The sequence below is a fragment of the Protopterus annectens genome, chromosome 10.part0 (genome assembly GCF_019279795.1).
Source record: "Protopterus annectens isolate FY-2018-M chromosome 10.part0, PAN1.0, whole genome shotgun sequence".
NCBI classification, from domain to species: Eukaryota; Metazoa; Chordata; order Ceratodontiformes; family Protopteridae; genus Protopterus; species Protopterus annectens.
Window position 1 is genome coordinate 465,860,868 of NC_056744.1, and position 72,089 is coordinate 465,932,956.

Here is a 72,089-nt window from a genome sequence, read left to right on the forward strand (position 1 = left end):
CTCTGGTTGGTTTAATGACTTGCTCACAATCCCACAGAAAGCAAATGGAAACTGAGGGATTCAAACCCAAACTAGATGACTGTTCATTATCAGCTCATAGCCTTTCCACTTTATTGATCTGTGTTCATGTGAACATACTTACATGTTTTTGTGCATAATATTCATACTATTTGTAGTACTGCTGTTTTTGCAATGCAGTGCAGATTCTAATGGAGATTTTATGCAGAACAATTAAGTATCTGGTTGTGGAAGCTTTCCAGGAGAATATTCTTACTGTCTGATACAGCCAGATCAAATGTCATCTGAGTGACTCAACAAATATTTGATACATACAGTTCAAAAGAGTTTGACAAAAAATTATTTGACACATTGTCATGTACTTGATTCTGTCACAAAAAAAATTTAAGTGCTACAAACTATGATGCAAAATGAATGCTTTAGGCCATAAAAGTCATCATACACATCAAACTGCCAGCCCAGTTATTGGGAATTTTGTAAATAATTATGTCGTTTGTGACTATTGATATGATTTATACAGAAGTGAGTGTAAAGTATCAACTAAAATGTAACCACAGCATGCCCTATTGGAATAGGATTGTCTTGTTCTTTGCTTATTTATTATTAAGTATATTTAAACCTTTTAATTGTGGCTGGTCTGTTTAGAGATATTTAAGCTCTTAGAGTACTCACATATCTATTTGTTGACGCTGTACAGGCCACATCTAAATAGTCTTGCTCTTGGTCAGACTACCATTTAGATTAATAGTAACATTACACATTAGGATTGGACACCCTTTGTTAAGAGCCTTAAAGTAGCTGATAAGTAGTGGCTGATGGCAGTGGAAACTACCTTATAGTCTGGGCAGAAGGGGCCATGGCTATTAAACCTGTGCCAGCCTTTCCCAGGAGCGTGTGTGTGTTTGTATATAAATCATATCTCAAAGAGTTTGTGTGTCAGCTACTTTGGCAGGGACACAAAGCACTGGTTGGATAGAGAGGGTACTGGAGATCTTGGTTTGGCCACTCAGCTGAGATATCAACCCTATAGCTGTGCCAGTGGAAAGTATTATTGGGGATATGGTGAAAGAGGGAGAAAACAGCCCCAGACTGACTGTGATCTCTGTGAGCTCTTAAGGGAAATTGCACTTTATTCTGTGTGTACTTGTCATTCTCCCAGGGTGTAAGTTCCCCACTGTTGCCAGTGATGAGGATTGAGGCTCCTTGATTACTGGGCCAGTGTTGGGGCATCACAATACATAATTTAAAAGATTGTAGAGTACTTACATGAACACAGTTAAAAGTTCTGCTGCAAAATATTTCTAATTGCAAAGTCATCAGAAAATATATTTTGTATGGCAAAATAATTGCAAAGTCTTATAAAAATGTATTTTTGCATTAAAACAGAAATTTAGCTGTGAACATAAAAACTCATTTTGTTGCAGATTGAGAGCAGTTTTCTAAACTTCAAAATTCTGGTGGAGAATTGTTTTCTTGAAGGTAAAGGTTATTGTTAATCATCATTAAAGTTCTATGGCCTTGACCTCATGAGCTTCTTCATGTGCATTTTTATGATTATATGATGATTAAACGGTCTGTTTTGCCAGCTTAAAAAGCACATTAGTTCAGAAAACAAGCACAAATAAAATGTGAAACCAAATTTGACTTAAACATATAATTCTAGAATTAGAACTGTCAGGTATCTTCCCTGGCTGTTGGTGTACAATTAGAGCATGGCTCTATCATTTGTTATTACATTTCTATAACTGAAACAAGAATTGATAGCCAACTGCTGTTCAGATTGTTCTCATTTCTTTTTCAGTGTCTGAATTTAACAATGCATTCCTAGTCTGTCCTGAAATTAAATAAGACCAACGGTTCACACAAAGTTTTGATGTAGCTCACACTCATCATCATCTTCTTTCGTCTGTTTCCATTAGAGGTTGCCACAGCGGATCATCTGTTTCCATTTCTTCCTATCCTCTGCATCTTGCTCTGTCACACCAACCACCTGCATGTCCTCTCTCACCACATCCATAAACCTTATCTTAGGCCTTCCTCTTTTCTTGTTACCTGGTAGCTTCATCCTTAGCATCTTTTCCCAGTATACTCAGCATCCCTCCTCAGCACATGTCCAAACCAATGTAATCTTGCCTCTCTGGCTTTGTCTCCAAGCCTTCCAACCTGGGCTGACCCTCTAATATACTTATTCCTAAGCCTGTCCACCCTTGTTGCACCCAGTGCAAATCTTAACATCTTTAACTCTTCCACATCCAGCTTTAACTCCTGCCTATTTATCAATGCCACTGTCTCCAACCCATATAACATAGCTGGTCTCACTACCCTCTTGTAGACCATCCCTTTCACTCTTACTGGTACTCGTCTGTCACAAATCACTCCTGACACTCTTGTCCACCCACTCCATCCTGCCTGTACTCTCTTCTTCACCTCTCTTCCTCACTCACCATTACTCTGAACTATTGATCCCAAGTATTTAAACTCATCAACCTTCGCCACCTCTACTCCTTGTATCCTCACCATTCCTCTACCCTCCCTCTCATTCAAACACATATATTCTGTCTTAGTCCTGCTGACCTTCATTCCTCTTCTCTCTAGAGCATATCTCCATCTCTCCAGGGTCTCCTCCACCTGTTCCCTACTCTCACTACAGATCACAATGTCATCTGCAAACATCATAGTCCACTGGGACTCCTGTCTGATCTCGTCTGTCAACCTGTCCATCACCATAGAAAATAAGAAAGGGCTCAGAGCTGATCCTTGATGTAATTCCACCTTCACCTTAAATGCATCTGTCACTCCCACCGCTGCCCTCACCGCTCTCACACTACCCTCGTATATATCCTGTACCACTCTTAAATACTTCGCTGACACTCCCAACTTCCTCATACAATACCACAATTCCTCTCTAGGCACCCTGTCATATGCTTTCTCTAAGTCTACAAAAACACAATGCAACTCCTTCTGACCTTCTCTGTACTTCTCCATCAATAATCTCAGCGCAAACGTTGCATCTGTAGTGCTCTTTCCCGGCATGAAACCATACTGCTGGTCACTAGTCATCATGTCCCTTCTTAACCTAGCTTCCACTACTATTTCCCATAACTTCATGCTGTGACTGATCAGTTTAATCCCTCTGTAGTTGCTACAGCTCTGCACATCACCCTTATTCTTAAAAATTGGTACCAAAAGACTTTTTCTCCATTCCTCAGGCATCCTCTCACTTTCCAAAATTTCATTAAACAATCTAGTTAAAAACTCCACTGCCATTTGACCTAAGCACCTCCATGCTGATGTAGCTCATACTGCTGCACCTTATAACATTAAAATGCCCTCCCTGTCTTTATTATAACAGATATTATTCATAAAGTCCTTCAAATACACTTTTCTTGCAACTTTTCATTTAACTACTCTGCCTGTCTTACTTTCACGGTTATTTAAGTGTCTTTCAGATCTGTCATTATATAATTTGTAAATGTTCTGAGCTGGTTTCCAGACTTGAATACATGTCAATAATGATCTGACAGGTTATCTGAAGATCTTTTAATTTGTTGTATCCCAGATTTACCAAACCTACATACATGACAGTTACACCACTGAATATTTCTTAATATCAGCTGGTCATTAAAGGCTAAAGAAGTCTTGTTATTCTTGAAATATTTTAGCAAAGTACAAGTGAGAAAAATATTAACTGCTAGTTATGAAACTTGGCTTGTTAGAGATTTAAATGACCTTTATAGAATGTGACATTTTCACATCTGCAGTATTAAAGATCCATGGCTCTCTGTGAGCAGATATATTATTACTGAGGTATGCAGATGATGTTATTGTTCCTTTGAAAAAGAATAACAATATTTTTGAGGACAAAGGTAACAATGATATAATATCCTAGATAGAATACCCTGCTATTATAGTACAGATATTTACCTTCACACATCAGGGTACAGGTCTTTTCTCCGTACAGGTGACATCTCTCTCCTCCAAAGTTAGTAGAAGCAATCCTTGTAAATCAGGTAGACCAGTGAACTGATATTGAATGTACTTAGGTACAGTATTTTTTATTCTTCTATTTCTACCTTCATGTAGGACAAAATGATATTTATGTGCAGAAGGTGTAGGCTGTTATAACTCCTACCACTATGCTGGTGATTCTTTGTTTGTGGCTACTTGTTTTGACTCTCTTTTGTAAATCCTATGGCACTCTATTTTCATTATTATCTGTATGCAGTTTGATAGTAGAACTTGTAGCTGATTGCTGAGTATTTTGTACTTGCTGAAAAGCCTACTTATTAAATTGTGTGTGTGTGTGTGTGTGTGTGTGTGTGTGTGTGTGTATGTGTGTGTGCATACATGTGTGTGTGTATGTGTGTGTGTGTGTGTGTGTGTGTGTGTGTGTGTGTGTGTGTGCATGCGTGCATACATGTGTGAGTGTGTGAGTGTGTGTGTGTGTGTGTGTGTGTGTGTGTGTGTGTGTGTGTGTGTGTGTGTGTGTGTGTGTGTGTGGCCATACAACTGAAGTTGCAGTTAAGGTACTCAGTCAATATTGTGAATGCATGGACAGACTGATTCACACACTATATGCGAACAGTTGACTAACTTCCATGGTGGTGCAGCGGTAGCATTGTTGCCTCACAGCAAGAGGTTCTCCCGTTTGATTCTCGGCTGGAGTGTGGGGAGTGCCTTCTGTGTGGATTCTGCATGTCCTCCTCACAGTTTGGTGGGTGTTCGAAAGACATACGTAAATGGGTATGCCTTAGTTGAAGGTTGAATGTCGAGCTGGCACCTCAGAATTCGTGAAAATTTACTGCCAATCATTAGCGGATGGGAGTTCCGCTGTGGCGACCCCTAACCGGGAAAAGCTGAAAGACAACAACAACATGCGAACACTTGACTGCTTCTGTCAATTTCCCAGCAATCTTACCCTCAGTTATACTTACAGTCTGTCCTAAGCAAACATCTCAGAATTATGCATTCATCTTAATGCTGGTTTCAGGCATAATTCTCAGCTATAACTTATAGACACTGTATCCCTTTCCAAAAACAAAAGAATACATTATATGCCTGTAACTCAAAGGACTTCACAAGTCAAAATATGTCTGTGATAGTGTATTTTATATCAAGTCAGGCTACTTACCTATCTAGCAATCATCTGCTCATTAGAGTTTCTTTGCTCTAAAAGCATATATTTCCCTATGTATTATCATAAACCCACAGCTATCAAAAAGTATTATTCATCCTTTAACTGTATTAGCTTTATCTTCCTAAAATAGAAAATATTCAGCCTAATTCCGGAACTGGATTGCCAGTTAATACCAGTACACTTCTAATCCAGTTAGTCTTCATGCTTTCTAGCTCAGCTATGCTCATCAGCTTCCACTAGCAGTCTCACAGGAACCCCATCTAGACTATGAATCCTTGGAACAATAATTGTGATATATTATACATCAGAGTCATGGCTCAGGGACAAATTCTACCCCTGCTAGTATAGGCAAACAAAATTTCACTGTTTTTATGATAAGAGAGCTGGAATAAAGTATACTACTTGATGCTTCCATAAACTATCCTTACTTCAAAAGGGTAATTCACCACACAGTAATGCAAAACCACATAGACCTTAACATCAGTTTGGTTTATATTTCTCCTCCTTCCTCTGCAAAACTGAAGAAATACTGCAGAACTTATTACACAACTCTGCCAATCAGAATCTTATTATGTTAAGTGACTTTATCTCAACTGACAAGGTAACCCAACAACAGCTTCAACAGAAAGCCTCCAAACCCAGCTTAACTCAGTTGCCACACCAACCAAACCTAACAACAAATAAAGTTACCATGTCTGACCTTTACGTCATCAGCATTGTATGGAGATGGCTCTGCCTAACTCCCTTGGTGACCACTGCCAATCATTTTATTCTGCACCTTCAAAATGCAACCTGTTTTGGGATGCATACAAAGTACTGCCAGATGTTTGATGCTTTCCTAGAATGATGCACTTGGATATTTGTGAAAGGCACTTAATGAAGGTATCAAAAGAATTGACACAATGCTGTTTTGAGCAAGTTGTAGGACAAAGGTGTCACTGAATGTTGGGTGACAAAAGAGGGATTATATTGCAGAAGCTGAATATTTTAAAGGGAGAACTATGTTCAGAATCAGAACTATGTTTCTAAGATGTTTAATGTATGCCATACTGAGATGTTAAAATGTATTAAGCTTAAATGTGAGCAACATTGCCAAATGGGAATTTCTGGTTAAAGGCTTATAGTGCCTGCATATTTGAACTGTTTCTTACTGAAATTGGTACACCTTGTTTGCTGTAGCATAGACTAGATCCAGGCCTGCTGAATCTAGCTTTGTTTGTTTGCTTGTTATTTCCCTGAAATGCTAATTCCACCTAAAACACGGCTTTTCAGTGCTTCTGTGGATCCCTAGTGATATCTGCATTGCTTACTGTACTTATTTCCTTGTTTCACTTGAAAGAAAGTTACTGTTTGTCATTTTTGCATTTAAGTTACCTGTAACACATTGCATTTAAGTTACCTGGCACTTGCTCACTAAAGCAATTATATAAGTCAGCACTAAAAAATTAAAAGCACTACACCCTCACAAACTCCCCTTGAGTACCTTGTTCCCTATTGGCCCTTTTTTTCAATGATAAAGGAATTCCCAATACTATTCTAGCATGTCCAAAGGTCAGTTGTCAATCTCCTCTCCAGTCCAGCTGGTGAATCTGGGAATCTTGAGGCAATGTTACAACTGCCTCATGTACACAGACAACCCTCTCCTCCTCCCAACAAATTCCAACACATGTGAGAGATGCAACCATATAACCAAACTGGAGGCTAAGCTCTCTCAACTTAGTACTGGTGTAACCAGTTAGGAGGAGAAGGAAACTACACTCACTACAATTCCAGTCTCACATAGACCTACCACAACAGCAAACCAAACACATAAACACACAAAAACATACTCGCAAGCTCTAAATAAAAATTTGCCTAAGCAGCAGAGACCTCCAAAGCAGACACCCAAGCAACCACTACCCCAAAACAAAACACATGCAACACATAGCTCACAAAGCCAGTGTGCTGAACAGTCACAGCCCTTAAGGCTAAACAACACACCTGATACACTTGTAATAGGTGACTATCGTCAGGCACACTGATGTCCCGCTCACTAGGCTGAACAAGGAGAAGGTCATGGTGAGCTGCCTGTCGGGCGCTAGGATCCGCCACATAACACAAGCACTCAGGTCACTCCAAGGAAAGTACAAATATGACTCGGTTATTGTCCATGCTGGTGTGAATGACCTGAGACGTACCTCCCTGGACTACATGAAAAGAGACATAGAGGAGCTCTCTGAGCATGTAGCCCAGGCCGGTATGACCCTGACCTTGAGTAGCATCTTACCCTCACCAAGAATGGTGCCACAATATGAAGACAAGATGATCAATTTCAACAATTGGCTTAAGTAATGGTGTCATTCAAAGGGGATCCAATGCCTGTCAGCCTGGGATGACATGCTCGACAAGCCACGATGCTTCGCTAGGGACAGCTTGCACCTGTCACCCCTGGGCTTTCAGATATTGGCAAAGGCTCTTGCTTCCCCCATAGTGCCTTTTTTAGGCAAGGCTCAAAAGATAAACCCACCTCCATAGGTATCACAAGGGATAAGAAACTAAGGGTAATGCTACTCAACGCCAGAAGTCTAAACCTCAAGATGCATGCACTTGAAACTCTTCTTAGCATGGAGAACATTGATATCTGTGCAGTAACAGAAACCTGATTCAAGGCTCCTGAGAACACCCCAGCACTACCAGGTTATACCTCATACCATGCTTTTCGGCCCCAAAACTTGGACCAAACCACAAAAGGAGGGGGAGTATCAATATTCGTCAAAGATACCCACACCTCCAGGTTGGTGGCACAGCACGAAGCATCAGAGACTATCCATGTGCAACTAACAGTGGGTAAAACTGCCTTCCAGTTTATAGCCTGCTACAGACCACCCTCCCAAACCCAGGAACCCCACTCGGCCTTCCTGAGAACACTGGAAAATATGAAGGTCTCTCCAAACACCATTATATTGGGTGACTTCAACTACCCAAACATAGACTGGGAGCATTACTCAGCTCCAACACCCTAGCCCAAAGGTTCCTCGAATTTATAAACTCAAATGCTATGGAACAACTTGTTACCACTCCCACAAGAGGGCAAAACATACTGGACCTTATCATCACCAACATGGGGACTCTATGCTCCAGACTAGAAGTGTATCCCTCACTGGTAAGATCAGACCATAAACTAATCTCACTGGATATTCACATCCCGACCCTACCCCCTGCCCAGAAAACCACAGTGAAAAACTTCTCTAAAGCAAATTTCACACTCCTCAAAACTGAGGTGGAATCCTTCAAAGCCCCCGAGCCTGTGGAAAATACGGCCCAGACCGCAGAATCCTTTATAAACGCATTCTATGAACACATTCAGGAATGCATGGATCATGCAAACCCAAACAAAAACAAGACCCAATCCTCCAAAGGCAGACATCCTGTCTGGTGGACCCCAGCCATAAACCATCTATACAATAGAAGGAGGAAGCTACTACATGATAGAGCAAAATCCCAAAAAGGAAAGGCATCTCTGATCAGTATTAGCAAAAAACTACGGGCACTCATAAAATCGTCTAAGGCCAGCTTCGAGAGAAATATTGCACAGGACACTAAGGATAATCACAAGGCTTTCTTTAGTTATGTTAGGAAGCTGGGTGGGAATTCCCAGATATGCTCAGAATTAGTCCAAAATGACAAAAAATACATCAAACCCACAGATATTGCCAACATCCTAGCTGACAGGTTCAGCGCAAACTCCCCCCCCCCACCACCAAAAGGGCAAATATCTATCCCAGCAGAGTGCTGCCCCACTGACATCTCAGATGCTCAGGTAAGAGCCGCCCTCTCCAAACCAAAAAACACAGCATCAATGGGACCAGACGGTGTCCCGGGCTGCGTCCTACATGAACTCCAAGAAGAACTAAACCCAAACATAAAACTACTGTTCAATCTCAGCCTTACTACAGGATATGTACCCAAAGAGTGGCGTACAGCAACAGTGGTCCCTCTCCACAAAGGTGGTGCCTCAACAGATCCTGGAAACTATCGCCCCATAAGCCTGACTAGCTTGGTCTGCAAAGCTATGGAAAGGATCATCATGGATCTCATAAATAAAGATATTGGGGACCTACAGACACTGGATCCTACTCAGTTTGGCTTTGTTAAGGGCAGATCCTGCCTCTTAAACCTGGTCAATTTCTTTGAAACAGTCACCAAGGCCATTGACGAGGGGAAGGTGGTCCACACAGCCTACCTGGACCTCGCAAAAGCCTTCGATACAATACCCCACTCGGGCATTATAGATAAGCTCACCAGCTTAAAGATAAACCCCTATGTCACTAGATGGGTTGCAAACTGGCTCAAGGACAAAACCCACATGGTTAGAATTGCTGGAGCCATGTCAGACTTCAAACCAGTTACAAGTGGCATCCCACAAGGCTCAGTCCTCGGACCTCTCTTGTTCGGTATATATTTCTCTGAGGTACAGGCCAACACGGAAGGACTGTGGCTGACCAAGTTCGCAGATGACTGCAAACTGGGTGCCATAATCAACTCTCCAGCCGACACAAGCATCCTCCAAAAGGGCCTCATAGAAACAGACAACTGGTGCCAGAGCCATGGCCCCAAGCTAAATGCCAAAAAGTGTATAGTCATCCCCTTGGCAAAACAAAGTGCCCACAAATTACCACATAGGTGGTAATCCATTAAGTACAGAAGAAGTAATTAGGGACCTGGGGACCCAAGTTGATAGCAATCTCTCATTTGACAACCACGTGGCCAGAGTGGTTAGAAAAACATTTTATATAGCCCACCTAATCATGAAGGGATTCACATCTAGATCAGGGGAGGTCATCGTGCCTCTTTACTCATCCCTCATCAGGCCCATAATTGAGTACAATCCCCTTTTGGGATGTACCTTACCAGACACCTGCAGCAACTGGAAAGACCCCAAAAGTACCTCACCAAGAGGATCAAAGGGCTCAAACAGATGCCATATGCTGCCCGGTTACAGAAACCCCAGCTCTACTCAGTGGCATACCGCCTGCTCAGAGGTGATCTGTGCCTGACGTATAAAGCCATGTGCAACCCGGAATTAATGGACATGCTGCACCTCAGAAAATCCAAATCCCATCGAGCTACACGCTCGAGAGACTTGAACCTCAGCTCTGAAATAAATAGGACATGCTGGAGGGACAGATTCATAACCCAGAGGCTCCCTTCACTCTGGAATAAAATCCCAGTCCAGGTTAGGCAGAGTCCCTCATTGACTCTCTTCAAGAGGAATCTTGATGAGTGGATGGGAGATCGTAGGCTTACCCCGGGGATCACTTCTGTGTCACTGTTAGACAGAGGCACAGTATACTAACCTCGAAAAAGGGCATAGCAAAATTAATTTAAAATGGGTGGCGAAAGCCAAACACACTCTGGCTAAGTTTATAAATGCCCTAGGGCAGATAGCCTAGTATGAACCTATGAACCTATGAACTCTCTAAAGACATTGGAGACTGGGTTACAGAGTGATGTCTGAGCAGATCTTGCACTGTAGTGGCCTATATGTCATTGCTATAGCTGTCCTGTATAACTATTGTTTATTGTCTTCTATTCATATACTATAAGAGTAAGTGTTATCACGGTACAAATGCTCCTCTTACTAATAAAATAACTAAATAATCCAAAAGAGAAGTACAGGAGCAAACCAAGGCTGGCAACAAAAATCAGCATAAATCCAGCAGTCACTCAGGCTTATTCAAGCAGCAAAAATAAATACTAGTACAAACAATCGAACTTTCAATAGAAAAGTTAAAAAAAAATGGTTAGTCTATTAATCTCTTTATGGAAGTCATCCAGGGCTTTATCTGTACCAGTCCACAGGAGGAAAAAATCATCAACAAAACGTGCATAGAAAACCACGTTTCTTGAAACTATCCAGGACACTGGAAAATAATATCTTTCTTTTTAATGCGGTAGCTTATATTCAGAAGGATGGCATGGCTATGAGCACTTCATGTGACAATAGCTACGCCAACCTTGTCATGCTGGACTGGGAACGTAATAAGCTGTTTGTCCTGGATAGTTGCATTACTTTTTTGGATGATTTTGTTGACAGACTACCAAATGGGATGCTCAATACTGGAGTTTTTAGAAAAACGTGCTACAGGAACTCCCTTTTACATCGGGAAAGTATGCACCCCAATTACATTTATAAGAACTTGATAAGGGGACAGGCGATAAGAGCATCCAGGATGAATCCAAACTATGATAGCTTCTTACAAGAGTTGTCAAACTTAAACAATAGGCTTTTACAGAGAGCATATAGCCCAGATGAGATCACCTCCCACTTTGAAGGTGTTGTGGAGCTGAGGAATGGTATTGCTAAACCATATTTCTCACAACCATATTCAGTGGAGAATGTCCCTGATATATGTCCTGAAGTTAGGACTCCACCAGTTAGATTTTCTGTTAGTTATACACAAGATATAAACAGTATAAGAGAGGTTTGGAACAAGAATTGGAATCTAATTTTAGTTGATTCACAACTCCAAGACATTGTTGGTGAGGAGCGTTATTTTCGATATAGGAACACATCTAACCTACATAGATTAGTTTGTTACCCTCGCCTATCTACACGGCCTAATGAGTGTTTGAACAATATTGTGGGTACTGTTCTGTGTAATTGTTGTAATTTTTGTAAATTTGTAGACACCAGTTCCCAGTTTATTCACCCAGTTACCTCCTATTGTTTCAGGTTTCAATTGCAATACATCACATGTCATTTATTTAGCCAAGTGCACTGCCTGTCAAGCGTTTTATGTAGGCAAGACAGACAGACGCCTACGAGATAGGGTAAGGGAACATCTTTAACACATCCGCACACTGTCTCCACCTAGTGCACTTTCTAAACACATTATAGACAGTGATAATACACATTCATTTGTATTCTTAGTTATACAGATTAATGAACCCAGTGTTAGGGGAGGGGATATATGCAATTACACTGAAACACTGGAATTAAAATGGATTATCAGACTTAGAGCAGACCGGAGACCAGGTTTGAATGACAAAATTCCATTGAAACCTGTTCTTAAGAATAGGAGACTTACTATGAGATAAACATACACATTTTAGAATGTTGACTTAATGTTTTATATTTGTCTTTATACACAGATGTGCATTTTATATATATATATATATATATATATATATATATATATATATATATATATTGTTTATAGTTTTTTATATGCATATCTTTTATATATGTATTGTTTTTGCATACTGAAAAGTTTGAATCAGGAATAGGAAGTGATGTCATCCCTATTTCCTTATAAAATGTGACTTGATTTTATTCAGTGTTTGTTTCTTATGGTTTGAAAAAGCCCTTACAGGGTGAAAGTGCTTACCAATAAAATGGCTTGGATTTTACCTGTTTTTGCTACAGATTCAGTCATTGTTTGTGCTAGTATTTATTTTTGCTGCTTGAATAAGCCTGAGTGACTGCTGGATTTATGCTGATTTTTGTTGCCAGCCTTGGTTTGCTCCTGTACTTCTCTTTTGGTTTATTATCTTCTATTGTTTTTGATATTCTTGTAATACAAATTCACCTGTTCACAGAGGAATTCAGTGAATGCTGCCCTCTGGCATCAAAGTAGCATCATTCTGCCATAGATGACAGGTCTCTGAACAAGGTGAGTAGGGGTAGGTTCAATACTTTACCCTGAGACTCAAAGTGGCAAGTTGAAGTCTCTAATAAATTACTCATGTGCGTTCTACGTGACATCTTTCTAAATTGCAACCTTCATGGAACTGTTATGCTAAGCTTCTTAGGCTAACCCCAACACTGGTCACCCCAGACCAAAAGAAAAACAATGTTTGTATAAGTAGTGATAAAAAAGTAAAACTGAACAATGGCATAAAGCTAAACAATAATAAACATTCAAGGACAAACATAGTAAAGGCACATTTAATCAGCAAGTAGTTTTACTTCTGATATACTGAAATGGTCCCCAGGTCATAGTAAGAACAAATTAGAATTACGACTAAAAAGATCAGTCTTGGTAATAGATTATGCAAACTGCATATTTCTGGATTTTCCATTACAATTACATTGGATAGAGCATAGTATGTGCAGCCTTTATATGACTGATAAGACATTTCTAATGTGGTAGACAAACACTGACTGGCATTTTTGCTTACTTTAAAAGAAAAGAATAGAATAACAGTGCCATATTCAGAATATTTTTAAAATGTAGCGTGACATGTGGTGACACATGTTATACTGCTGTAGCATTTTCTGTTTGTCTTTCTTTGGGGGTGCAACTGAGTTTATTTTTCTCTAATTAGGCCAGCATAACACTGTCACACAGCCGCTATCTTCAAGTCTTTAAAGTGACTTATAATGCCTAGATATGCCATTTTCTTCATCTGTCTGTTTTAGAAATGATTTAGCATGGGCCATTTTGGAAATGTTCCAGGAAGACAATGATGCCACCTAGTATGTAAAGCATTAATCAGTGCATCAGTTCAGGAACAGATAGGTCAGGATATACCGGGGAAATGAGAATATACTTTTCCCAAGCAAAGTCACCTAAAAGCACAAATTGCTGGAGACGAATGAAGACTTCCTCACCTCCCCAACCAGTCATTACTATCACAAATATGTAAACATCTGGAGTTCTGATAAGGAGGTGGGGGTCATTTGTCTGCCTGCCTGTCTGTTTGTTTCTCTCTCTTTCTAGACACATACACAAACACACACAGACACACACACAGACACACACACACACACACACACACACACACACACACACACATATATATATATATATATATATATATATATATACACACACACACACACGGGTCCACTTTTTAATTTCGAAATGCCATAATGTCGAGATTCATTAAATCAAACTCATAATCTCGACATTATGAAATTTTGAAATTAGATAGTGGATAGAAAAAAAAAAGATGTTAAAGAGGGTTTTTGCAGGGGGCAAGCCCCCCTGCACCCCCCACACCCCCTGCACCTTAAATATAGTAATTCCAAGATTGCATTACAGTGAAGAGAATGGTAATGTTCCCATTCCGCACTGCCTAGCCATCCCCAGGCCTTACAATGTTGACAAGGAAAAGTAACTCTTCCTCCAATGGACCTAACATCTCTATATACCCTGTCACAAAGAATCTGTTTGTGTGACCCTATCACATTATTGTATTTTTATTTTCAGGCACTACAGCAAGTAAATAGTAATTTGGGGGGGGGGGGTGACATCTCCAGTTATAATGAGTATTGTGAAACTAGATAGATAATAGAAATTGGGGCAGGCAGGCATCCTGGTCTCAGTGGTGTGGTGCCTTTAAAGCCAATTCTTACTAGGCGTAGAGCATATATTCAAAAGTTGTAATTGTTTTATTGGTTTTCTATGCTGACTGGTTTGTTTTTATTTAAATTATGTATTGATTTAATGTGTTTTACGTCTGAAGAAGGGTTTTATCTTGAAAGCCGTAACATCTACATTAAAATTATATAGTTTTAACATGGTGGTCTATGGACTTCTTTTCTCTGAATCTACATATTGTAACTACTATTCATATGACGTTACACTACTGTATGACCTTATTCATATCTAACAACATGTGTGGTTTAAGGCATAAATCCATTCCATACCAATGTACAAAATTATTGTAATGTACATCACAGTCATATGCCAAACATGTCTGTAATAAAACACCATGAGATGTGCACCAGCATAATTGCAAAGAGAGTATACAATATTAAAACTTATGAGACCGGACATTTGAAATATTTTCTCAAGTTATGTCACAGTATAGTACATTTGTCAGTACACCATAATGGTCAACAGATCTGCCCCATAAGGTTTATTTATACATTGTATAACAAAAGACACAAAGGTGTAATAATAACATGTGTGCTGTCATGCTTATGCAATATTCTCAGTGTCCTAATATCCATATATTGATGGTATGAATAGAAGGCCACGTATGGTCCAGTGAGCCCATCATACACTGTCAGTATGTTACTCAAGTACATTACATGGCATGCAGTACTCACTTTCAGACATACTTCTATTATTACTTGTATATTTACTGACATATAAGCTTCAATATACATGCAAAACACACATGTGCACAGCAGACAGACATATTTAGCAGTAAATCTCAGTACAAGTACGCCATGCCATTCTGGCATGCAACACTGATATAGTACTCCATTCCAAAAGACTTGGTATAGTGCAAGTTAACACTGACACTAACAACAGAGCTTTGGAAATGTGGCACCTGGTATAACCATGTTAGGCCTTACACCAAGGTTAGTCACAGACTCATAGAGCAACTCTTTAGGAATATGGTGCCCTATTCGTTACTCAATGTGTGCCTCACACATTCATATTGAGGTATCAATATCTGCAAATAAGGTGTCATATTGATATCACACAATTAGAATACATGTTTTTAGACTATATTGTAAATTAACGCGCAATGGTTCACTTAAAATGTATATGCAAATGAGATGAGCAATGCACCATAGTTAATGGGTGACATCACAATATCATCGAACTAGGAGGGAGAGCCAAGATGGACAACTGAAAGCAGCAAACCTTTAAGGCTCTATAAAACTATTATCAAATACAGGGAAATAATTAGTCTTTTGTAAAACAACTTATCAAATATTATTGATAAAAGTCTAGTCTTTAAAATTTATAACTTTGGCGGATCTACACAAAAATTTTCATCTAAAGAAAATGAACAGCTCTAAGAATTCCCACTCTGATATATCCCTGAAGAAAGAACTGCAGCTGGTGACATCTACTCCTAAAGAACTGTCTTTGAAAATTGATGGTTTTCAAGGAAACTTAGAAAATCTTAAGGAAAACTGTCAAAAACAAACAGATGTCTTAAAAGAACTGCTTTCGCAACATCAAACTAGAATAACAGATACTGAAACTTCTTTAAATGACATTGATGGAAGACTCAAAGAAGAAGAGTCACAAACTGATTTCCTTGTTAAAGAAAACAAACACTTGGCTTTTTAACAAAATAGACAATTTAGAAAATAGGGAAAGAAGATGCAACATTAGAATTTTTGGACTTCCTGCAAAAAGTGAAGGCGAGGGCATTATTTTAAACTCCTGGATACCTGAGATTTTAGATCGACAAGAGGGTTTCTTATTTGGTATAGAATGAGGTCATAGAACAGTAGGGAAACCAGTTTCAGCATTGTCTTCATCACCACCAAGATCCATAGTAATACATTTTTTATTTTACATAGATAAAGAACTTGTCCTTAAAACTGCCTGGAGGAAAGCCCCACTGAAATTTAAATGAAAATCAAATTAGATTTGAAAATGATTGCTCCTTTAAAGTAATGGACATGAAAAAAATGTTGGCCTCTTATTAAATTACTAAAACAGAATAATATCAAAGCTCAAATCATTTATCCAGCAAAAATTAGAATTCACTTGTCAAATGAAGAACTTTTAACCATCTAGAAGAAGTATTTTCCTTCATCAAAAATAGTAACATAATTTATATTCTAGAGGATATGGACTGTCCCTCTCCTTCACTAAAAATATTTTTGGAAAAAAAACTCTTGGTCTAACTTAAAAAAGCAAGAAACAAAAAACTGAAACTACTACTGCCACTATTTCCAAATCTCTCAAAGCATCGACTTCCAAATGACTTGTATTGTAATAAATATAAAATGGTTTGTCTCCACTTAATCCCAACATAAATTCCCTTATACTAATCATTTAACAAGTACAAGCATTTTTAGTATTTAGCATCAACACAGTTTAGCTGGAAGTGACAACAAACACCTAAAACATTGGATACAGGTATTTATTTTCTGCTTCTCATAGGTAACTTCATTACTTTATTTCACAAAAAGCAGTCTTAGTAAACTATTAACTGGCAACATGGATTACCCATTCTATAAATATACATACATACATACATACATACAAATATTTCAAGCATGGGCATTAATGCCCTTCTAGCATGCAAATATACCAAAACACTTGTTCCCATAATAAGTATCTAGGCTGTTCGTAAAAATATCTAAAGTAGTACTTGCTTTAATATAATTAGATAGTCTGTTCCACACATCAGCTACTCTGTCAAAGAACCAATTAGTACACTTCTCATTCCTATAGAATCTCCTATATTGGTTGTCTGATGATTCTCTAGTACTTTTTGTTAACCCCAAACATTCTCAGAGGTAGCTGTCACTAAATGCCCTATATACCTGAATAAGATCTCCTCTTTGATATCTATAACTACAAGTTCAAATATTTTAGTCTTTCATAATAACTTAAATTTTCACATCCATGGACACCCTTGGTATATTTCCGATGTACACTTTCCAGTTTACTCATGCTTGTTTTCTTATAAGGTTTTCATATTGTTATTCCATACTCAAGTTTGGGTCTAATGTAACTAACAAACAATGACTTCATTATTTTTGATTTCCTAGGCTTTATAAATCTTTTTATACAACCTATAGTTCTATAACTATCATTAACCATTTGGTTGATATGATTAGAAAACTCATAGCTGAATCTACCCATATATTCAGGTCCTTAAATGAGTCTACAGTTTCAATCATGTGCTGTATTAAATATTCACCTTTTAATTTACGCTACCAAATCTCATATACTTAGTTTTTGATGTATTTATCAGCATATCATTCTCCTGTGCACAAATGGTCAATTTAGTCAAGTTATTTTGCAGACATGCCTTATCTTAACACATGTAATCAGTTTACCCAATTTCAGGTCATCTGCATATAGACTGTAGAACACCTCAGATGAAAAAGGTCTGAAAGATACAATCTAAACAAGTAAGGGCCTAGGACAGAGCCCTGTGGGACACCCTGACTGTAACCAAGGATTTTGCCTGTTCAGTTGCTGTATGATACTTACCATGTCCTATTTGTAAGCCATGCAGCTGTCCATCTTATCAAGAGTACATCAACATCTAGTTGTACTAATTTATTGATCAGTGTTACATGCATGACCCTGTCAAATGCTAAAGTTAAATCTATATAAATTACATCACAGCACCATTTTTCATTCATAACTGTTATTATATTGTTATAGGGGTCTACTTTACATGGTCGACTTTTCACAAAGTCGACTTTCATATGGCCAAGACCACATGATCGACTTTCAGAAAGCTGACCATGCAAAATAAACACAAAGAACACAAGGAACACTTACCTTAAAACTGTTAGCAGGGGGGCAAGCATCCCAGCACCCCCCATGAGGGGCTCTGCCCCCCACACCCCCGTAACTTAAATATACCAAGATTGTACTACAGTGCAGAAGAGGGATATTTTTCCATTCCACACTGTACGGAGATAGCGGTTCCCCATGGTTAGCTTTTCAAAAGTCAATCATATGGTCTTGGCCATATGAAAGTCGAATTTGTGAAAAGTTGACCATGTAAAGTAGTCCCTGTTATAGAACATCATGTTACAGGTGGTAATAGATCTGTTTTCAACATATGCATGCTGATATATGGTTTCAAGTGCCAACCTATCCAGTTCTGACAATAACTTATCCAATATTACCTTCGCCATTATTTTTCTACAACATGAAAGTAGACTTAAGGGTCTATATGACTCTGGGTTTGTCCTACTCCCCTTTCCCTTAAAAACAGGTTAATAAGCACATGCCTCTAATCTTGAGGAATCTCCCCATTTTTATATGACCTAGTGAATAATAGATATAATGGTACTGTAAGTTTTTGCTGAAGTGTTCTCAGGTCATTTTTACTAATTCCGTCTCCTCCCTGTACTTTGTTTGGATCCAGTTTGCACAGTTCTTTTTCAATATAATCTAATTTGATTCCAGTATCCGAGGTTATCTGGATGTCACTAGGGCAACTTACCACCCCTTTTGTGGAGCCAAACTGTTTTGCATAAGATTTTGTAAATATACCTATAATCCGTTGTGTCCGAGAATAAATTTTAGAATTTGCACACAGTTTATCAATTTGTGTGTCTTTACTCCTTCCACAGCTTATGTATCTATACAAAGGTTTCCTGTTATGCTCAATATCTTTATTTAAATGTTCTTCAAAATTTTTTTGCTCTTGTCTCACACTATGCTTAATCTGTTTGTCCAGCTTGTTTATTTCAGTTTCAGTGGTGGCTGGTGACTTCAAAACAAAGGGGGGGGGCTGCAGGAGACAGCTGAATGGGTGGGGTCAATGGGAATGGGTGTGGCCAACCAGAAAGGGGAGGAGCTATGCTCAAAATCACAAAAAACATAACTTTAATTAAATACTCTACCCTGGGTGCCAAACCATCATTACGACAGTCCAATCAAGACAAAATGAAGTGTAGAAGAAAAAATATTTCAATGCATTGGCTGCATGACAGCTTACTTAATATCTAGATGGAAACAAAAAGGTTGTGAGGCATGAAAAATAAATTACTTTTTAAATACATTACTGGAATGCCAGTCAAAATCAAATATAAGAAAAACAAGCAGCACTCAACTCAAACCACTTCTCCTTGCAAGGCAGTTCTAATTATAATTTATATTCAGCTTTATTAAAGTACCAAGTAATCTGCTGAAAGTAGCAATATCTGTGATACCCCCACTTATAAAAATGTTTCTTACCTAAAAAAGACCTGCTGCCTGACAACAACTATCTACTTGTTTCATGGGGAAAACATGATCAAAGTAAAAAATGAAAAGCAAACAAGAAACAAGCTCAACATACATTGCTTAAAGGATTACTGCACAGGTTATGGACCACATACAATAGATTGGCATTCTGTTTAGTTTGCAGGTAAAGCCTGCAAAGATGACTGCAAGTCTCCAACAAATGTAATAAGCTTCTTAAAATAATGTAATCCTGTCCTTTATTACAATTACTGTGATATGCATTTCAAAACCCAAGACTTATACGTTATCTAGTTATGTAAGTATTCTCTGCATGGCAACAACAGAAAGGCTTTCAATGTTGGCAGTTCTTTAACAGTATCCTTATTAAAGCTTACTTGCATCTTTCAATCTCAGACAAGGTTACTTGATGGTCATTAAAGCATTGCTACTTAAACACAGAGCAACAGGCACTTTCTGAATAATAATAAGCATAAATCAACATTATAAAAACATGACTGAAACCAGAACATTCTGCAAAATCAAGGACAGATGAAAAGCCACTGTAGTACTTCTGTCTACCTTGGATGGGGGGATACTCTGCACATTTACACTGCATAACATGCTCCTTGCTTTGCTTGGACACATCCAGACTCACTACATTGGGGAGTGGGGTCAAACAAGGATGTCACAATTTTAAATATCTCTGGCTGACTGTGATGGCCCTGACACATGTGTCATACCTCTCAACCTCAGAACAAGAAATCTGGACAAAGCCATACATAGAAGTGGGACAAAGGCCCAAAAATAAGGACATTTTTTAAATATTGCTCTTATAAACTTAGAAAGATAATAAAATAGTAGGTCTTGCATTAGAATGAATTTTCTGAAGGGTATGAAATCTGAAACTGAAATGTCTGTCATTATTTTCTAACTTCAGTCTTTAATAATTTGCCACTAATTTGCCAGAAAAACACAATTTTATGAAAAACGGACCAAAAATGTGATGCAAAAATATAAAATAGCTACACAATACAGCTGTGAACCTGTCAAAGAAGGGGCACTTTTTTAATGTTAATACTGTTAACTTGAGCAGCTGACAGAATAAAAGAATCTACATCCATTTCTGAAATAAAGGTAACCTATAACTCTGATTACTACAGTTATTTATTAATTATAAACCCTCCACATTTTCTTCCAAAATTGCCATTTTGCAGAGGGATTATTAGGGGAAGAGCAACATTTTGGGCCAAAATCGGGGACAGTTCAGAGGTTTGGATATGCCTAATTCTATAAAGCAATTTATTTGCACATACCTCTCAACCTGTTAATGCAGGAAATCTGGACAAGGACAAATATATTGGGGAAACATATAAACAGTACTAAAATTGTTCTTGTATAAACTGAGACAGTTGATAGAATAAGAGGTCTTGGTTTAGCATGCATTTTTTCTGAAGGTTATGAAGTCTGAAACTCAGTCTGTCATTATTTAGTGACTTAATTCCTAAATGATTTGCCAGAAAACCACACATTTTATGAGGAAGAAAGCAAAAATAAGAAGCAAAAATCTATTCATTCTGTAAAAAATCTGGACAGTTGAGAAGTATAGTTCAGCCGGTGCTGTCTTTGAGTTTGCTGCCCTTCCCACCTCACAAAATCATGGTCGAATGGACCCTCCCCCCTGCAGCCATTCCAATGAATCATTGCTTGGCTATTTCACCCCATTTACCATAAACACTAATGTGCATACTGCTTTACTTCTGCGATAATTTGGACTTCATTTGAAAGTTTTATTTTGCATTTTATAGTGCAAACAGTAATAGATATCTGCTAAACAAAGTAATGTAGTCTCACAATGAAAACAGACTTAGCATTAATACTCATCTGCCCTTGAAACTCACATTCATTAAAACAGCATTGAAACCCACATTCAAAGAAAATACATTTTGCCAGTGGCAGATAATAACTTTGGATTTGGGCTGTTTTCAAATCACAGGCCCCTTGCACACGAAACATACACATGCTCTTTCATACACCTTCCTGATTGTATTAAATTATATTCCTTGTACAATACAGTACAGTTTTAGAGGGTGTTTTAAATTTATTGTTTTGAACATTTTTTCAGTAAACAATGAAATAAAATGCATGCACCAATAATGACAAAACTGCCCAATTCAGAACAGTTCCATCATAAAAGTCTACTCAAACTTCTACAGTCCACCAGTATCAGTAAATATGCACAATCTCTGAAGAAGTAAAAGTCATCTAAATAATTCCACATTAAAGAGATCTGTAACTAATGAAGAGGCTGCCGCTAGCAAACAACTTTATATTTCATTGTTTCATCTACAAATAAAGTGCCTGTTGCCCTTGAGGAATAAATTGCCTATGTCACCCTAAAAAAATAAGCTAGTAATATTGCAATAGGGAATGGATGGCAAACTGATAACAGGTTCATAGTTACTAGGTATCTTCGCCAAGAAGGAGTGCAGCATCCACCCCCTTTGCAACACAGTACAGCATCAGCAATGCATCATTCTAATGGAAGTAGAACCCACAGCCTTCTGCATCAAAAGCAAGTACACTACCTGTTGTGCTATTATCAATGCAAGCCAACTCAGCATAAGTAGCACTAAACTTTTGCTCTCTTGCAGCTCTCAGCTCCTTGTAAAATCTACTCACTCAGCTATATCTCTGAACGTTGCAGCACAAGAAATCTGGAAAAAGCCAAAATTTATTGGGGGGGGGGACAAAAGCCTAAAAACCAGGGACATATTTTAAACATTGCTTGTATAATGTTAGAAAGTTGCTAGAATAAAATGCTGTGTTATCACCATACATTTTACTGCTACGTCTTGAACCCAGGACCTTGTGAAAAACAGTCAGAGCAACATACCACTATGCCAAATCAGCTGTTTTATGAAAGAGAGGAAGACTGAAACTTAAATGGTTACCATTTAGTGAATTCAGTTCTCACCATAGCTGTCAACCTCTTAGCATAAAACACCTGAACAAAGCTAATAATGGGGAAATACAGCCCCCAAACATATTCAGTGAATTCAGTTCTTACCATAGCTCTCAACCGCTTAGCTAAAAATACCTGGACAAAGCCAGTAATGGGGGAACACAGCCCCCAAACATATTCAGTGAATTCAGTTCTTACAAAAGCTCTCTACCTTAGCACAAAAACGTGGACGAAGCCAATAATGGGGGAATACAGTCCCAAAAATAGGGACAAATTTCAAATATCCATCTTATAAACTTAGAAAATTGTTAGAATTAAAGGTTTTGTGTTGCCATGTACTTTCTGAAATATATGAAGTCTGAAATTCAAATGCTTGTCATTTTTATTTAACATTTGTTAACCAGGAAAGTTAGACTTGGAACAAAAGCCAATTTTCAGCAGAGGCCCAGGGAGAAGCACTCTAGACACATGTCTTTGTAAGATGGGAGGACAACAGAGAACACCCACACAAACACAGGGAGAACATGCAGATTCCACACAGAAGGCACCCCAGCCAAAAATCAAACCAGAGAACCTATAGTTGTCAGGCAACAATGCTACCACTGTACCACTGACTTTGCAAGGACGCAAAACTACAGAAACTACAGATTCTGAGGAACAGAACAGGACAAGTATGGGGGAAAATCTGCAAATTTTTTACAAATGGTGGTGGGTAGGGAATTCAGCCTCTTGCCACCTGGGCCCAAGGTACATGGCTCAAGTCTGTTCTCTACCCACCACTTTATAGCACTTGGGGCATTGCACACACACACACACACACACACACACACACACACACACACACACACACACACACACACACACACACCATTTGTATTCCTTACCTCAAAGTCTGTAAAACATGTTGTAACATCCATCCACAGCCCGCAATGATGCATCCAAGCATGTCCTTCCATCTAGCTTGAGACGGTGACAGCAAGTCCTTCCCGCAAGAGTGGAGCAAGCTGGGTGCTACCCAGCTTGTGGACGTTGCAGTCTGATCCCCCTGCAAGTCTATGCAGTTGTAACTCCATAGACTTCTAGGATAGTGCTTCTGCATGCTCTCTTCCTAATCCAGACTGCTGGTGAGGCAGTCTGGATTCTGTGCGCATGCTCCAAACTGGTTCACCAGCAGTCCGAAAATGCCATGAGTGAGCATGCACGATGCTCCATGACTCGCGTTTTTATTTTTGTATTTTCTTTTTCTTTTCTTTCTTTTCTTCTTTGTTTACAGTGGGGGGGGGGCTGCAGTCCTGCAGCCCAATAGCACGAGCTGCCCCTGTTCAGTTTTCAAAGTTGTAGTTCAACCTCTCTTCCATTTCTTATATTTTTTGTCTCTTAGCTTAATCAGATATCTTGTCCTTATGGAAATATATCCACCTGATGTTGTATGCCTACATCCTGATGTTAAACATTTTTTTGATTTTTTTGCACTCAATTTTTCTTTCAAAATTTTCCACATTCCATCTGCAGTTTTTCCAGTGAACACCTCACTCCAGTTAGTTTTACATAGGAACTATTTTGCTTCCATATAATCTGTAATTAACCTTCTGTGCATTGGCTTGGCTTTCAGTTTGGCAGAATTATCTAGCAACAAGTTAACCTTTATAATCTCATGATCATTGCACATCAATGGTGGTAAAACTTGACTTGAAGTTACAGTAATTTATTTGGGAACACAAACAATGTCTAGTATGTTCCATCCTCTGATAGGTTGTTTTACTGTTTGAAGCAATTGTTGTTCCTGAATATACAGACATATATATATATATATATATATATATATATATATATATATATATATATATATAGAGAGAGAGAGAGAGAGAGAGAGAGATCTATGCATGTAAATATACTCAAGTACACTTATGGTTTTAAGTATTATTTCCTTTATGATTTTTTTATTACTTAATTATGTTTATTTGTTATATTTTGTCTCATTTCTGGTTCTCATGTTGTTGTCTTGCTGAATACAGACACTCTTTCTTTGTAAGGAAATTATTTTATTGTATAGTGCACCATTTACACAGTTTTTCTCAAGCAACTTCAAAAATAATGGTGGTTAAATGATCCGTAATACTACTTTGAACCTAACGGTCAATATGTTTGCACATTTTGTTTTCCTTTTCTCTTTTCAAATAATTTTAATGGGTTAAGTACAAATTGAAATCCACACAGTGCTCAACCAGGTAAAATTCAGCAAATAACAGAAGAAACCAAGTCAGTCAGTTAGCAGCACAGCAAACATCTTTTAATCCACAGAGATAAAATCCACAAGTAACTGTTACTTGTGGATTTTATCTCTGTGGATTAAAAGGTGTTTGCTGTGCTGCTAAATGACTGACTTGGTTTCTTCTGTTATTTAGTGGGTTAAGGTGAAGGTTTACTCACCTCAAGAGGCTCTGCAAACTATTATACTGTTTTACTTCCTTGTTAGCAGCCTCAGTGATCAACACTTGTTAACCAAACTTAACAGGAAACTGAGGTAGTTGTCAACCGGATACACTTTCTCTGCAAATGATAGCATAGGCGATCACATCCCTATGTAGCATCACAAACACTTCAAATCATTTTGCTTAACCAAACAAATTGAAATGTAAATTCTGATAAGATATTTAGTATTGTTTAAGTGCCTTGAAAGTATTACTGCACTCTGATGTTCTCTAAGTGACATGAATATAGCCTTAACATATCACACCTCTTACTTCCATCAAACAGCACCTGTGGGTTACAACTGTCCAGATGTATTTATACGAATATTGTTTTCATTTGAGGTCTTAGCAAGTAAAGGGGAAGGGGTGAGAAAGGAGGGGAAGGAGGATGGTGGGAGGAAAAAAAGAAAAGTGACAACAACTTCTATTTGTACTGACTCTAGTCATGATGTCATGGGAAGTAACGGATTTAAAATGTGAAGTTTGTGCATGTTTTTATTTGTTCTCCTTTCCTATTTCAGTGTGTAATATATATGTAATACATATATATATATATATATATATATATATATATATATATAAAATGTGAAGTTTGTGCATTGTTTTTATTTGTTCTACTTTCCTGTTTCAGCGTGTAATATACTTGTAATATATATATATATATATATATATATATATATATATATATATATATATATATATATATATGTGTGTGTGTGTGTATATATATATATATATATATATATATATATATATATATATATATATATATATTCTGCAAAATGTAAATAATATATAGTGAAACTGTAAATTAAATTGCTCTACAACATTCCTTCAAATGAGAAAATTGTATTTGTTGTTTATGCAACTGATTGAACAAATTTGTAAATCCAGACAGTTGAAAAAAAAAGAATTTTTTTTTTTTTATAACAGCTGTAAATGAAGTGCAGAGACAGTTCTAAGATGCAAACTCAGAAAATGTTTAATCATTTGCATATACTTACAGGGAAGTTGTAAAATAATTACCAGGCTGAAAACTATAAACTCGGAGCTTTGTAAAGAGCAAAATGCATTTAGGTAACAGCTATTTAGTAATTATTATCTAGTTAATAGTAAATTACTTCTTGGTAGCTATATATGAAATTTTACAGTTACTTTCAGTAAATTTTGGGAATGAGTGAAAGATTTTTGGTACAGCTGGTAACAAGCACCACTGAAAGCATTATCCAATATATAATACTTTTTATGTGTTCATTAGAAGTATCCTTTATTACAAATATTAAAGGTAAATATGTGTGTGTATACAATATTATGGAAACCTCAGAAACACAATTTATATGGACATTAAAAGTATTATGTAGTCACTAGCAATACTTCAGAGTTACATAATAAGCAGCAACTTAATCTTACATCTTAATGTCATATGTAAAAATCTATTATTTTTCTGATTCATTTATTAATATACTTAAAATTAAAATAATCTCCTTTAAATGTATGCATTTATAGAACTCAACTTGGCATAGATTGGTTGGATATGAAAGGTAGTCTGATAGATCAAAGTTTATATATTAGACTAGGAATACTGTTAATTCCATGTTTGTTATTGAAACTTACCACTCTTATTGTTAATATGTTTTATACAATTTTGTTAGTCTTTTTTTTTTAACTAGGCCTGAATCAGTCCTCATTAAATTCCAGAACATAGATAATACTACTTTGCTTACATTATTTAATCTTGCTGGTATCTATATACCATTACAGATAGGAGAGAGTTATTGGAGCTTAGTTACAAATACTAATAACAAGCTTATAAATTATTTTATGGAACCAACTTTACTACCTCTAAATATTAATGGTTTAAATAATCCAAGGAAAAGACCAACCCTGATAAGCTATATAAATATAAATAAAGCACAGATAGTCTTTCTTCAAGAGCCTCACTTCAAAACATCCAAAAGTAACATTTGGAATCCTAATACTTGCTCATTCCTCTTACAAAACAAAGACTCAGGGGGTAATGATTCCTTGGAAAAGTAATATTATTAATCCCCAAATTATTCATAAATTATTCATAAATATGAAGATCAAGAGGGACTTCTCTCCATTGTTATCTTAAAATTTGATAATAAAATCTGGACATTGGTTAATCTTTACTGGTTTTGTGGCATGGGAGTAAAGATTTCTAAAAAAATCTGGATTTTATCACAAGTACTTACAAGGGTAATTTAATAGCAGGTGGAGACTTTAATTCTATTCTTAACAATTCTGATACAATTAATAAGAGAACTCGAAGACTCACCTTTACTGCAACATTTCTTAAAAATGGATTGAGACATTTAAATTATTTGATGCATTTAATATAAAAGAAACCAACTCATTAAAACTTTCACATCAATATCATAGATTTGGTACCCAAACAAGAATAGATAGAATATTTCTATCTCAAGATTTAATTTTAAAAATGTTTATCATACTCCCTTACCCTATATCAGATCATAAAGCCCTCATTCTCAAGTTTCAAACTGACTATAATAGGCTAATTTTTGCAACTAGAATCCCAGCTTATATCAAAAAAATCAAAAGCTTCAAACATTGGCTTACTTAGTTCAGAATTACAGTTGTTTTTTTCTGGAAACAAATTATACAGAAGAGGTCAACATAATTATGGTTTGGGATTCATTAAAACCTTACATTTATGGTACAAATCTTACATCGTTCAAAAACAAAATTAAAGAATGAGACTCAGAATTACAAAATATACAATCTCAACTTTTATTACTTAAATCCAGTAACCCCCCCCAAATACTTCTGATGTTAAAAAGAAAATAGAAGATCTAAATAAGAAATATATTGATATCTTATCCCAGAAGGCAAAAATGGCATTAGAAAGATTGAAAATAAACTGCTATACTTTAACTCCTAAACATAAGCATAACATCAATGAGGGTTAAATGCATTCTAAGCTCAGAAATATTATTATGTTATTACATTAAGACAGAAACAAGAAAGTACCTGACATAGAAAACATACTTGTTGCCTTTAAATATCTTCATACAGACTATTATAAATTTAATAATGTACAAGCTAATCTTTCAAAGTTAGACTAATCTTTTTCCAAATATTAAGACAATTCCAGAAAAATTAAAAATAGCTCTTCAATCACTATTTTTTTATAAGGAAGTTCCAGATAAAATTAAAATGTTTAAAGGTAATATAGCTCAAGGAATAGCTGGTATAATTATAGAAATATATAAACTTTTCCCTCCATCTGTTATGTCTCTTTTCCATAAAACTTAAAATGAATTTCAAATACAAGGAAACATACATTTACCTTGGAGGTATTCATTGATTATTCCCATTTTAAAAGAAAATAAAGATCCTCAATACTGTAACTCTTACAGACCAATCTTTCTTCTTAATAATAATGACCCCACTGGGAAAAAAAATTTTTTTTCCTTTTCAAATGAGAAAATTGTAGGATGCAACTGATTGAAAAATTTGTAACCAGAATTGAAAAAAAATAACAGCTATAAATAAAGGGAGACAGTTCTAAGATGCAAACTCAGAAAATGTTTAATCATTTGCATATACTTACAAAGTTGAAAAAAAACCAGGCTGAAAACTATAAACCAGCTTTGTAAAGAGCAAAATGCATTTAGGTAACAGCATTTAAAAATTATTATCTAGTTAATAGTAAATTATTTTTGGAGCTATATATGAAATTTACAGTTACTTTCAGTAAATTTTAATGAGTGAAGTTTTTTGGAAAAAAGCCCCCTGAAAGCATTATAATATATATTTTATGTTTCATTAGAAGTACCCTTTTATTACAAATATTAAAGGTAAATATGTGTGTGTATACAATATTATGGAAACCTCAAAAACACAATTTATATGGACATTAAAAGTATTATGTAGTCACTAGAATATTTAGATTTACATAATAAAGAACTTAATCTTACATCTTAATGTCATATGTAAAAATCTATTATTTTTCTGATTCATTTATTAATATATTTAAAAATTAAATAATCTCCTTTAAATGTATGCATTTATAGAACTCAACTTGGCATAGATTGGATATGAAAGGTAGTCTGATAGATCAAAGTTTATATATTAGACTAGGAATACTGTTAATTCCATGTTTGTTATTGAAACTTACCACTCTTATTGTTAATATGTTTTATACAATTTTGTTATTTTTTTTTAACTAGGCCTGAATCAGTCCTCTTTAAATTTCCAGAACATAGAAAATATTTTACATTATTTAATCTTGCTGGTATTATATACCATTACAGATGGGAGAGATTTTGGAGCTTAGTTACAAAAAATAAAATTAAAAAATTTTTTTATGGAACCAACTTTACTACCTCTAAATATTAATTTTTAAATAATCCAAGGAAAAGCCCAAACCCCTGATAAGCTATAAAAATATAAAAAAAGCACAGATAGTTTTTCTTCAAGAGCCTCACTTCAAAACACCCAAAAAGTAACATTTGGAATCCAATACTTGCTCATTCCTCTTAAAAAACAAAGACTCAGGGGTAATGATTAAAAAGTAATATTATTAATCCCCAAATTATTCATAAATTATTCATAAATATGAAGATCAAGAGGGACTTCTCTCCATTGTTAAAAAATTTGATAAAAAAATCGGGACTTTGGAATTTTACTGGTTTTGTATGGGAGAAAAGATTTCTAAAAATCTGGTTTTTATCACAAGTACTTAAAGGGTAATTTAATAGCATGGAGACTTTAATTATTCAACAATTTGATACAATTAATAAGAGAATAAGACTCATTTACTGCAACATTTCTTAAAAATGGATTGAGCATTTAAATTTGATGCATTTAATATAAAAGAAACCAACTCATTAAAACTTTCACATCAATATCATAGATTTGTAAAACAAGAATAGATAGAATATTTCTATCTCAAGATTTAATTTTAAAATGTTTATCATACTCCCTTACCCTATATCGGATCATAAAGCCCTCATTCTCAAGTTTCAAACTGACTATAATAGGCTAATTTTTGCAACTAGAATCCCAGCTTATATCAAAAAAATCAAAAGCTTCAAACATTGGCTTACTTGGTTCAGAATTACAGTTGTTTTTTTTCTGGAAACAAATTATACAGAAGAGGTCAACATAATTATGATTTGGGATTCATTAAAACCTTACATTTATGGTACAAATCTTACATCGTTCAAAAACAAAATTAAAGAATGAGACTCAGAATTACAAAATATACAATCTCAACTTTTATTACTTAAATCCAGTAAAAATATTTTGATTTTAAAAAAGAAAATAGAAGATCTAAATAAGAAATATATTGATATCTTATCCCAGAAGGCAAAAATGGCATTAGAAAGATTGAAAATAAACTGCTATACTTTAACTCCTAAACATAAGCATAACATCAATGAGGGTTAAATGCATTCTAAGCTCAGAAATATTATTATGTTATTACTTTGACAGAAACAAGAAAGTACCTGACATAGAAAACATACTTGTTGCCTTTAAATATCTTCATACAGACTATTATAAATTTAATAATGTACAAGCTAATCTTTCAAAGTTAGACTAATCTTTTTCCAAATATTAAGACAATTCCAGAAAAATTAAAAATAGCTCTTCAATCACTATTTTTTTATAAGGAAGTTCCAGATAAAATTAAAATGTTTAAAGGTAATATAGCTCAAGGAATAGCTGGTATAATTATAGAAATATATAAACTTTTCCCTCCATCTGTTATGTCTCTTTTCCATAAAACTTAAAATGAATTTCAAATACAAGGAAACATACATTTACCTTGGAGGTATTAATTGATTATTCCCATTTTAAAAGAAAATAAAGATCCTCAATACTGTAACTCTTACAGACCAATCTTTCTTCTTAATAATGACTACAAGATCTTCATGTCCATTCTTGTAATTTTATAATTAATAATAATCAAACAGGATTTATGCATAATAGACACACATATGATGGTACAAGAAGACTAGTAACCCTTACTGATGTTTTTTAAATAGAGGTAATGAAGAAGCTCTCATAATTGGTTTGGATATAGAAAAAGCTTTTGACTCTTTAAACTGGGATTACTTGTTTAAAGTTCTAAATCTTTTTGATTTTCCTTCTTCCTTTATCTTACTCATAAAACATAATTCTAAACATAATTTAGCTTATATCAAACTAGGTCCTTTTACTTCAGAGTCTATTCCTATAACTAAAGGCACTAAACAAGGTTGCCCCATGTCTTCTATTCTGTTTATACTTGCCATTTAAATTTTTGCTATATTAATACAAAATAATCCAAAGATTAATGGTATTGATATATAACCAATATAATTCCAATATTATATTATTTGCAGATGATATTCTGCTTATATGATCTAACTCAAAAGTAACTATAGCTGAATTAGAATCTTCAATAAAACATTTCAAATAACTTATGGGCTTCAATTTAATAAACTAAAATCAAAATACATAGTACTGAATAAAAAGAAAATAATCAAATTGGTAAAAATCATATTATTGGTAAACAAGTAAACTTTCTCGATTATTTGGGTATCGTCTTATGTAGTACTATAGAGAAGACAATAGTTATAAATAATAATAATATTATAAATATAATTAAAATTATATAGAGAAATGGAATAAAATATTTATTTCCTTTAATGATAGGTTACAATTAATAAAAATTATTCTCCTTTCTAAAATTTTATATACAGCACAAGCCATCTTTATGCCTCCTAAAAATCACTTCCTTAAGGATATAAATAAACTTTTATTAAAATTCCTTTAGTTCTCTAACAGAAACAGAATCACTTTAACACATGATATAAGACCATGATCAATTTATTACAATTTTGTTATTGAAACTTACCACTCTTATTGTTAATATGTTTTATACAATTTTGTTAGTCTTTTTTTTTTAACTAGGCCTGAATCAGTCCTCATTAAATTCCAGAACATAGATAATACTACTTTGCTTACATTATTTAATCTTGCTGGTATCTATATATACCATTACAGATAGGAGAGAGTTATTGGAGCTTAGTTACAAATACTAATAACAAGCTTATAAATTATTTTATGGAACCAACTTTACTACCTCTAAATATTAATGGTTTAAATAATCCAAGGAAAAGACCAACCCTGATAAGCTATATAAATATAAATAAAGCACAGATAGTCTTTCTTCAAGAGCCTCACTTCAAAACATCCAAAAGTAACATTTGGAATCCTAATACTTGCTCATTCCTCTTACAAAACAAAGACTCAGGGGGTAATGATTCCTTGGAAAAGTAATATTATTAATCCCCAAATTATTCATAAATTATTCATAAATATGAAGATCAAGAGGGACTTCTCTCCATTGTTATCTTAAAATTTGATAATAAAATCTGGACATTGGTTAATCTTTACCGGTTTTGTGGCATGGGAGTAAAGATTTCTAAAAAAAATCTGGATTTTATCACAAGTACTTACAAGGGTAATTTAATAGCAGGTGGAAACTTTAATTCTATTCTTAACAATTCTGATACAATTAATAAGAGAACTCGAAGACTCACCTTTACTGCAACATTTCTTAAAAATGGATTGAGGCATTTAAATTATTTGATGCATTTAATATAAAAGAAACCAACTCATTAAAACTTTCACATCAATATCATAGATTTGATATCCAAACAAGAATAGATAGAATATTTCTATCTCAAGATTTAATTTTAAAAATGTTTATCATACTCCCTTACCCTATATCGGATCATAAAGCCCTCATTCTCAAGTTTCAAACTGACTATAATAGGCTAATTTTTGCAACTAGAATCCCAGCTTATATCAAAAAAATCAAAAGCTTCAAACATTGGCTTACTTGGTTCAGAATTACAGTTGTTTTTCTGGAAACAAATTATACAGAAGAGGTCAACATAATTATGGTTTGGGATTCATTAAAACCTTACATTTATGGTAAAATTCTTACATCATTCAAAAACAAAATTAAAGAATGAGACTCAGAATTACAAAATATACAATCTCAACTTGTATTACTTAAATCCAGTAACCCCCCCAAATACTTCTGATGTTAAAAAGAAAATAGAAGATCTAAATAAGAAATATATTGATATCTTATCCCAGAAGGCAAAAATGGCATTAGAAAGATTGAAAATAAACTGCTATACTTTAACTCCTAAACATAAGCATAACATCAATGAGGGTTAAATGCATTCTAAGCCCAGAAATATTGTTATGTTATTACATTAAGACAGAAACAAGAAAGTACCTGACATAGAAAACATACTTGTTGCCTTTAAATATCTTTATACAGACTATTATAAATTTAATAATGTACAAGCTAATCTTTCAAAGTTAGACTAATCTTTTTCCAAATATTAAGACAATTCCCGAAAAATTAAAAATAGCTCTTCAATCACAATTGTTTTATAAGGAAGTTCCAGATAAAATTAAAATGTTTAAAGGTAATATAGCTCAAGGAATAGCTGGTATAATTATAGAAATATATAAACTTTTCCCTCCATCTGTTATGTCTCTTTTCCATAAAACTTAAAATGAAGTTCAAATACAAGGAAACATACATTTACCTTGGAGGTATTCATTGATTATTCCCATTTTAAAAGAAAATAAAGATCCTCAATACTGTAACTCTTACAGACCAATCTTTCTTCTTAATAATGACTACAAGATCTTTATGTCCATTCTTGTAATTTTATAATTAATAATAATCAAACAGGATTTATGCATAATAGACACACATATGATGGTACAAGAAGACTAGTAACCCTTACTGATGTTTTTTAAATAGAGGTAATGAAGAAGCTCTCATAATTGGTTTGGATATAGAAAAGCTTTTGACTCTTTAAACTGGGATTACTTGTTTAAAGTTCTAAATCTTTTGATTTTCCTTCTTCCTTTATCTTACTCATAAAACATAATTCTAAACATAATTTAGCTTATATCAAACTAGGTCCTTTTACTTCAGAGTCTATTCCTATAACTAAAGGCACTAAACAAGGTTGCCCCATGTCTCCTATTCTGTTTATACTTGCCATTTAAATTTTTGCTATATTAATACAAAATAATCCAAAGATTAATGGTATTGATATATAACCAATATAATTCCAATATTATATTATTTGCAGATGATATTCTGCTTATATGATCTAACTCAAAAGTAACTATAGCTGAATTAGAATCTTCAATAAAACATTTCAAATAACTTCTGGGCTTCAATTTAATAAACTAAAATCAAAATACATAGTACTGCATAAAAGAAAATAATCAAATTGGTAAAAATCATATTATTGGTAAACAAGTAAACTTTCTCAATTATTTGGGTATCGTCTTATGTAGTACTATAGAGAAGACAATAGTTATAAATAATAATAATATTATAAATATAATTAAAATTATATAGAGAAATGGAATAAAATATTTATTTCCTTTAATGATAGGTTACAATTAATAAAAATTATTCTCCTTTCTAAAATTTTATATACAGCACAAGCCATCTTTATGCCTCCTAAAAATCACTTCCTTAAGGATATAAATAAACTTTTATTAAAATTCCTTTAGTTCTCTAACAGAAACAGAATCACTTTAACACATTATATAAGACCATGAAATCAAGGAGGATTACATTTTCCAGATGTAGGAACTTATACTATGGACTCAATTTTCAAAATCATTATAAATTGGATTTTTTTCAAATTATACCTCAAATTGGAAATCTTTACATTTAACCATATTACAAAATGAAAAAAAATCATCTAAATAACCTTTTTTTAAATGATCATTCTAATAAATACTGGTATCTTCTCTGTTATATTGTGTAATATAATATATTAAAATCTACAAAACTAAACTCTATATTTTTTTATTTTTAATAACTTTAGGAAATTGATTAACGCTAATGTAGATATAAAAATTTGGTTTGAATTACTAATACCTTTCAATATCACAAATAATTTTTTTGACAAGACACATAAAAATACTTGTAACGATTGGAAAACCAAGAACTTAATTTGTTGACAACAGTGCATTAAAGATCATAAATTAAGAGATATCCAGCATCTTATGGATAACTTTGATTTGTCATCTGAAGATTGGTTACTCTTACACAGCCTTATAGCTTATTTTCAAGATCTTTGTGAAATAATTAACAATTCTTCCTTTAAAGATAAACCAGAATTAATCACTTATTTATATGAAATCTCGTGTAATGATTTTAATTTAAATAACATTACCTCAAAATTATATAAATATTAATAAACTGCAAAACAAAACCTCAGCATAAATGTTGGCATTATATTAATATAGGAAAATTCTCAATCTTATCTCCAGAAATTAAATCCTACATCTTATTATCAGTCAAATTCACTTCATGGTCATAATACTGGAAAATATATACTTGGAAATTCCTACACTGAGCTTTTTTAACACCAGATAAGATAACTAAATTTAGTAACTCTAAGAATATCACTTGTTGAATATGCTCTCAGATCTATAAAGATCTGTAAAGCTAACGGAGTACATATTTTTTATGATTGTCCCAAATTGAAACAGTTTTGGAGTGACAGTGACAACTTTTTAAAAGCTCTATTTTCTGACCTGTTTACACTAACTAAAGTCTTAGTCTTATTCAGTGTTATTGAAGGCAATCATCTGGCAAAAAATAACTTGCTTTTATTATGGACAATACATGGCAATTGCTAGGCAATATATTTCCAAAAAATGGAATTCCAATATTTCTCCACTTCTTGTGGACCTTTTATCTTTATTAAAAGAAATGGTGCTTAAGGAGAGTGAGATTAAAGAACTCAGAATCTATCTACAATCCTTGGAGGAAAGTTATATCTCTCATCGAAACTCTACAAATGGACCCTAACTCTCTCTAGTGGAATCTGTAATAGAATTAGTATTTATTTGTTACTTATTTAGAAATGCATCACACTAGTGTTTTTCTGTATATTTTCCTTTGTTTACTCTTTCAGGCCAAATGTACATAATGTATATAGTTAATCCTGTGTAATTTGATCATCACTTTATGTTAGAAATGTTTATTTAATGTGTGTGTTAATAGAAAAAAATTATTTGAGTAAATAAAAAAACAACTGCACAATCACAAGCACATGGGCATGTAAGAGATATAAATTATGTGTATGACACGCATACATAACTGTCCCTCACAAATGTATCACTGTCACTGCCTGCATTTGTATTATGCTTAAATATATATAACTGCACAGTTACAAAAATGTAATGATGGTCATAAATATACTATGCAACACTTCAGACATACAATAGAATTATGGTTAAAAAAATATAATGCACTTCTAAAAAATAAATAGCTATTAAAGGTATTAGTCCACAACCATTTGATTCAATTTCACACACCTCCGTGTACAGTGCAAGCCATATAGCCATAAGGCAGTATAAAGATTAACTAGTACACAATACAAACAAACTCGAATCCACCAAGAAACAAGACTACTAAAGTACGAGTTCACCAAGAACCCACTGGCTGGGTGATAATGACAAAAGGAAGACTGGATATAAAAATGTATAAAAAACAGAATTTATTACAAATAAAAACGGTTAAGCGCTTTCATCTAATACAACTTAGACTTCATCAGAACCACATGTATATTCTTACACACACTTTAAATAAGCCACCAATCCCATGAACAGGTCTCCTCAAGCAAATAAAGTTCAAAGCATACTATCAGAATACAAGTTCAACTTATTCAAAAACTACTTAATAATATAATTTAATAATCATGCAATACGAATAACATTAAAAACTACTTATGACAAATATATTGTGCATAATTGATTAAAGATTTGTTTTTCCCTTTAAAAAAAAACTAGAGGTCGGTGCCATGGCATTGCAAAAATGCCACCTAACTTCCTTCTCACACCCAATGTACTTTATACTTGTCATCACCCAGCCAGTGGGTTCTTGGTAAACTCGTACTTTAGTAGTCTTATTTCGCAGTATAAAGATTACAGATCCGCATTTTTGTACTTCTTGCACTTGCATTGTGTTTACAAGACTCACACATTTCAGCCATTATGACCTGCACCAGTCTTACATTCATTAAACTGATAAAAGCAGATATGGATTATAAAACAATGTTGTGACTGTTATAATTTAGAGCTTAATGTATGTAGTACTCAACATTCACACATTCAAGCATATACTGTAAGACGTTTCTAGAATCTTTGCAGATAACTGAGAAATGATAAGTCATCTGCAATTGAACTGCTATAGGCATCAGTGCATCATGTCCATGCTGGATGTGTAAAAATCTTTTCTGTATAAGTTACCAAACAAACATAGGTCATCCATGGGGGATTTGAACCCAGACATAAGAGAACAAGCCACTTTGCCATATTGCTTAATCAGTTGAGCTAATAGATAGCACACTTTATTAGATGTATGTTGTATAAAGATGCTGTATAAAGCAGATATTATATTTATTATATAGATATATTTATGCAAAGGAGAAAGCAGAATCAATGAATACAAAAAGAGTAGTACCAAAGCTATCTGAATAAAATATAGGCCATATACAAAATATAGGCAAAGACAGCTAGATATAGAAAATAATAGTAATAGAAAAGTTAAAGAAATAGAAAGTGAAGTAATGGATTACCTGCAAAATGAAGGATTTAGTATAGACAATCCAAATCTAGTAACAACATGACATGATGGAACAATGACTTCTCAGATTAATGAGAAACAGGTGGAACAGGAAGCATCTGACCAGTTGCAAATGAAGAAAGGTGCAGGAATGGGTGGCATCTCTGATGCAATCAATGTGAGAATATGTCAGAGGGCGATGTTCTGGAACTTTCTCAGTTAAGAAGAAAATTTAATAGAGATGGATAGACATACTAAGACTGATAAAATAAATAGGTTACAGTAAGTCAATAAGACCCAAAATGTTAGAGCTCTGACAAAACAAATGAACACATTACTCAAGACTATTAACAGAAATTTAAGTGATAGAAGTAAAATAGGATAAATTACTGTGCAACTAAATTAATAACAGATAAAGTCTTAACTACAAAAATACAGATCAGTAAGGGAAAGGAAGGGAAGAAATCAAATGTCATCATGGAAGTATCGACTAGAGAAAAAATATAAAGCAATTAAGACAAGAAGTGTCACTGTTAGAAGAGTATAGAAGAGGGAACAGATCAACAAAAATACTTTGATACATGTGATAAAAGCAATGTGTATTACAGTGACAATGGGACAGTGACAAACCATTTTATAGCCAAGCTATAATAAAGAACAAATTATTATCCCAGGGATAACAATTCAAAGGTGGATATTCCAGGGTTACTCTTTGTCACCACTGCTCTTTTGTATTGCCCTAAACCCATTAAGCTGTCTACTTAACAGATTAGGCCATGCTTACAATTTGGCTCACAGACAATAATAAAATGTAAAGACTGTATAGTTCATCAGATGAGGAGCTGAAAGCTCAACTAGAAATGGTTAAAACTTTCATAGATTTTATATAAGTATGTTATTTGGTCTTGATGAATGTGCAAAAGCAGCATTTAAAGCAGAAAAGCTGCAGCACAAAGAAAATATCACTCTGGAACAGAAATGTGATATAAAGGAACTTGAGTGTGAGGGAGTGTATAAATATTTGGAACCTGATGAAGGATCAACAATAAAACATAAACAAATGTGAACTAAACTCAGTAAGGAATATTTTAGAAGACTAAAATTAATACTGAAAACAACCCTGACATCTAGTAACAAATTCCAACCCATAAACCAATTTGCTCTTCCTGTTCTAACTTAGAGTTTTGAGGTGATTGACTGGCCCCAAAAGTTACTGGATTAGTTGGACAGTATAACAAGAAAAATGTGACGTGCTTATCAAATGATTTATAAAAATCAGTGTATACCAAGATTATATATTTGTTGTTCTGAAGGAGGTATGGGCTTCATCGAAACTGATTACATGTACAGATCTGCAATCGTAGGACTGCATACATATCTGCTGACTTCACTGCATCCAAACATAGTGAAAGTTTTGAAGCATGAAGAGAACAAATCTAAGATAATTTCCTTCCTAAGTGTAGCAGAAGCATATCGATGTCAAGTGGGAATGGAAACCAAACCAGAAGTAAACAAAAATCAGACAGCAACTGAATGTGCCAAAAACCAAAAGAAAGAATATGAGAAGAATCAGATGAGAAGGCAAGGCATGTTGAAAAGGAATAGATATAGTTGCAAGTACAGAAAAGGCCTGGAACAACCTCATGTCTGTCAGGATCTGACACAGGAATGGTTAAAAAGAGGTGAATTTAAGTCAAAAGATAAAAGGTTAAAATTAGCATTCCAGGATAGTGGTCTATGTACACGTTGGTTTACAAAGTCCATTGATCATGTGTGAGAAACAGACAAATTCATGTTCTGTAAAACAGAACTGGAAACAGTTACACATCTTGTTGCTGAGTGTGATACCCTAATGGCAGAAGGACTGTGTACTTACTGAAAGGCATAATAAAGTGGCAAGGCTTTTGCACATGAGATTGTACAAATATTGCAATATCGGAGTAGCTGAGAAGCATTACAAATACGAACCACAAAGCATTATGGAGAATAATGAAGTTCATATCACATGAGATTACCCATTACCAACAGTTCAAATAATAGATGTGAGAAAACCAGATATAGTTGTCTAAGAAAAGAAGACAAAAGTAGCATTAACCATTGAAATTTCTACACCCAGTGATTACAGTGTGTTATGTACAGAGAGACACAAACTCATAAAATATAAGGATTTACAGACAGAAACGAGGGCAATGTGGAAGAAGGATACTCAGACAGATCTAAAAGTAATAGGTCTCATAAAACAGAATTTGCTATCTTATTTAAAAATACTGTTGATACATGTAACTCCATATGAATTGAAGACGGAATACTTTCTGGGCACATTGTGGGTACTGCAAAGAGCACTTTGGCTAACATCAGAAATTGAAACAATACTAATTTCACAAACTTTAGTCATACTTTGACTTAAGAATGGGGTCCATTCCATTGTGGTATTAGAAACCCAAAAGAAATTAAACTGATGGGTATTATGGAATAGAGGTAATAGTTACATGTGTGAAGTCCGTATTAATATGCAGTTATAATCAACAGGCCTGCAGAATGTGTACACTGGCCCAGCATAGTTGTGGATAACCTCAGAATGCATTGATATCACAATGTTAACTTTAATGAGTGGAACTAAATTTCCTCCATGTAAATTACTATCCTCACTACAAATGCCCATGGAATGCAATTGAAACACAAACTCTCATAAACACATATTCTTTCTACATACATACATGATAATGTGGGTATTAAGGTGTGGATTATGTGACTTACTGTAGGCATCTGCTGACTGGCGTTGGGCTTCTGCAGTCCTCCACAGATGATCCTCTCTGTCCCACCGGTGTAGGTCATCATAATGGTGATGGACCTGCATACTAGTCTGGTATTTCCCAGTCCATCAGCGGTGCTCCTTCGCAATCCGATTCCAGATATCAGTCATCATGAAGTTCCTTAGGTATGCTCAGCTCATTTCCAGCATAGACAGTGATCATTTGGGTGGGTTCCTACTTGGTCAAGTTTGGCATTCTCACCTGCCGAAACCTCCTCTTGATCAAAATCCTCACTATTACAGTTGAATGTTGTAGAAAAATGCCTTTCAAAAAATGCTGACTGAGGTCCCACTCAGTTTGCAGGTAGCAATGGTATGATAAGAAAATGTATCAATATTACATTTTAAAGTTGGCAGGTATAGGATGGTAGGAGACTATTGGCGGGCATTGGACATATGTTAAATATGTTACATAAACAACTGTTTATTGTTACCTATTGGGCAGTTGCACTGAGCACTGTACACTTATACCAAGCTATTGGATATCTGCAAATGGGATTTCAAAACATTTAATTCTAATGAACCTTATTAATTATGTATGGTACAAATGGTACTTACAAGCTGTGTGTGCATAGCTAACCTCACTCTGGGATATAGCTGAATCATAACTAGGTAAGTTGTCACCTTCTTGGTTTGTTGTGGTGGAATACAGTGCCATTATCACATACCTGTGTTATTATTATTCTGTATAAAATGACCGAACATGTTTTCATGAATGTGTTGTTTGAAATTTTCTGCATTAAAATATGTCTATTACAAAAAGCAGCAAGTAGAATTAAACAATATACATACATATGGGTGCATGTCCATCAGTGACAAGGAGCTTTCCCCTCATATGCATTTGTATGATTCAAAAGAAACCAGCTCCCGGTGAACTACAGATATGGAAGGTGTTAAAATATATCTTTAATTATTGCAGAATAACCTGTAATGTCTGGTTCATGTTTCTAGAAACTGATGACTTACAAGGATTTCTGTAAGTTGCATGTTCACCTACTGATTCACAGATACTCTGGAATGCTTATTCATACAGTGATATTTCTGTGTACATTCAATATGATAAAAGCTGGCTTAGAATTTACATTTTTTCTTGTGGTGACATGTAGCCATGAGTGCATAACAGGTCATTTTAATATGCTGATGTTTTACTTTCCTGTTTCTGTATATATTTCAGTAAGTGTGTTGCATACTGTATCATGATTATCACATCTGTGATGCACTTTGTCACTGACTGTGATAATATTCTTGAGGTAGAGCTGGTACTTGTACTCATATGTGCGTGTAACTTTGGCAGCACCATTGTTATAGTACTGTAGTTGTAGCACATCAGTTATGTACTTAGCCCTTACTTGTCATAGCATCCACTGACATGGGTATAAATCCTACCTTTGCATATATGACCTGTATAAACTTGTTGAATGGATTGATAGCTGTGTACTTGTATGCTGATGATGTTAGTATATGCATCAGCTATTCAGACATATTTTAATGTTTATTCAGATTATCTGCACATAACAGCGGTATATATAATGTATTGTTTTGGATAGCTGTGCACTGTAAATGAGAGATGAGCTATTCAATTGATGTATGCTTTTAACATTATCATGTCAGTATGTAAGCCCTTATATAAACTCTAAGACATGTATATTACCCTGTCTTCCAAATGTGGAACAGAAATAGGAAAGACAATTCTCATGCAGAGAAAATGAAATAATAATTGAGGCCCTGCAGCAGCATGGTCACAATCTTCTTGGACTAATGAGCAATACTATCTGGAGGAATTAGTGTGGGCAGATCTGATACCTAGGATCAATGCTGTGGGTGGTCACAATATCTCCAAGGAGACCTGTTAATAGTCTTGCTCTGTGCAGTTGCCAGAATCCACTGCTATGAAAGGGTGAGAAGTGCCACTGGAGGTAGCCACCCTTGCCTCCCCTGGAGATAACGATGTTCCTGGCTCATGTCATACTGCCAACCAGGATCATTGTGTACCTGGGAGAAGAATGAGGCAGGTGTTCTAGGATGTACAGGTGTGTCTGATGTTTACAAACACTGCAGCATACACCAATTCCCATTAAAGGACATTAATTCACACTTAGTACCATAATGTTATAATTGTGTTACAGCAGTAGAACTACACCTAAATGTGAAAGCACACCTGATGTGGATACACAACAAAAGTGTTACAGCCTCTTATCTTATGAACACAATACATATGTGACACTCAGCAACATGTGTGATGTTTTGTTTTTCAGTTGCATCAGTCCCTCAACATCTGAACAGCAGCAACTCATGTCATGTAAGTGTCTCCATATTCTGTTAGTAAAGTTCATAGTTGTGTGCCTCTGTCTCCTGTTATGGCTGTGGAGTATACTTACATGTTGTTTGTGTGCCATTTTAACCTAATGATACACCATTGCAAGGCATAGACCTTGAAACTGCATATACAGACAGATCTGGTTAGGTTGTTCATATGGCTGATATTATGCAACACTGTTTAGCAAACCTGTAATCTATCATATTAAGATTGACTTCTTCCCTAAATAACTACTTCTGTATGACATGTGCTCCATTTGTCACATAAATGTCTGTATATTCTGTTACTATGATCCACAGTTGCTGTGTGCCTCTGCTTCCTGATATGACTGTGGAATATACTCACATTTGTCCGTATGCCAGTTTAACCTACAGATACATCATCACAAGGCATGGACCAGGAATCTGCATGTCCAGGCAGACCTGGAAAGGTTGTTCATATGGTTGACATTATGCAGCACTGTTTAGAAAACCTGTGATCTATGATAGTAATGTTATCTTGTTCCATATGTGTGTATGCCATGTGCTCCATTCGTCACATCAGTGTCTCCATATCCTGTTATTGTGATCTATAATTGTTGTGTACCTCTGCGTTCTGTTAAGACTGTGCAATATGCTCACATGTTGTTGTTTACCTTGTTATAATACAAGATCTGCATTAAGACAGATTATACGCTCCCCAACCATGGAGGATGTACTTGGTAAGGCAGTCTTTATGATTACTACATTTCACTATTGGTAATTAAATCTGTGCCCTTCATGTCTATTGTGGTCTTGTTTACCTGCATATGACACCTGTCATCTGCACATTATACTTGCCCAACTATATGAATCTATTTTATATGCTGTGTTTTGTATATCAGGTGGAATGCTACATCATGCTTTGTATGTGCTTAATAATAATTTGTGTGTGTCTATCTTTTCACAGCAGTGGCATTTCAACCCCCACCACTGATAGTGGAGTCACAGGAGGACATCATAGAGGTTTTAGTATTTATATTGACCTCATTTGTCATATTTGTTTCATAGATAAATTACGTGGCATATCTCAGTTATATATAGGGACCGTGAACCACCTGTAGTGACAATGACCTGGTAAGTTCATATCATCCTTGGCACTGTAGTTAGAGAATTGTTTCAGATTTCAGTACTGTGCTGCATCATTTGATTTCTGGGAATGTATGTGACATGTGTCATCTGTTTCTTTTTTTAGCATGTCCACTACCTACCTCCTCCAGTAGAATGCCCACTGATCCTGAAATGGAATGTGATAAGCCTAACTGTGATAGTATGGCCCATACAGGCCACTGCATTGGGTTCATTAGTATGACCCGTAACACACAGGCCACTGCATTGGGTTCATTTTCTGGCCCATAAGGGGACAGCCATGTGGTTCATGGTGTAGCCTACAATATGGTGGATACTGTGTCCAGCCATTCTGATGATGTGAAACATCATATGACAGAAATGAAGATAACCAAGACTCACTGTCCTATGTAGAGTCTAGTAATGATGGTGACTCTTTCCCATAATGGACCAATAACTGCCCATTGGACTGCACATGGAAGTTTAGCTGATGTGCAAAAGGACACATGTCAAAGGGTGCCCGCTTATTATTTCAGGTACATAAATGTTCAGTGATGTCATGGCTCTGACCTGCATACCCTTGCCTGTGCCATCAATCAGGTAGCACACCAACTGTGTGTGTTACATGAAGGTCAGGAGCATGGACATGGAGAGGTCATGGCAACACTGGCTGCACTGCATGACAGTGTGTTACCTGTTGCACACTTTGTTGAAAGCCTTGTTATGGTGGTGCTGGGGCAGTGTGGTAGTGCAAACTGGATGCTACATGCCCTAACTGTACTGAACAGATTACCTCTAATAGGGAGAGGTAAACCACCCCTCTCATTAGGTCCACACATGGCCCATGGACATCAATGTCTGAACTACAAAGTGCAGGGCACACTTGCTGTTGGTCATGCAACTGTGAGCCCAGCAGTCACATCCAGACAGTCACATTGCAGTACTACTCTTAGCTGCATTGTGCACCAAACTGCTAGTGTCACCACATCCATCTGTTCAGTACAGCCCCATGGGCTGATGTTTCCAGATGTGGCAAGGGCAGCCAGGATTGTAGTGTGAGTAGCTCTGACAATTGATCCAATGTGTCTCCTTTTCTGCCATTCTGACCCTATGACAATGATGACTGCAGTGCTGACCACAGACTAATCAATCTGTAAGTGGCTTTTCAAATGTCTGATGCCACATGTTTTTTTTTCGGATTATTTATGTGACCTAGGTGACTAACTTCAAGTTGTGATATATAGCACTTATTTGTCATTGGTATACATCAGTACAGATATTGACAACAATAATGTTTACATGGTTAACAGCATGTTATCTTGTCATCCAACAAACAGTGCTCCATTACCCATTTCCTTGTTGTCTACCATTCCTTCATGCACAAATTTGGTACTGCACATACCTTATGCCCAGCACTTGCTGCACATCTATGGATCTGTTTCCATTTTCAATCCTCATGCTGACATGTAGTTCCCATGTGTGCCTTCCCATGTCTCACTGATTCCATACATATATATTTGCCTATGTTGCTGTATCCCCAGCATTGATGCATGTTCCGTGCCTGTTGTATAGTCACTGTCATTAATGCTCTGCATCTGATGATGCAGTGGTGCAGCAGTTGCATTGCTGGCTCACAGCAAGAGGTTCTCTGGTTCATTTCTTGGCTGGGGTGCCTTCTGTGCAGAGTATGCATGTCCACCCTGCATCTGTGTGGGTTTTCTCTGGCTGCTCCTGTTTCCTCCCATGTTACAAAGACATGCATCTGGAGTGGTTCTCCCTGGGCCTCTGCTGAAAATTGGCTTTGTTCCAAGTCTGACTTTTCCGGTAAACAAATGTTAAATAAAATGTTTGAATGCATTTTTACCTCTGTCTGAGTCATGTTGTAGCAATAACCTGTGCATTGTAGCATTGCCTTCTGTGTGACATTCCATTAGGCATGGGATGTGAAGCTTGTTTGTGTTTATTTTCAGTCTGACCAGTCCTTGGGATGTTTGTAAGTACTCATGCTGCTGTATGCTTTTTACTGTGTTGTAGCACATTTTTACATATCACACAATGCTATGTGTGATGCATCACTGTCAGTGTATGGTCCCTGCTTTTTGGTTATGCTTGTGTTAATACATTCCCAGATACTGACATGTAGCCTGATGTAAGACATATGGCCACATCCTTTATCATCCATGCCTATCTCTTCTTCATCCCTGAGTCCTCCTGATCATCCTGTGACAACTTGATATGTTATCATCAGACATCTGGAGGTCTTGGGGTATCTCACCCACACCTGCAGCTGGCAAGCCACCATGTTTTGCTGTTATCATGTTGTGTAGCATGGAACACAGGGTATCCCTCTATGATCCCTTTTCTGGTGTCTATTGTAGTGCATCTCCTGGAAGTGTCCCAACACCTGAATCTTGCTTTCAGCGTGCCATACACATGCTCAGTGTTGTTTCATGTTGTAGTGTGTGGTCCATTCTATGTATCCTCGGCTAGGGTTGATGGGGTTCTGTATGGCATCATTAGCCAAGGCTCCAGTGAATAACTGCAGATACCTCTTTGTAGGAAGGAGATAACACATATTTAGACCTCATGCTTAACATTGACAGGTCTAGATTCTGCTTACATCATAGTTATGGTCCTGCACTTACTGAGTAGTAGTCCCTAAGGAATTTCACCATGTTGGAAAGCAGTCCTCAGGCCTCTTCCCTCCATATTACAGCATCATGCACACTCCTGGTGTTTGTTGCCATGATATTAGTAATGAGGCTGTTTGCTAAGCACACCTCCTGACAAATGAAAGATGGCCACCCCTTTCTACTAATGTACCATTTGCCATGAGGTACAGATAGGGTTTTAACTGGGATGTGGGTGCAGTCTGCTGCAATAAGGACATTGGGGGATGTTTGCTATGACATAGAATTGTTGTGGCAGTTCTGCACTCCATGATTGCTGTTGGGAAGTGAATATATTCAACCACAATGGGGAACATTTTTGCCCAGAAATTTGATAGGATGCAACTGGTAGTTGTGTCTGGTACACGCCTATGGCATCTCCCATATGTTACTGAAATGTCCCCAGGTCAGTATACCTAGATTCAGGCATACTTTTGTTTCTACTGGTATGGGGTTACCCTGCAGGCAATAAGTATTCATGTGAGGTGCACACATCCTACACACAGCCTGCACCAACTGTCTGTCTGTCCATTATTTCCTAGTCAGACAGCTGACTTAACCGTAGCCTGGCTTGACTTATAGCGGTCTACTTTCTGAGATGCATTTGCAGATCTTCCTCTAGTATGACTTGCAGTACGCCAGCGTACTGTAGTGCATTAAATGCCAGTTGCATTTTTTTAAATTCTGCAGAATTCCCTAAGAATATGTAGAATATAGTGGTGTTAACATAAAGCACATACGGTCTCTGCCAAGTGCTTTCAGAAGGTTGTCAGTGAAATGCTTGGTCACATTTATATTGCATCAGGCATGCCTGTTGTGCTTTGGAATCCAGTGGACATGTGTGGAGTCCAAAATTATCCTGCACTGAATAGATAATTATTTGGTCTTGTTTTACCATATGTTATGGATTCCTGTCCACCGCTGATGACATCTTCCTTCGGTATGCTGTACTGTTTGCAACTTTCTTTGGGAATCCAGCTCTAAATCACTTTGAACTTTTGCTCAGGGAATTATGGTCCAATGACATATACTGTTCAATTATTCAGTAAATCATATGATATACTTAAATAAAATTCTCTAGACATGGCAACTATATTGCCCGTTTATGAAATTATTTTAATTGCAATTGCATTGTCGGTTGTAACTGATTTTAAAGCCAGCTACTCACCTTTAGTTGAGATGTACTGTATAAAATAGTTCAGATTTGTGCTAACCATTCAACAGTCTCTTGTTTCACAACATTGTGATAGACAAAGGATTTATTAGAAAATGGGGGTATGGACCATCCTTGTTTTTAAAATAAACTGATTGAATAACATGATCTAAACGGGAAATGTTATCTTTTGGTTCTAATTGTGATTTCAGAGTAAAAATGTTTCAGTTGCAATTTCTGTGAAAACTGTTACAGGCCTAACAACACTTCTGGTAAAGACATTCTTGAAGTGTGTATAAAATTCAAACCTTCCTTAAATCACTGAGCATCACTGGGTAACACATCCCCCCCCAGCAAAATCACTTGAATGTTAGTCTGAGGAGAAAAACAGGAGCTTGCTAACATTTTAATTAAAATGTTGTTTCTAATTTGAATGAACAGACTATTTATTCATATTACAGGAAGGTGTAATTAATATTTTTGATTTAATACAGCTCAGTTGTGCAACCACCCTTTGTATTCTCTCATTTTGTGTTTCTAAGGTACATTTTTGTACCCTGGCATTTCTTCCATTTGCTGCTGATTCATTCTGTGTTATTGAGTCTTTCCAGCTTACCTAGCAGTGGTCGTATAATGAAATCAAAACCTATTGCATTCCCCAGGGAATCATATATCTTCCCCAAACATCTTTGTATCCCAAAAAAAGTTTTTGATGCTTCAGAATTTTTATTTTTATCTTACACTGCTGATGTTTATTAAACTGATGCTCCATTCAATTGATATAAATCTACATCCAGTAGGTCACGGACACCATTGAATAAACCAGTAATTTTGTCATGATGTACTTGTGTTTGCCATTTGTCATATTCCATCAAAATTGTGATGAACTCCAATGAATAGTTGCTAGCCACCTGTTCCCACTGTTGTTTCAAATCATGAAATTCTGAAGAAAAGAAAAAGTTATTATAGTACTCACTCTGTGCCTAATAACTAGTGATATACTGTGCTAACCTGTTGTCTTGCTTTGGCTTATGGCCTGTGCCTGTACAGGTTAAGCAACCATCAACCACTTTGACACAAGGTTAACTACAATAAAGTATGTTATTAAATTGTACAAAGCAAATAATGCTGGCCTGGTTAGGAAATCGTCTTTCATTCTGTTGACTTGCTTATTTCAGCTCTGCTGCAATTTCACCATCTCAGACTATAGATGATAGTGGTACAACTATGTCCATAATATGGTAATTTTTAGCAGTGGAAGGCAAATGTTTACTAAGCATATCAATTTATTACTGCACTAATTTACACAACTGCTTGCTACAACATCGTGTATATTGCAGTGATGCATATTATCAATAGTGTGATACAGGTCCAAGTAACACAATTGCTTATGCAGCATTACAGCAGAGAGCATGGCAAGCCATGTTACTGGGCAGTTAAAGAACATTAATATGCATGATATTACAGGAAAAAAATATACATACGTACACACATACATATATATATATATATATATATATATATATATATATATATATTTATATATATATATATATATATATATATATATATATATATATATATACATATACACACATATTTATATATATAAGAATAAACTTCCTCAGACTTCTCTCCTACTTTATTATAAGCATTTTATGCATAAATTATCACTGTAACGTATGAACTGGAATACTATTAAAAAAAAAAAAAGGGGGGGGGGATTTTCATTTTGACTGTACTATCTTACATTTCCTAAATATTTTTTAACACTGTATAACTTCTTTTGTAATTGTACTATTATGTATCTCTATGTCATCAAATGTAAAATAAATAAATAAATAAATAAATAAATACCACACAAAAAGAATTGAAGAATGAAGACTCAAAACCACAAATTAAATGTAAGCGCTTTTGTTTACTGATGTACAGCAAACTTCTTCAGACAAACAGTTAGATACAATGAACAGTTTAAATACTGTGCAAGTGTGACACCATCACGCACATTGGACAAACCCTGCCCACATTTAAACTAACAACAGCCAAAAAATGAAACATAAATGAATAAAACTCATCAAATACAGTAAACTCGTCAGCTAATCAAAATTGTTTCTCACTAAAAACAGTATCAAGCTCAAGTTACATTGTATATAATTATAGTAATTATTAAAAATGTATATCAAAAATATTTTATATTAAAATTAAAACTGTATACACACACTCATATACGCACGTATGCACACAGCAATTTAAACCACCAGGCAAAGAACATTAAAAGTCAATGAATAAATATTAAGAATGTGTTTACAAAAATAAATGCATCATCTCAGTAAAGATTTTAATTTAAGCATACACTTAATAGATAAGCTATCATTTAGCCCTGGGGGTGTATGGGCATTAAGCCTAAGCAGCCAGGCTAATTCTATGTTTCATTTTTTGGCTGTTAGTTTAAATGTGGGCAGGGTTTGTCCAATGATCAAAGGACGAGTATTCCTGTGTCTATTTCTTCGGCTAGTCCAAGTGCTGTTGCCGGCCAAGATTTACTTGCAAATATCACCAGGAACGAAAACCACCAAGTTGTGAATGCACATCAAGGAATTTGGTATTTGATGAGTTTTATCAATTTGTTATGTTTCATTTCTTGGTTGTTGTTAATTTAAATGTGGGCAGGGTTTGTCCAATGTGCATGATGATGTCACACTTGTACAGTATTTAAACTGTTCATTGTATCTAACTGTCTGAAGAAGTTTGCTGTACATTAGTAAACGAAAGCGCTTACATTTAATTACTTGTGGTTTCGAGTTTTCATTCTTCAATTCTGTTTGTGGAGTATTTTAGTTTTTAGATGTTCTTTCTGTTTTTGGTTTGGTATGAAGAATGAAGTGGCTTCTGAATTGCAAGTGCTTTTCTCTGGTGAGAGATCAACCAACCTATCGAGGTCTAACGAACTTGGAATGCTTACAGCTCTTATCCAGAACCTTACACAATGTGTTAATGACTTATACAGCCAAATGAATGTGAATTCTACTTCAATGATGGGGAATACTTTACTGATGCAACCTTCAGGATCGCAGGATCGAAGGACGAGTATTCCTGTGTCTATTTCTTTGGCTAGTCCAAGTGTTGTTGCCGGCCAAGATTTACTTGCAAATATCACCAGGAATGAAAACCGCCAAGTTGTGAATGCACATCAAGGAATTGTAAGTACCACTAATAATTTTGTTCCGAATTTGAATGACTGGTTAAAAGAACCCATTTTGATGGGGCTTAACAATGTGGTACCGGATGGTTTGCCTAATGCTTCTGTACAGAATCGGAACCTTATTGTTGAGAACTTAAAATTATTTGACCAGAAACTGTTCAAATTCAAAAAGCTTCAGGTGGAAATAGAATACCTTAGGGAATGTCTCAACCGACAACAAGTCCCAAAGGGTTTGAGACAATGGCGCTATCCCATTGACTTGATACATAATTCCACACAGCATGTAGAATTACTGAAGTTGTTCAACTGACAAGGCTGTGAATTCTTAGAATTTATGATTAAAGATTATAGTTCACAGATTGAAGCCCTTAAAGTGGATTTAATTCGTTTGGATGGGGACATCCAGGCAGACACTGAATTTCCGTGTTATAAATATGATTTCACTTGCATTTTTTCTAGTATTAAAAATGCTTTGGTGGGAATTAAAGAGACCAAAATTAAGAAGCTCAATAGGGACAAGCATGACTATGATCATGGGCTAGCTTACCCCTTGCCTCCAATTAATGTGCAGACAAACAGACAAGTTGAAAATGGGTTGGGGGTAAATGTGAGCAATGCTGCCAACACTAATGGTACTATTAGTACTGTTGTTTTTGATACCAACACCGAAGCTGAAGGGCCAAGTGTCAGAAGGAGCAAGAGAATTCGCTAACCAGCAGGGCCATAATGATTCTACTAACACTGCGGGTGCAGGCAACAATTCTAATGACCTACAGGATTTTCGGGGAGTCAATGGGAACAAACCAACTTACCAACAGGATGGTTTCCAACAACAGCGTTGGAAGAAGAAACAACAGAACATACGGAGGAGGAGATAGTTAACATTGAGCCCAATATATGTGAAGGGCCAACCGAGTGCAACATATGTGAAGGGCCAACTGAATGTTCCAACACAGTGCGAACTCTCTATAACAGCACTGGTGATTTTAAGATATTCAATTACTCCAATTTTGAACCATCAACTAGTTTTATTGAGACCTTAGCTAAAGGCCTTACTTTTGTACCGAGTAAGCAGAGTGACTTGGTAAAGACATTAATGGATTTAAAATGTTACACTAGGAAGCTTAACTTGAATGTTTTATTGGATGACTCTAACAGTTTGGTGTCTGATTTTTGGATTGCTAGTATATTTAACCCTCCACTACAGACGTCTATTCTTTTATTTGAGAGGGTATGTGAGAATGATATCAGGTCTCTCTTGAATAATAAATTGGTTCATTACTGACATGTTGATAATCTATCTGCCCCTGAAAGAGAAGCATTAGTGGACTTGAAATTTGCTGGTATTCGTATTATAAAACCAGATAAGGGAGGAGGCTTGATTTTTATGAACAATAATGATTATGTGAGGTGAACGTGTCTCTTACTGTCTAGTGAAGCATATGATAAAGTCTCCAGAAATTAAATCAATGGAGCCTACCAGCGAATTAGAGGTTTTATTAATGACCTGTTCATTGATAGTTCAGTTGACATTAATTTGTGCATCTACCTGAACATCACTTGCCCACTCGTGCCTGTTATTTTTGGATTGACAAAAATCCATAAAGATCTGGTTAACCCTCCAATATGAACAATTGTGGATGGGAGACAATCCGTAATTTATGGGTGTGCCAGATTTGTGGATTCTAAACTGAAGCAAGTATTACTAACAGAGTCACATATTTGTAAAGATTCTTCAGCATTTTTAGACGCCATCAGCAAGTTACTGTACGACAATGAGGTTAATTTTTTAACAATTGACGTCTGGGATTTATATACATCCATTCCCCAAGACTTAGGGTGGAATTGGGTAAGGGAATTTTTGTTGGACAAAGGCATGGATGGGTTGACTATAAACCTCATTGACTATCTTTTGGATTTAGTATTAAGTAACAACTTTATCTTTAATAAGGGATATTACTTGCAGAAGACGGGTGTGGCCATCGGCTCACCTTGTGGAGCCACCTTTGCAAATATTATAATGGCCCACTGTGAGAAACATTTCTTATTTAAGGATAATGTTTTCCAATGAAGAGCCTTGTGGTACACCCATTATTTGGATGACATCTTCATCATGTGGAAAGGTGATGAATTCATGGCATTAGATTTTGTACATTACATCTCAGGGTCCACTAGCTTTTTGGAATTCACGTGTGACTTTTAGGAAGAAAAAAATAGCATACCTGAATGTTGAGTTGACCAAGGATAGGGTCAATAAGAGATTTACATCTAAGATTTTTAGGAAACCCACATATTCAAATGCCTTTCTCCATTATACAAGTTCCCACCCCCATCATCAGGAGAGTGCAGTTATCAAAGGGCAACTTGTCAGGGCAGCAAGGATGGTGACCCTTGATTCTGACTTTTTGGAGGAATGTAATTTATTGAGGGAAACGTTCCTTAAGAGGGGTCACCCTTTGAGATTAGTGGGTCAGTTAATCAGTGAAGTTCAGAATAAAAGAATTGATGGGACATTCAAACCGCTTTTGGTTGGTTTAGGTGAGCGTGAATATGTGATTGGTGATAGGCTGATGGGGAAGACAACTGGACAGGATTTGGTTCCCATACAGGAAGATGACTGTTTGCCGCTTTTTGTTGAGCAGGATCTTATGGGGGTCAGCTTATGCAACAATGGATAATGAACCCCTACAACTACAAATCACTAGGGTTAATACAATTGGATTTGTTACAACTTTTTCACTTGATGCACCTTTATTGACGGATATTCTAATAAAAAATTGGTGCTTCCTTTATGAGGACACATCCATTCGAGACAAAGTGGGTGATACACCAACAGTAGTTTTTAGGAGGGGGTGGAACCTGAAAGCAATACTTGAGAATTGTACATCATACACCCACTCCCCCTGTTATGACATGTCAAAATGTGGGCATTGTCGGTCGTGCAAACACATCAACACCAGTAACACCTTTACAATATGAAACCACCTTTTTCCAGTGAAGGGGAAATTTAATTGTGAATCAAAGGTTTTTTTTACCTGAGTATGTGTAAGCTTTGTCCGTCTTTTTACATTGGAAAGATGGAAAGATCCTTGAAGCTTAGGATTTATGAACATATTTATAATATTAATAAGATGAACATGAATAATGCTTTGGCTAGGCATGTGAGCTTGAACCCCACCCATGAATTCCTGTTCTTAGCTATCGACAGGGTAATGGATAATGATAGAGGGGGCCCAACATCTCTAAGAGTTGAGGAAAAAGAATTAGCCTGGCAGCTTAGACTTAATGCCCATACACCCCCAGGGCTAAATGATAGCTTATCTATTAAGTATATGCTTAAATTAAAATCTTTACTGAGATGATGCATTTATTTTTGTAAACACATTCTTTATATTTATTCATTGACTCTTAATATTCTTTGCTTGGCGGTTTAAATTGCTGTGTGCATACGTGCGTATATGAGTGCATGTATACAGTTTTAATTTTAATATAAAATATTTTCGATATACATTTTTAATAATTACTGCAATTATATACAATGTAACTTGAGCTTGATACTGTTTTTAGTGAGAAACAATTTTGATTAGCTGACGAGTTTACTGTATTTGATGAGTTTTATTAAATTATTATGCTTCATTTTTTGGCTATTGTTAGTTTAAATGTGGGCAGGGTTTGTGCAATGTGTGTGATGATGTCACACTTGCACAGTATTTAAACTGTTCATTGTATCTAACTGTTTGTCTGAAGAAGTTTGCTGTACATTAGAAAACGAAAGCACTTACATGTAATTACTTGTGGTTTCGAGTCTTCATTCTTCAATTCTGTTTGTGGAGTATTTTAGTTTTTAGATGTTTTATATATATATATATATATATATATATATATATATATATATATACACACACACACACACACACACACACACACACACACACACACACACACACACACACACACACACACATGGTTGAAAACGTAAAAAAAATACTTTGTGTAGACTATGTGCTATTTTACATTTCATCTTCTTGAAGGGGTGGAACTTTTTTCAGTTTGATTGTCTAAGTTACTGGGTTATGAATGATTCTTTGTTTTATATTTATTGTGTAGCATTTCATGGAGAGGTTGCTACACATCCTGGAATCAGAGATAGTTTTCTTAGTGCATCTACGGTACAAAAGTTTGAATGCCTTTTTAGCAACCATTCCCTGGAATTTGTTTAGGTGTCCCCTCTAGGATTCCTGTGCTAAGCACCTCATTGATACCATTAGGTTCATAGGTTCATAGGTTCATACTAGGCTATCTGCCCTGGGGCAATTATAAGCCTAGCCCGATTCTGTATGGCTTATGCCACCCCTTGATTTGAGTATACTGTGCCCTTTTTAAGGTTTAGTTTACTGTGCCTCTGTCTAATAGTGACACGGGAGTAATCCCTGGGACAAACCTATGATCCCCCATCCACTTGTCGAGATTCTTCTTGAAGAGATTCAGTGAGGTGCTCTGCCTCACATGAACTGGAATTCTATTCCAGAGCGAAGGGAGCCTCTGGGTTATGAACCTGTCCCTCCAGCAAGTTCTATTTATTTCTGTGCTGAGGTTCAAGTCCCACGAGCGTGTGGCTCTCAGGGATTTAGATTTACTGAGGTGGAGCATGTCCATTAATTCTGGATTTGACATAGCTTTGTATGTCAGGCATAGATCGCCTCGAAGTAGGCGGTATGCAACTGAGTAGAGCTGGAGTTTTTTTAACCGAGCAGCATATGGCATCTGTTTGAGACCCTTGATCCACTTGGTGAGATACTTTTGGGGTCTTTCTAATTGCTGCAGATGTCGAGTAAGGTACATCCCAAAAGGGGCATTGTATTCTATGATGGGCCTGATGAGGGATGAATAAAGGGGCACGATTACCTCTCTTGATCTAGATGTGAAACCCTTCGTGATGAGGTGGGCTATGTAGAAGGTCTTTCTAACCACTTTGGCAATGTGGTTTTCATAGGAGAGATTGCTATCAACTTGGGTCCCCAGGTCCCTAATAACTTTCTCTGTACTTAATGGGTTTCCGCCTATGTGGTAATTTGTTGGCACATTGTTTTTGCCAAAGGGTATGACTATACATTTTTTGGCATTTAGCTTTAAACCATGGCACAGGCACCAGTTATCTGTCTCTGTGAGACCTTTTTGAAGGATGTCTGTGTCAGCTGGAGAGTTGATTATGGCGCCCAGTTTGCAGTCGTCTGCGAACTTGGTGAGCCATAGTCCTTCCACGTTTGCCTCTACCTCGGAAAAGTATATACCGAACAAGAGTGGTCCCAGGACAGAACCCTGAGGGACACCACTTGTGACCGGTTTCGAGTCTGACATGGCTCCAGCAACTCTCACTCTGTGGGTTCTGTCTTTGAGCCAGTTTGCGACCCATCTTGTGACATAGGGGTTTATATTTAAGCTGGATAGCTTGTCTATGATGCCCGAGTGGGGTATTGTGTCAAATGCCTTTGCAAGGTCCAGATAGGCTGTGTGGACTACCTTCCCTTCATCTATGGCTTTGGTGACTGTTTCAAAGAAGTCAACCAGGTTCAAAAGGCAGGATCTGCCCTTGACAAAGCTGAACTGGGTAGGATCTAGTGTCTCTAGGTCCCCAGTGTCTTTGTTTATGAGCTCCATAATGATCCTCTCCATAGCCTTGCAGACTAAGCTAGTCAGGCTTATGGGGTGATAGTTTCCAGGGTCCGTAGAGGCTCCACCTTTGTGGAGTGGGACCACTGTTGCTGTACGCCATTCTGTGGGCACATATCCTGTAGTGAGGCTGAGATTGTATAGCTGTTTTATTTGAGGGATTAGTTCCTCTTGTAGTTCATGTAGGACACAACCTGGGACGCCATCTGGTCCCATGGAAGCAGTGTTTTTTGCTTTGGAGAGGGCAGCCTTCACTTGGGCATCTGAGATGTTTGGGAGGCAGCCCTCTGCCGGGATAGATACTTGCCCTTTTGGGGAGGGGGTGGAGAAGTTTGCACTGAACTTGTCTGCCAGGATATTGGTGATGTCTGTGGGTTCAGTGTATTTTGTGTCATTTAGAATCAACTCAGAACAAGTCTGGGAGTTGCATCCCAGGTTTCTAACATAACTGAAAAAAGCCTTATGATTGTCTTTGGTTTCCTGTGCAATTTTTCTCTCGAAGCTGGCCTTGGAGGATTTTATGAGGAGTACTGATCAGAGATGCCTTCCTATTAGGGATTTTGCTCTATCATGTAGTAGCTTCCTCCTTCTGTTGTACAGTTTATTTATGGCAGGGGTCCACCAGACTGGACGCCTGCCTTTGGATGATTGGGTCTTGGTTTTGTTTGGGATAGCATGATCCATGCATTCCTGGAGATGTCCGTAGAATGCATTTATATAGGATTCTGCAGTTTGGGCTGTAGTTTCCACTGGCCCTGGGGCCTTGAAGGATTCCACTTCAGTTTTGAGAAGTGAGAAGTTCACTTTTGAGAAGTTTTTCACTGTGGTTTTCTGGGCTGGGGGTGGGGTCGGGATGTGGACATCCAGTGAAATTAATTTATGGTCTGATTTTACCAATGAGGGATATACCCCATACATGGTAAACAATGCCTCCACTGATGGGGTGATATATCCCAATATCCTATTGGCATTTCAACTATTTTAAAAAAGCTGCATTAGCTGTCTCTGTAATTCGGTGAGCTGGAGCCATAATTGTGCTGCAGAAGATTCAAATTCCAGTAGTGGGTCTGCCTAGGAGAGGACCCTGCTGGAGGTCGAGATGACAGTGAGTGGCCTAGATACTGGCTTAATCTTCTCAGGGGGTGGGCAGGTTTCTTACTTGTCTAAGTCCCCACTGGTGATTGGCAGCTCTATCTCAGCCACACAGAAGTGAGGGGGATGTGCAGACAGGTCATCATTAGTAGATAGTGCATGCGTGGCATATACAGTAGCACATGCATACAAGCTGCCTGGCCATCACTGCACTCCATGAGTTGGAATTTGGAAGTCAGGGTAGGCCAAAAGGGAACAGTATGCCTTTCTGTCAGGATGGCACTGTACTAGGATACCCAGGTCTCCTGTCCACCTTACTGTAAAGAATGAACAGAGTCACTAAGACACATGGATGGTGAATGTTGTGAGGTGCAAAAATATATATGAAAAAATAGCTTAGAAGAATTACAGAGCTGTGTCACTTGGGCTCCATCATAATTACTTGGTATGTATATTTACACATACTCATGCAGGTGCCTTCAAGATAACTGATCCTTCCTAGAGTTTGTTGTGGGGTTTTGAATCCACAGAGCACTATAATTTTGTTAAGTATTTATATACAATGCTTATTATCTGTGTTACTGTACAACAAGGCATTGCTATTTGATGTGCACAACATGCACTTGGTACATATATGTTCCTTTACTAGGATGTGTTAGCCCATTTGATCACAGCTACTCACCTGAATGGTGTTTCCAGATTTATTTTTTTCTGTAGGGAGGGCTTTGCTTTCTATTCTTCCCATGCAGAATGAGATTTCCTGTAGCACCCTGATTAATGATAACTAATGTTGATATTACAGAGTCTCAAGAGAAAGTCACTGGTTCCAGTGGTGCATAAGTTCTGACACTGACTACACCCGAGGTGACCCAAATTTTGCCTGGATAACAAGAAACTGGCCAAAGAAGGATGGGGGTGAATGACTAATATCAGCCAGTCATCTTGCCGGAGGCTGTTGGAAAAGTCCTTTAGCAGAAAGATATAGGTATACAGAAGTGTGGATCTGTAGTTAGTAAAATTAATTTATGTAAAATTAATTTTATTTTAATCTTCTATAAGTACCGCAAGTAGTGCTATGAACTATTTCACGAAAACACTACCAAATATGAATATTGTCTGCTTATTTTTTTTTTGTAACTTTTGACATTACAATCAATAAATATTGTTTGAAAGGAGAAGTGTGGTGTTAAAGTGGATCAGCATTGCACTTATGTCTTCATGCTTTCAGGCAGGCATGGGGAAGCATTAAGGGCACATAACAACAATCACAGTAAGTGATGCGGATGACCCCATCACTCTACAGTTAGAGGTCGCAGCCAGCATAGCCTCACTCAATATAATCCCAATCTACTAGGAAAAAACTGTCTCTTTGGCCCAGGAAGTCACAGTCTGTGCAGGGGCTGACCTAAGTATGAGAGATACTATGGTGTCAGTTAGTTTGCAGCAAGGCCAGTGCTAGCATTTTGGGACCCCCAGCAAGTTTCAAGTTTGGGGCCCACTCAGGAGAATATGAAGTGTGACCACATTGCCGTTGCACCACCATCCCTGTCAAGCTCATCCAGCACCATTTAACAACTACTTTAGTGTCACTACATTCAGATCATTAAGAAGTGATATGCCGAGGTACACACTGGCATTTAGTACCAATGTTACATTACGACAAACCCCTGTACCACAGCAAGGTTGCCACTCACAGGTGCACACACACACCAACTAGCATTTAGTACCAGTGCTACATTATCACAAACTCCTCTACCACAGCAAGGTAGCCACTCACAGGTGCATGCACACAGTGACTGGCATTTAGTACCAATGTTACATTATGACAAACCCCTGTACCACAGCAAGGTAGCCAGTCACAGGTGCAGGCACTGAATGCATACTCCTCAACTGCCCAGATTTTCACAGAATGTCCAGATGTAACCCATTTTTTGGTCTGTTCCTCAAAATTTGTAGTTTTCTGGATTTTTTTTGTGGCAAATCATTAAATGATTGAATTCACTAACTGACAGGCATTTCAGTTTAACTTCATATCCTTCAGAACATGCATGATAACACCTTTCATTCTAGCAACTTTTTTTGGTTTATAAGAGCAATATTTAATATTTTCCCAGATCTTTGGGGCTGTAGCCCCATTATCTGTGGCTTTGTCCAGATTTTTTGTGCCATGAGACTGAGAGCTATGACTGGGATTTAGTGTTAATGTTGTTACATTATGACAAACCTCTGTACTGCATTGAGGTAGCCAGTCCCACAGAGGTACACAAAGATGCCCACACTGACTCCCCCAAAAAGACACCCACACTGACTCCCCCGCAAAGACACCCACATTGACTGGCATTTAGTAGCAATGTTGTTACATTATGACAAACCTTGGTACTGCATCAAGGTAGCCAGTCCCACAGAGGTACACAAAGACAAAGACACCCACACTGACTCCCACACAAAGACACCCACACTGACTCCCACACAAAGACACCCACACAGACTCCTTCACATAGGATAGAAGCACACCAAGGCAGAGACTGTTGCACACAGGACAGACACCCACACATGATAAAGACAGCATCATAGCAAGACTGAACAGAGACAAGACAGACAGCTACACAGACTGTTGCACACAGGACAGACACCCACACATGATAAAGACAGCATTATAGCAAGACTGAACAGAGACAAGACAGACAGCTACACAGACTCTTGCACACAGGACAGACACCCACACATGATAAAGACTGCACTACAGCAAGACTGAACATTAACACCCACACAGACACAGGACAGAGGCACTCACCTCCACAGTACAGAAACAAGACCAGGACAAATCTACTGCAAGACTGAACATAAACCCGCACAAGGCTAAGTCAGCACTACCACAAAACAGAACTGAGACACCATTCCCAGACTCAATATAATGACAGCAATACGGCAAGACTGAAACAAGCAACATTAGATAAACAGACATCACTCAAGGCACTTACTAACATGCAGAACAGTCACACTGCAGAGGTACACAACACAGCTATGGGATAGACACAGAAAAGACTACAGACACACACGACATACAAGGAAAAGCCATGGGGATTACAGAGCCTGAGGTAGACTCAAACCCAAGCAAACCCAAGAGAACGCCATGGGGATTACAGAGCCTGAGGTAGACTCAAACCCAAGCAAACCCAAGAGAAAGCCATGGGAATTACTGAGACTGAGGCAGATGACTCAAACCCAAACACAGAAGAGAGCACAGTGGGGATTACAGAGCTTGAGGTAGATGACTCAAACCCAAAGAAACACAAGAGATCCATGGGGATTACTGAGCCTGAGGCAGACTCAAACCCAAAAAAACACGTAGAGGAGAAACATGGGGATTACTGAGCCTGAGGCAGGCAAACTCAAACCCAAAGAAACACACAAGAGAGCCATGGGAATTACTGAGCCTGAGGCAGACTCAAACCCATGCACAAGAGAGCAATGAGGATTACTGACAGAGGCAGACTCAAACCCAGAGAGAAACAGGTGAAGTCAAGACCAGAGTGTCATTCGTTTTCAATGTGCAGTTACCACTTCAGCTTTTCTGATTGCTGCCACTTGTCTATTCTTCCTGTACTTCTGTCCTAGCCTCACGATGAGTCCTGCCGCTCCCAACTGTCCTGGCCTCACAATGAGTCCTGCTGCTCCTAGCTGCCTTTGCCTAACATCCTGCTAGTTTTATCTTCATTGTGCTACTTGGTCCTACCTGCTGGAGTAAGCAAAAAAAAATCAGTGAATACACAGCATACTGTACAAGCCACTCTAAGGTGCTACCTGACATTTACTGCCTTACAGCATTATAAAAGATTACTGGAAAGGACACATGAGCACATACCTAGAGTTTTACTGGGATCTTACAAATTTTCTTCTGGACAAATTCTTCAATGAAGCTGCCATGCAATACACTTTGTCCTACTTCATGCTCAGTTGAGAACACAGCTAAGCCTGAAAGTCTCTCCTGACTCATTGATGAATGCAGGTATGTCTTTATGAGTTTCAGCTTAGAAAAGCTGCATTTGCAGTAGCCACTGTAATGGGTGCAGTCAAATAAATGCACAGTGAAACATAAATATTTATATATATGTCTTGCAAGTGGTTGCGAATAAGGAAATTTAACACAGTCAGTGGTGATGATTCATTATCAATCGTTCGAGAAAGGCTTTTCAGTTCGTGTTCAAGGTCAGAGTCATCATTGTCACAGTGACCACTTATCCTATCAGTCCGTTGTTCTTTTAGAGCCTTGTAGTGTTGGAGCAATGTGTCTTCTGCAATGTCACTCAAGGCTTTAATATTTGATAAAAATCCAAAGACTTTATCAAACTCTGAAAGCTGCTCAAACTGGTCAGTAAATGATTGGATTGTTGTGTCCAGCAGCACATTGAAGAACTCTACACATAGTTTTACCATTAGATCCTATGCAGTCTCATCTTCTCCTTCACAGTAAAAGAAGTGCTTTACTTTCCTCTGCCTCTTTTCTTGAAATGTGGTGCCAACATCCAGTTCTTCCACTATCTTGGAGGCTTCACCCATGGCATGTTGAAATCCCGTCTCTCTGTAATTCTTTAGCAAGCCCATAGTTGATGCCAGCACTTACACACATGTAGAAATATCAACTGATGGACTCTGCAGAACTTTGCTTGGACATTTTATTTATGTTACCACACCATACCAGACCACTAAACATACAATGAATTGGAATGACATACGTTCCGAGCACAGTCCCCTTGCTTGTTGATATGTTGCAGCATTAAATCGAATAAGAAAAAAGCCTCAGAGGATTAAGTGCTTCTTAAGAACACCAATGAAAAAGTTAAAAAGAAACCAACAGAAGCACAAATATGGCATATAAATTTAATCCAAACACCATTAAGTGCTTTCACATCCCAAATAAGACTCTTCTTCAGACTTCAATAATAACAATTAAAAGGTATTTCCTTTACATAAAAACACATACTGACATCATCATCCTATACTAGCCAATAATACCATTAAAATAAATAAACTCATTATAGTATTTTACAATATTTTAGGGACAGAAACATCTAAATAAAAATTCAAAAAAACAAAAAAGCAAAGAGAATGCAACTTAATAAACTAATGAACATGCTTATATCAAACGTAAATCAAATATTAAATATTTATAAAATATTACTGTTTTAAGAGCATACATGAAAATCTGTTTCACTTAAGTGGCGACTTACCTATTAAAAAAGGCTTGACAGATACTCTATCATTCAGGCCAAAGAATTTGTCAGCTTGAAATTTAATAATCCATTTGGCTTCAGATTTCACTGTCATATTCTTAATATTCCTTAACCTATGACTTCTGAAAACCAATTCTAAAACCATAAAAGAGAATTTATGTGTAGATCCCTCACTGCATGTATGTCTGGTTTAATCTTCTTTATTTATTGCATAAAGATGTTCTCTCACTCGTTCTCTTAAAGTGCAGTTTATCTTCCCTGTATAAAACGCAGGACATGAGGAGCAAAAAGCTAGATATACCAAATCTCTCGTCCTGCAGTCAGCATAATGTCAGAACTCATATATTATTCCTGTTGTAGGATAAGTAAACTTATTAGTGTTTGCCATATAGGAACAGAAACTACATCTCCGACATCCAAATGTGTCTATCCTCTGAAATGTAGTTGGCCTATTTCTATCTCTTTCATAACACAATAATCTCTTCAAAGATTTGTTATTTTTATATGCAAAGCTAGGTACCCCTCCTACTACTTGTCTAACTATGTCATCCGCTATGAGTATTCTCCAGTTCTTAAATATTATATTATGTACATCCATATTGTTGAAGGTAAAAGGAATAACAATTCTACATTTGTCTCGTTGATTTGTCTTAATTACTCTTGGATTACAACACCTTTTCCTATGATCTCTAAAAAAAGTTTTACCTTTTCCATCTCGATCCACAATATGGCCATTGAGTTCTAGAATGCACTCAATGGGCTTATAGCCCCTGTGAATAAAGTCTTTCTGTAAATTGTCGAGAGCTGATATATAATCATCTGCTCTACTAGTTAATCTCGAAACCCTAAGGCCTTGTCCTTTTACAATGTTCTTTTATATATGTGGTGGGTGCATAACTAAGTTAACATAAGAGTTTGCACATGGCATTCCCATGACTATACCCTTCTTCTGGAGAAAATATATATTTTTATATAAAAAACATTGTTCGTTAGTTATTGAAGTAAATAAAGAAGTTAAATGTAATGTAACTAATATAACTATGGATATGTCAATATCTGAAAAAACAAAATTTGATAAAGTTGGCCATATTGTGTAAAGGTGTTATAATCCAATGTAGAATATCCAAACAATTAGCATGCAAAGCAAAACAGTGCATCTTTTGAGACTGAATATGTCAGCCAAGTGTGTTTTGCTCTCTCCCCATTAGGCAGCACATGAAAATAGTTCTCCGATGGAAATCTTCTTTTCTGTTCATTGACCACTTGCACGGGTCCATGTTGAATGGCAGCTACCCTAAACTCACCCCTTATCAAGTCTGGCCAAGTTCCTAGATCCTCAAAAGATATACCTGACACTCCCTGCAAGTCATAGGACACATCTGTCACTATGGAAGTATGGGCTCCTTCTGTTTCAAGCTCTAGTGATTCAGGCAACACCTCTAAAGTTGAATTTGCATTTGCTGACATGCTTTCACCCATGGTAATGGCTGTAGGTTCACAAGAGGTAGCCTTTGGTGCATCTGAAACAGAGTGTCCACTTTCTGTCTCAAGGATGCTGGCCTCACAGTGAGCAGACTGTAATGCAGAACCTCTGGGTTGCCCCGAAGGCAGACTTTTTCCTGAATCTCCCCTCTCTGATGACCCACTGAAAAATGTCATAATGGAACCCTGTGTCTTTGCATCCTCATTCCTCTGCTGCTGAAGCTTTCCTTTTGCTGCTCCTGACAAATATGTACACTTCACCTCTAACTGGGAATGGAAGTAAATCAGAATTACTACACATGCAGACACTGGGTCCTTTTGCCATAATGTCAGTAAAAAGCACTACACTTTAGGTACGTTATGCAACTTTCTTTGACCCACCCAGACTGAATAATGACACACGATACCATTCTGAACACATTCTAAGGATGGCATTACACTGTAGGCAGAACTGAAGAGAAATAAGGACCAGTAGGCAAAAAAACTGCAGTGCAGCCATATAAACCAGAAAAATGGATTAGGTTACAAAGTCGCGTTAGTATGACTGCAGTCACAAAACAATGAGCAACCTAATACTGAACTCTGGTCATAAACACAAGCTATACAGTATGTAGTATTATACCAAAGGCCGAAGAACTGCTGAGTAACAGCAATCAGTAGTGAAAAACTAATGTAGGCAATAGACACAATTGTAGAGCATTACAAAATACATATTGCATAATGACTTGCATTGACATCAGTCACTACTGCACTGCAGGCAGAAAGACTGAAGAATGGCTAACCAGTACGCAAAAAAATTAATGTGAATGGCCCAAGTTACAGTTTTATGTTAAATACCCAACACTGGAGGTGAATCTCAGCTTTTTCTACACAATTCTTTCCCTTTCATCCCCCCAAACATGTGAAGATGCCCCAAATGATGTAAAATATTGATATTACAAGCTCTCTGGAAAAGACTACTAAAGTCTGAAAGAACAAAGGTTTAGGAGAGGCACAAGTTTGAAGGGGAAAACACCAAACTACAAGGCAAGTAAAAGGTTATGGAGCAAAAAAGACTACACCTGCCCATTACCTCTCAATCTCTTGGCACACTTGAACAAACCAAAATCACTGGTTGAACAAAGTAGTAAAATCATGGATTTGCTAGAAAACCTCATTGGTGAGGGATGTAGAAGTGCCACACATCAGGAGACATTCCCACAACCCCCTTAGCGCAGGACCTGTGGACACAAGCATACAGTCTGGGAATGTACCATGCATTATGTGGAGGATATGAAACATGAAGTCCAGTTTTGCAAGTAGCTTCAGCCCTCAACATTGTGCTATGCAATCATTTTGTGAATGAGAACAGACCAAAAACCAAAAACATTCTCGTAGGCCCCATCAGCCTCCTAACCTCTCAGCATAATTCAAACAGCCAAAAATAACTGTAGAACAAGGTGTAACATCATGGATTGTTTAAAACATTACTATAAACTTAGATAGCAGAACAGTGTTTGTATTAGCATGCATTAAGATATCAGTACATTCTGCGGAATTCTCGCCCCCCAAAAGTCTTGGCACAATAATTCTGGATGAAGTGAAAACAAAAAACAAAGGCGTAGCATTAACAATGTGCTTACAAAGTACGTGACCCCACATTAAAAAAATTCCAGGCAAACACTGGAACACAGCAACATTCTCACAGGCCCTAACCCCACTCCCAAGCTTTCAACACAGTAACTACGGACAATGAAAAACATTTGTCATTGTGTCAGTGAGTTGAACATTGCGGTTATACACAATAGTAGTGTAAAAGGGTTTGCATTAGTATACATTCAAACATCTATATGTTCTGCAACATTCTCACAGTTGCTAACCACCCTCCCAGCATTAGGTATTTTAAACAATGTACAGGCCCCATCAACCTCCTAACCTCTCAGCATAATTCAAACAGCCAAAAATAAGTGCAGAACAAGGCATAACATCAGTACTATAACCCTAGATAGCAGAACAGTGTTTGCATTTGCATTAGCATGCATTAAGATATTAGTACATTCTGCAGAATTCTCACCCCCGCCCCACAAAGTCTCGGCACAATAATTCTGGATGAAGTGAAAACAAAAGCGTAGCATAACAATGTGCTTATATAGTACCTGACCCCAAATTTAAAAAAATCCAGGCAAACATTGGAACACTACAACATTCTCACAGGCCCTAACCACACTCCCAACCTTTCAACACAATAACTACGGACAACGAAAAAATTAAAGTCATTGCATCAGTGAGTTGAACATTGCTGGTATACACAATAGTAGTGTAACAGGGTTTGCATTAGTATACATCCAAACATCTATACCTTCTGCAACATTCTCACAGCCGCTAACCACCCTCCCAACATTAGGCATTTTAAACATTGTACTTATGAATTAAAAACGGTAGCACACTTTGCAGTAGCATGAATTGTGTGAACCCAGTTTTGGTGAGGAACAGAGTGAAAAATACCAGGCAAACATGTAATTGTGCATTAGCATGCATTACTACATCAGTGCATTCTGTAGAATGGTCACAGCCCCTAACCCCCAATGTCTCAGCACAAATCTGTATGAAGTGGTAAAAAAAAAAAAAAAGACAAAAAGCTTGTCAGTAACAATGTGCTTATACATTGCGTAACTTGAGTTTAACAAAAAAATACAAGGCAAACAGTTGAGCACTGTGCAACAGTCTTACACCCCCTAACCACACTGCCAACTTTTCAACACAACTAAGGACAAAGCAAAAAAATTGTCACAGACCAAAGTCGTAGCATCCGGGATAGTTATAAACATTACTGGCATAATAGGGTTTGCAGTAATGTACATCTATACATTCTGCCACATTCTCACAGCCACTATGTTGCCCACTAACCTCTCAGCACAATTCTGACAAAGGAAAAAGTTATAGGACAAAGTTGTAGCATCATGGATAGTTGTAGACATTGCTGGTATACACAAATACTGGCATAACAGGGTGTGTATCTGTACATATTAAAACATCTGTACCGTCTACAGCATTCTCAGAGCCCCTATCCCCCCTACCAATTTTTCAGCACAACTGGACAAAACAAACATAAGTTAATGAAAATTCTTGTGCACAACTGACTCCATATGCACCCAATCTGCTTAGCACAAGAACCCTGAACAAAAAAAAATCATCTCCCTAGACTATCCCCCCAAGTCCATCAGTACATCTGGACATTACATACAAACCTCTTTCTCAACTAGCAGAACAATTATGGACAAATGTAAAACAGTGGTATACCTACAGCACACACCCCTGCCCCAAACCTCTTAGCACAAGAATACTGGACAAAAGTAAAATGCTTGTACAACCACAGCCCCTCACCCCCGCCCCCAATCCTCTTGGCACAGGAATTCTGGACAAAAGTAAAATAGCCTAAAAATTAGGAACAAAGTACCAAATAAACCAAGACAAAGTTATTACAGTAAGTTACAGTGGAAACCAAAAATCCAAAAATTCTGGACAATTAACCACATCCTTCACCCTGGCAAAAATTCAGCCCCCCCCCCCTTCCTAATATAACTAAAAGCACAGCTACCATTGCAGAACAGTAACAAATATTTCACTGAAAAAAATTCTGTCTCTAACCAAAAACAGCAAACTACCTAACATCAATTGACATCTCACCCAACAATAATACCTTAACATTCCTTCCAGCCCATCTTCACAAAGACCATTGGAAAAGTCATAAAAATCTCAGACCTACTGCAAATGCAGCTGATAGTCTACCAGCAGAATTTCAGAAAATAGCTGCTAAAGCCAATTCATATCCTGAATACTTAACAGATTCATGACTGAGAAATATGTCCCAACCATCTGGAAAATATCACACATTATACCCTTGCACAAAGGTGGAAACTTGACAGAACTTACAAATTATAGGCCCAGAGCAATTCTTTCCCCACTATCTAAACTCCTAGAGGGATGCATTCATTCTCAACTACTGCAGTATGTCACAACCAATAATTTACTTGCCAAATCCCAACATGGCTTCAGACCTCATGCTACAATTGCCCTCCTGAGTTGTACCAACACCATTGGTTTAGAAATGAAAGTAAAATAGGATCATCTGTCTTTCTAGATTTGTCAATGGCCTTTGACACAGTCTCTCACAACAGACTACTAACTACCCTCACCAACTTTAATCTGAACCATTGGTATATGAGCAATAGTCAGCCATACAACCAGCATACTCTAAGAAGAAGGAGAAGAGAGAGGGAGGGAGGTGTGGCCTATTTTTAGAAAAATACATTGCTGTGGCTTCTCTTTCTTAGTTTGCGGTAGGATAGGTGGCTTAGCAGCCACAGTATAAAGGTGTGGCACAGCACTTGCAGGCTAAGCATTGTATAACTGCTGCAATAACTCCTCCACTTAATTATATCCTCTTTTCTTCTTAATGTACAACTCCTGTGACTCTTTTTCTCTTTCAAACTGTTGTAATACCCCGCTTTCAATGTTGCAACAATCTATGTAAATATGTACATTTTATTTTTTATTTTAGTCGCCACTTTTTAAATATCTTGTATAGTAATACTTAACTGCCTTATTATAACCACTGTGTACATATTTTATCTGCCTTACATATTTGTCTCTCTTTACTTTATGTTAGCAAGTCTTTTAATATTGTATGGTTTTATAATTATAATTTTTTGTTTGTATTACCATGGAGCTTTTATCCTTGGGTCTCCCTTGAAAATGGGCTTCTGGCTCAGTTGGACTAACCTGTTTAACAAATGTCAAAGAAATAAATAACTACCACCGAGAATGAAATGAAAAAGAAGTGGTGGTTTATGATTCCTTTTTTGGGATGATTCCCAGTAGATATCTATGTTAACATGCATTTTGTGGCAGCCTGGAAATTGCCATATTATCACCTGATGACACTGAGAGCCCCATACTATCCCAGCTAGAGAATGAGGTGCACAACATGATAAAGGAGACGTAATGAGTTGGGATCTCAGCTTATACATGATGAATGTGCCCTGCTTCCTCCCTTCTGTTTACTTCCTTGTTGTTTTACTGTGTCGGGTCTATGCAATTCTCTTACACTGCTTATTGTATTGTTATAAAAATGGTACTACACTAAAAATGCTTTCTGCCACCTTCATTGTTGTACATTCATTTTGCTATATTACTTTTTGTTTGTATATTCTTTCTGAACTTGCTGCAAGTTGCATTCACTGCTTCTTGACCTGTATTACCTTACTCATATGACATATGCCATGCTTGTCATGTTCACCATCCTTGTCTTGTTCTGCTGTCATCCTGAATTGGACATAATTCTGATTCCATTCCTTCTATTTACATAGAGAGCACCCAGGCATGCACACAGAGTCTTGTAGTCACTATATTAGAACATGAGCAGTGTGTTGCATCTGCTCCAGCAGTGCACACTGTAGTGATGTGCATTGCTGCACGAACCTGAGTAATGGTATTTATGGTTCTGTCTTGTCACATGTATGCTGCCATATTTATCTCAACAATTTGTGGATCACCAATATGCCCATAACATAAACATGTATTATTGTGTAGCTGCATTTGCATGTATTGGCAAATCCACATATGTTATTAGTACATTAGTATGTGATTTTGTATATTTGCATTGCATACTTATTTCATTGTGTATTTCATTGTGCCATAGGCACATATTTGTGGTTCTGCATGTTTTGTAGTACTTTACCATCCTGCTTCTGTATACCATAGTGTACAAAATACATTCTGATTGAAGTGCCTTAAATGTATATCAACTGTGTATACTGTATATGGCATGATCAATATCCTGCATGTGAATATCTGTTAGACATTGTTGGTACCATTCACTGTAAATAACTCTAGAGCTATTTTATTTGTGCAGCTTGCTACTATAACTTCTACTCACTGTGTTGTTTTTATATGCAGTATATTTTTTATTAATATACTTTTATTTTATTATTTTACTATTTTGCTGCTTGTGTAAATACACAGACTTACACTTAATTATAGTTTTGTCCAGGTATTCAGTTGTAGCCTATTTGGATAGGTAGGTTTCAAGATCATCTGTTTGACTGAATAAGGGATTACCTAGATTTTCTTATAAATTTCCCAAACATCTGCCTGTAGCCTCTTTGGACAAGTGGGTTCCAGTTTCAACTGCTTGTTTTAATAAAAGGATGCTACATTTAGCAGCTTTGACATTTTCTAGTGCATTCCATCATTGCTTACACTACACTATACCTGTTTTGCACTGTGATATTATATACTTCATGTATTCCACTGATCTGTATGTATTCATGTGCCCAGTCTATTACATTATTTTGACATACTTTGTCAAGTGTAGGTCATTATCTTATCTTTACATTCATTCATTATAGCCTTTGCACATTAGCACTGCTGTGTGTATTGTTGTTTTGTTTTCCTGAATCAGTTTTCAACTTGTAGAAAACACATTTAATACAATAACTAATGTGCTAATCCATGCCATAGCTAAAATAAGTCTATGAAGACAATACAGACTTACTAGGCAGAGTTAGTCCATGGACCATAATAACTTTGTAAATGCCCGTCTAAGAGATTTGGGTCCTTAAAAAGTAAAGAATGCTAAACATACATCACCATGGAGGAGTCTAAAAGGGAGAGTATATGGACAAGGTTTCACACCTTTCTTTGAAATTGACAGTCTTAAGTCCAGGGATATTTTTACTCTGGGGTCTTTCTAGCTACATGATGTGTTTGGATTGATACATACCAACAACAGAATTATATTCTATAACTGGTAGATCATACATGCTCCATACTGGCTGTATGGATGTCAAGTACCACCAAATATATAGTTAGTAGCTTAAGTCAATAGGTGAGAAAGATTCTAAGTACTAGATATTACAAAAACAAACCAGCAGCAATCAATGTAATAAATATCAATATCTGAGAGGTGTTTAAGTGACAAGTGAGGCAAGAATGACAGCAATACTTGTATGATAATAACACTAACAAGAATTTACAGCCGATCAACCTGTAGTATCAGCTACACAGCATCAGTATTCGAAGAACACTGTGACAGCTACAACAACAGCAATAGCAGCAGAACAGCTAACAGAACACCATGGCTCCCAGCACAGTTAAGGGCAGCTTAAAGAAGTAAGACAGGACACAAGTAACAGTATGCCACAGCTTGCAGTACAGCTACTAACAGCTAATAGCACTTAGATAAAATACAACAATGGTTTAATTAAGCAGAACCAAATACTACACAAGTAGCATGAGCAAACACTTGACAAATAAAAATGTTTATTTCTTCTAAGCTCAAACAAACAACTAAATAAACAAACACAAAAACACAAAAAAATAAACAAACAAAACACAATGCCAATTACTGTCTCAGTCTTAGTGCTCCTTGTGTCAAGTCTGTTCACCATACTGGATAGCCTGACTATCACATATTTACTTTTTGTAATACAGTTAAAAAAATCAGTCTGAAAACTACATTAATAATATTGT